The sequence below is a fragment of the Pyxicephalus adspersus genome, chromosome 1 (genome assembly GCF_032062135.1).
Source record: "Pyxicephalus adspersus chromosome 1, UCB_Pads_2.0, whole genome shotgun sequence".
NCBI classification, from domain to species: Eukaryota; Metazoa; Chordata; class Amphibia; order Anura; family Pyxicephalidae; genus Pyxicephalus; species Pyxicephalus adspersus.
The window spans coordinates 44,539,647-44,593,361 of NC_092858.1; the positions used below are offsets into that span (position 1 = coordinate 44,539,647).

The 53,715-nt window shown below is 37.9% G+C and overlaps 1 protein-coding gene across 3 annotated transcripts; it reads left to right on the forward strand.

Annotated features, from left to right (window-relative positions):
- The first annotated feature begins 8,154 nt into the window (after nucleotides 1-8,154).
- On the forward strand, nucleotides 8,155-29,932 carry DDN (dendrin). Of its 3 annotated transcripts, none has more exons than XR_011920432.1 (5): nucleotides 8,155-8,459; nucleotides 13,559-13,747; nucleotides 21,888-25,438; nucleotides 25,652-25,802; nucleotides 26,697-29,932. XR_011920432.1 is itself a non-coding variant. In XM_072409331.1 (4 exons), the coding sequence occupies exons 2-4, from the start codon at nucleotides 13,560-13,562 to the stop codon at nucleotides 26,741-26,743; spliced, it is 3,786 nt and encodes a 1,261-aa protein (XP_072265432.1). In that variant the 5' UTR covers nucleotides 8,156-8,459; nucleotide 13,559; the 3' UTR covers nucleotides 26,744-29,932. The 3 variants fall into 3 exon arrangements, 1 of the variants encoding a protein (XP_072265432.1); XR_011920433.1 differs by lacking the exon at nucleotides 8,155-8,459 and adding an exon at nucleotides 8,466-11,956; XM_072409331.1 differs by lacking the exon at nucleotides 25,652-25,802 and having other exon boundaries at nucleotides 8,156-8,459.
- The last annotated feature ends 23,783 nt before the right edge of the window (nucleotides 29,933-53,715 follow it).

Consider the following 53,715-nt stretch of genomic DNA (forward strand, 5'->3'; position numbering starts at 1 on the left):
TTCAAATTCCCCTTCTGATCACTCTGTGCCGTTCTTACCTTTTTTTCCACTGTACGGCAGTTAGGGCAGGGATCAGCAGGGGGCGCTGTGCAGGCTTCTTTCGCTCTGCACTGCAGCCAGGAGGAGACACACGCTGCAGCCAGCGAGGACAGGAGACACACGCAGGATCGGGTATCGGGTGAGTATCCTATTTTAATTATTTTATTAACACATTTTTAATTATTTTTAACACATTTGTCGTATAAGACGCACCAACTTTCCCCCCCCCCAGTTTTTGGGAAGAAAAAGTGCGTCTTATATGGCAAAAAATGCGGTACATGTGTCACCAGTCCTAAATACATGTGTCATCAGTCCTCCATGCATGTGTCACCAGTACTAGATACACATGTCACCTACCAGCTCAGTACGGGAAGTTAGGAGCGCCCTTTGGCAGATGAATGTGGAAATAACATGAATTGCACAGATGGATGGAAATGATTGGACGCAGACATTTTTTGTTAAATAATTATTCCAATCAATCCAAAATATATTTGCACAGTGACAATTCCATCTGATTATGTCTCACTCCGTACAATACCTTCTAATCACCCCCCCCATCTGCACAGGATTTAGGAACTAGCAGTGGATTCAGCTTCCCAGCAACTATGGAAAGCACCAGATTTTAATTTTGGATTAAATGGACTTTTAAATCCAGATCTAGGAATACTGGCAGCCATCTTTTGTCTACCTGTGTCCTGACATCTTCTCTTTCCCTCTTTTTCAGCTTGTTGGCTGGAAAATTAAATCCTATTGATGGCATTGTCAGTTTTCTACCTCATGGCGTACGCAGGAAAAGACTTGGCCTGCCCAGCTCCAGAGTGGGCATCGGCACCAAGCTTGCGGTAAGTGCTCTTTGGAGTGGTACTTTATTTTAGATACAATCTCTACTCGCCTATCAATAATAACCCAAGTTTCATGTTTATATGCAACCAGTCTGACATATTATAGAATAAACTTGTCCCTAGTCTCCTCATTGTCTATACAGTTATCCTCCCAGTCTTTGTACAAAGCTTTTCTTCTGCTCTGCGTCAATTTAAGTGTAAAAAAAACTGAAAACAAAATGTCTCTTCTGCAGCATAATAAACTTTTCTATTTACGTAACTGGACCTTTCACGCAACATTCACACAATCTGCTTTTAGGTTTAATACCTTTGTCTGTCTTGAATCATTCCAGCCTGGCCAGTCAACTCCCGTACATGCGCATGGGTGTTCATTCCTTCCCAGCAGCCAGATGGGACTATGCTGTAGAGTGATTTGCACATGTGTAGCTTAGTGTACATTATAGAGGAGACTGAGTGCAGGGCAGGTAAGTTTGTTTTACTGCAGAGAGAACACAACATGTCTTCTCTACAATACAGAACTGGCCCGCTTACAATTCTTTTATTTTCATGTTTAGTTCCACTTCCCCACAGCGGGGAGCTGATTTGGGTACTTAGGGTCTGTAAAAAAAGTAAAATCAAGTAAGTTAAATCATTTCTGTTTCTTGTTTTTAAACAGGAGCCTGTTCCTAGGTGTATTATTGGTGTGGCAAATGTATTGCTACAATTATGGGAAATTTTCAATTATGTTCCCTCATTACTGTTCCAAAAACTGATCCGTGTCTGTGGAGGCTTACAAAGAATTCACATGAAAGTAATTCTGCATTTAATTTTATCTTACAATTTGATTTGGTTTTGCAGCCGCTTGTCATTAAGCTTTGTGTTTCCTTATCTGTACAGAAATAAAATGTATTTATTGCAATATTGTATAGCAAAGATCTCTTATGTGGTTCCTTCTTTTGTCCCTTCCACAGTCCAACAATTCAGCGTTTTCTCCTGGCCTGTTGGGTATCCTGAGCTGTCTGGTCATGTTGTTTCTGATAAACCCGGCTTATGCTTCAGGAAGTGTTGTCCTCTTACTTCTACTGCTGGGGTCCATCCATTTCAGAAGTTGCAACAGCAGCTGGGGCTACATTAGCCAGGCTCTCATCTTCCATCATAAAGTGTTTGGTAAAACCTACAAAACCTTTTTACTCATGAGGGACGTTTAAAATTATTTCCTGTTACCTGTTAACTTATAGAAAATTGTAAGAAAATCTAAAATAACCTTTAAATGAAGGCAAAATCCTAATAACATTTTGAGAACTGAAATGGAAGGTAAACAGAACATCGTAAAATGTTTGTAAGACTTATGTCCATATCTGATCCTTCTTCTAGAGCTCCTTCCTCCTGCTCCTCCTAGTCATGCACCCCATACTTTATTCCTAAGGTCCAGAGAATAAAAAGAAAACAAGTCGAATTGCTTCCTTGCAGTTCTACAAGAAAATGGCTGCTAAGGTCAGGAATTTTTTCTGACCTCAGCGGCCGTGTTCTTGTAGTCCTGAAGGCGGCCTGTCGAGAGGTTTCATGTAATATGCTGCTGTTTTTATTTTGAACTTCCTGCCAGCCTTTCAGGAAGCACTTCATCGTAAACATTGTAAAATGTTTGTAAGACATATGTCCAAATCTGATCATTTATCTACAGCTCCTTCCTCCTGCTCCTCCTAGTCATGCACCCCATATTTATTGTCTATCTGCATTGCCGGGTCACAGTTTTTGCCTATTTAGTAATTATCTAAGATCCCTTAAATGTTTTGGTGGCTCTCCTGTTGGGCACCACAACACATAAACACATTATAACATGCTTATCATGAGTGAAATAAAAGCAAGGATTTATTTCTGGCTTCCTGAGTTGTCACTCAGTGTTATTACCTCAGGTGGGTGTGGCCTGATTTTTGTTTTCATACATGTACCAATCAGTTCTGTTACTGACAGAGAAGACTTGGCTGGAAGTCATCCAACACCTGATTCGTTTATAAAGTAAGCCGGGTGTGACTGTTTCATGGCGGCCTGTCAGAAAGCCCCTATCATACGTTTTACTGGTTGACTCTTTTACTGGCTAGCTGATTCATCACCATAATTTCTGTTATTATTATTAATAATAAACAGATTTTTTTATAGCGCCAACATATTGTGCAGCGCTGTATATTAAATAGGGGTTGCAAATGACAGACACAGACAGTGACACAGGAGGAGAGGACCCTGCCCTGAAGAGCTTACAATCTAGTAGGTGGGGGAGTAACACACAATAGGAGGGTGATATGTAGTGGTGGTAAGTAGTGAGAGTTTTAGAAACAGAAGATAGGTAGGCAAGTTTGAAAAAATGGGTTTTAAGTGCTCTTTTAAATGAGCAGAAAGTAGGAGCAAGCCGAAAAGGAAGGGGAAGACCATTCCAGAGAGTTGGGGCAGCTCTAGAAAAGTAGCCGTGTGTGTGATGAGGTTATGAGTGAGGAAGTCAGTAGTATGTCATTAGATTAGCGGCTAGGGGAGTATTTTTCTATCAGGCCAGAAAGGTAGGAGGGACAAGAACTGTGGAGGGATTTGAAGGCAAAGCACTGGAGCTTGTATGTGATTCTAGGGTGAAATGGAAGCCAGTGAAGAGAACTGCAAAGAGATGCAGCAGAAGAGGAGCGGAGGGAAGGATGGATGAGTCTGGCTGCAGCATTCATAATAGATTATAGAGGAGAGAGTCGGGTTAGTGGAATACCAGAGAGGAGGAGGTTACAGTAGTCCAGACAAGAGATGATAAAAGCTTGTACAAGGAGTTTGGTGGTCTCTGGGGACAGGTAGGGGTGGATTTTGGAGATGTACTGTTGGTAAATGTTCTGAATATGGGGGGTAAATGAGAGGACAGAATCAAATGTGACGCCAAGACAACGTGCCTGAGGGCCGAATAACAGTGTTGGTAACAGTTAGACATATGTCAGGGGGGGATTTGGAATTTGAGGGGGGGATGATGATGAGTTCTGTTTTATCCAGGTTGAGTTTCAGGAATCGGTCAGACATCCATGATGAGATGGCTGACAGGCAGCATGAGACCTTATCCAGGACTGAGGGAGACAGGTCAGGGGTGGACAGATAGATCTGAGTGTCATCAGCATACAGATGGTACTGTAAGCCAAAGGAGGATATGAGACTACCGAGTGAGTGGGGTACGGAGAGAAGAGAACCGGTCCAAGGACTGACCCTTGGGGAACACCAACAGGGAGGAGAGTGGGTGAGGAGGAGTTACCATTGAAAGAAACTTGAAAGGAGCGCTCAGACAGATAAGAAGCAAACCAAGAGAGAGCAATGTCACTGATACCAATGGAGCGCATGATTTGTACTAGAAGGGGGTGATCAACAGTGTCAAAAGCAGAGGAAAGATCAAGGAGAAGAAGGAGGGAAAAGTTGCCTTGAGTAATCGGTGAGTCTTTTGTAGACAAGGCGCTCAAGAAGTTTGGAAACATTTGGGAGAAGGGAGATGGGACAGAAGCTAGAAGGTATGGAGGGGTCTAGTGAGGGTTTCTTCAGGATAGGGGGAATAATGGCATGTTTAAAAGCGGAGGGGTAGATACCAGTAGAAAGAGAGAGGTTGAATAGTTCGGTTAGGGCGGGGGCCAGGGTGGAGGAATGAGCACGGAGTAGATCAGAGGGAATTGGTTTAAGCAGACAGGTAGTAGATGGAGATGATGAGAGAAGAGAGGAGACTTCATTCACAGTAACAGGGCTGAGGGAGGCCAGTGATGACATACTGTTGGAAAGGGTGAATATGGTTGGAGTGGCTCGGTGAGCAGAGTCATCATGTCTGATTTTGTCTTTTATCTCTAAAGTAGATGGGAGAGAAGAGGTTGCATGTGTTGGAAAGCTTGAGAGAAAATGACAGCGGAGAAATAATTATGCTTTGTGACAGTGAGTTCAGTGTTAAAGTGTTTTACTCTGGCTTTGTAGTCCATGAAGTCAGCGCTGAGGCCAGATTTCCTCCACTTGCGCTCAGCTGCATGAACAGTGCTTTGTAGATGTTTACTGAGATTGTTGTGCCAGAGACGGGGGTTAGCAGGATGGGGGTAGTGGAAGGTGGTAGGGGCAACTTTATCCAAAGCCAGAGAAAGAGTGTGGTTAAAAAGAGTGGCAGCTTTATCCGGAGATGTGATTTAAGAGAGGGCGGGGGTTAGGGACGTAAGGCAGTTTGAGAATTAGTTTGTAGTCAAGGTTCACGGATATCTCTCTGCCACTGACCAGGCCTGGGGTGTGGCAAAGGGGGGCAGGATATGATAGGTTGAAGGTGATAAGGTTGTGATCAAAAAGGGGAAATGGCGAGTTCTCAAGGAGGGTGAGGTTGCAGAGTTTGGAAAATACCAGGTATAAAGTGTGTCCGGTGATGTTTGTGGGGCCGTTTATGTCCAATGAGGTAATGGAGAGCAGTTTGGCTGAGGAAGAATGGTTGGGGTCATAGACTGCAACATTAAAGTCACCGAGGATGAGGGTGGCCAGGTCATGGGAAAGAATGTGTGGGAGCCAAGAGGCAAAGTAAACAACAGCAACAATGGGGGAAGAAAAGACGGACAGAGGGGACTTCAAAAGAGTGAAAATGAGAGAGGCCCAGGTAGGAAGGACTCTGTATGTACAGTTAAGTGAGAGAATAAGACCCACACCACCACCATCTCTGTTTCCAGGTTTAAGGGTAAGTGTAAAGTGCAGGGCTCCATAGGAGAGAGCAGCAGTAGAGGCAGAGTCTGAGGAGGAAAGCCAAGTTTTAGTGAGAGCTGAGAGAGAGAAAATGAGAGAAATGTAGAGATTTAGAGAGGAGAAGATTGTGTATAGAGGTTCATTTATTGCCAACAGACCTGGCATTCCATAGACTGCCATAGAAAAGGAGTAGGAACTTTTGTGTAAGGTGAATGGGGATGAGGCTAAGGGAAGGGAGTACCTTTTCTGTCTTTTAAAACCCCCACTACTTCCAACTATCCTACCTCCATATTGAGTGATACTTACCCCACCTCCTAGATTGTAAGCTCTTCGGGGCAGGGTCCTCTCCTCCTCTTGGCCCTGATTTATTAAAGTTCTCCAAGGCTGGAGAGAATACACTTATATCAGTGAAGCTGGGTGATCCAGCAAATCTAGAATGGATCTGGTCCAGGATTGAAAACATTTGCTAACAAATAGCTTGACTTTTAGGAAATCCATTACATGTTTGCTGGATTACCCAGCTTCACTGGTGAAAGTGTATTCTCTCCAACCTTGGAGAATTTTAATAAAACCTTGTGTCACTGTCCATATCTGTCTGTCATTTAATGATCAGAACTGCGTAATATGTTGGTGTTATATAAACCCTGTTTAATATTGTTAATAATAATAATAATAGATGACTTGGCTCTATGTCTTAAGTTTACACATGGACTTACGTAACAAGGTGTTTAAATGAAAAGCTGTCTCGGTTTGCTATAGCAGCCAGTTGTTAGAAAACACTGTATAAAAAGAATGAATTGAATGATTGGTTGCTGTAGGCTTCAGACTTTGTGATAAAAAGGTGATAGTTTTGGTCTAAATGTTAGCGACAAGAGCTGGCATATTAAGAAACCATTGTTGAAACCATTCTCTGCATCATGGAGAAGCTCCCACTGCTGCCAAGAGTAGAGGACAGGGATGTCACCTGACCAACAGAAGACAGAAAATAAAACGATCTACCCAACACACAATCCTTACTAATACATTTATAACTTATATTTATAACATGTAAATTATTTATAATTATACATCTATATTACAGCTGTTATAGTATTTTTTTTTTAAATCCAGACATAATCCGCCTATATTATTAGGATCATAAATGATATAACATCTCTGTAAAAAGTGTTTTCCAAACTCTGCGCCACAAGAACAAGGGTAACAAAGACAAGGATTCTACCCTGTGCTATAGCTGCCACTTCATCTCTCGCTCTCTCCTGTGCCCACTTCCAGCTGGCCAGTCAAATCATAAAAAGAATTGGACCCAGGTTAGGTGAGAGAAGCTGTGGCTGCATTATTTCAGCATAGTTAAACAACTGCTTGGGATGAATTTGCTGTTTGGCTTAGAAATAGAGATACTGAGAAAATGTACTAATACCATTCTTCACTGGTATAACACATGCATTTGCATAAATGGATGTTTACCAACAAAACAATGCAAATGCAAATGTTTTCTGGGAATTTGATTAATCAAAATATTCACCAATAATCAAATGATGTTCTGTCTGTTATTGTTAGTATCATATTTTGTAAAAAAGTATAAGGCCAGAACAGACAACACAACACATACTAAGAATGTGTGCAATAAATTTACAAGTCCTCTGGTAGCAGCAACTATACAAAAACAAATAATCCTAAACACACCTTAACAATTACATAGGAGTTACACATAAGTGTTCTTTGGACCAGAAGTAAGTCATTCGCAGTGTTCTGTCCCAAGTCTAAGAGAAATGCAGCAAAGCATAAAATGCTAACACAGCTATTTGCATGTGGATTGCTGTTATTTTTACATCAAACATCCAAGTCATTATAATTCCTAAAGGTGAAATAGGCAACACTGATTATTTTGTGGCACCTGGCAAGGTGTTGTATATAATAGACAGCAAATGAGCAATCTGTTCTTGAAAGATGCGTGGTCTTAGATCAGTAAGAGTTCACATTGTTCTGCTGCTATCATCTTGGTACCAGATACCACAGAATATCTGCAGAGACCTTGTAGAATCCATGTTTTGACAAGTGCTGTTTTGTTAGGACACGGGGGGTGGCACACCATATTAGGTTGTTGGTTTTAATATTTTCAATGATCGATGTATATTTTAATGGGTATTTTTGAAATAGTGATGGCTTTTTGCCTGGTTTCTGAAGACTAAACATTAACAAAACTGATTTGGAGAACTTAGAGAATCCCAAACACCCAACGGAATTTCAGGGATTTCTCCAAGCAAGTGCCAGTCTTTGTAAGTCACCTCCAGTATGTTTTATCTGTGCAACTGTTGTGTTTTTACTTTGTGTCTATTTTGTACACCTTATGATCTGTACACTGCATCTGGTCCCAAATGCTGACCTTGCTAAAACAGGTGAATACATGGTTGCTGCTGACACAAAAGGACATGGTCCCCTGCCATAACCTCCAAGAAGTTCATTACAAACATCATGTGCCAACAATTTCTTTACTTTATAAACCTGTGGAGACCAGCTAAGAGACAACCAAAAATAGAGCCATTGCTACCCATATGTGGAGTTGTAGCTACCATGTAGAGTAATCATTATGTAAAGTGCAATAAATTCCAGCACCAAGCCTAATTTCTATTCAGTTTTATTGTATCTGTTGGAGAGTTGTTTTCTCTGTTGTGCTGGAGTACAGGCCAGCTGAAATCTGCTGACTATGGGCACCTCTTGTGCTGGTAAATCCCTGTTTATTCAGCTCCGTACATTTTGAAAAAAATGCACAGTGTCTTTTGCTGAGCAGCAGCACCCAAGTGACATTCCCCAAAATAGGACGCAGAACAGAGGAGAGTTATGAGGATAGTTCAATATTGGGGTCGTGTGTTGTAAGAAGCTTAATCCAGTTCACAGGTGAGTGTGAATTTTAAGTATTTGCTGCTAATCCTGCATCATAAAATTGTTTTCCAGTTCTCTAAAAGTTGCTCTACATTATTTACACAGTACAAACAGATGTAAAGAAAAAGCTAGGAAAATACCCTAAACCTACATAGCTTAGAGATCATTTTCAAATTCCTCATCAATGTTTGTAATACGTAATATGTATTTACCATTGTGTGTGAGAGATTGTTATATATGAATTCAGAAAACAAAACCAGTATTTGCTTTGAAAAAAAAAATATACCTTTTAATTACTGCAAGCTTCACTGAAGATGGATTTAGAGGGGTTACAAATCAACCCCATGTGCAAGTGTGGATTAACGTATTTACAGGCAAAGAGGGGTCATCTGCTGGATGGAAATATGGGTGTCAGGCAGACTTATATTTCTAAATATTTATATTTTCTCATCCAGGGTTCCTCCAGAGGTTGCTAGGGGTTTCTTTGAGCATTTTGTGTGAGATTAATAGATACTAATAATTTTTTGGCTATCTGTAAGGATGATATTTTTCCCACTGGATAGTAATGTAGGAGGCATTGTTCCTACCGATCATCACACTAATGTACTGAGCTGTGGCTATAGTAATTATATCAGGGGTTCCCCCGAAGACCTGAAAGTTATTTCAAGGGTCCCCCCCATGGTAAAATATGTAGGGAAACACTGCATTAGATTGTAGGGGGGCAGTACTTTTTCTCCAATCATCCAAAATATTAAAGTATCTAATCTAACCTCATATTACTCAGTGTTATGTTTTCCCTTTGTGACGTTGACTGGTATCTTATGAATTTAAATAGTTCTGAATAAAAGTTGTCTATGTAATAGACATATAAATGTGATTTAATTTATAACAAACTTGATTTCTAATTTAGTAAAAAAAGTGGCCTGCTCATTGGACATTTAAAGTAAAGCCAGAACTTTTTTAAAGCTTTTGTAGGGAATTGGTAATCTCCCTGTCACTGAGTTCCCTTCACTGATTGTCCCCGAAAAAAAAAAAGAAAACCTCTTCTGCTATGGAATCGGTATACCCATTGGTCAATTTCCCTCTAAAATTTGGAGTTTCCCAAGATTTTTTTTATAATGGGTCAATGGTCACCAAACCAATAGTAAGGGTGAATCATCCTCTAGACCAGGCATGTCCAAAGTCCGGGGGCCAGTTGCGGCCCGTGTTCAGATTTCCACTGGCCCGCAGCCTCTGTTATCACAGTGAATCCTCTATGTCATTATAGTGGGCATGTGCTATGCAGAACCTGCACGGACCAAGCTCACCCTGATTGCAAGAACGGGCTCTGCACGCTGCACTGACACCGGACTTCCCTCACGTCACCCTGGTGGGCGTGTGCTGTGCAGGACCCACGCAGACCACACCCACTGCAACCCTGGTTAGTGGTTGGCCCCCACCAATTTTCACCTCACCAAATCTGGCCCTCTTTGCAAAAAGTTTGGACACCCCTGCTCTAGACACAGCAATAACAAGTTAAAAAATGTGTAAATACAATTTAACTAGTAATATTACCTTACTGATTTCTTTTTCAGTGAGCAGGCTGAACGTGGAGAGGTGAATCTGCAAATGCGAATCAAGAAATAGTGGTGTTACAATGACTAGATATAAAGTGTGACAGAATTGTGTAATTGTCAGGACATCGTTTTTACCCATTTAGAGGGATCAGTGTCAACCGGTAGGATGGCAACACCACATATCATCTTCACTTTAGGGCTCTTTCCCTTTCTGTAAAAGTAAACAACCGTCCCTCACACATGTTGGTATCAATGATAATAAAAAAAAGTCCATAAACAAAATGTTCAGCCTTCTGGCTAGCATAAACAAGTGTTTCCTCTTTGCAACAGACAGACTGACCCACAGCCAGACCAACCTACAGCACCTACTGGTTAGCACAGGGTGTGCTAAATAGGCTTCTGGCCCTTAGGAAGATGCTGGGCCTGGAATTAGGAATCCTTCCCACCCTGCTCTTGCACCACTTTAACGATTTGTGTTTGATATACAGTCATAAGAAAAAGAAAGTACACCCTCTTTCAATGCTTAGATGTTACATATCAGGACAACATTTTATAAAAAAATGTTCTTTATCAGGATCTACAATTATTTAAATTTACCTCAAGTAAAAAAAACAACAGAATTGATTCCACTATGTCAACATTTATTTACCAGAAATGAGGCAAAAATGGAGAATCCATGTGTAAAAACAAAGTATACCCTATGTAGGAACGGTTTGAAGCAATAGTTTTCTGTTTGACCTGATCAGCCTCACATCATCGTGGAAGAAGTTTGTCCTACTCTGCTTTACAACATTGTTTCAGTTCATTGAGGTTTTTGATGATCAGTGCATTTGCTTAGCGGCACTTGGCTGCTACTTACCCTCTTATCTCTTATTATGGTAGTAAGGGTGTACCTAATTTTACACTTCCGGCTTCTGCATTATTACTTAGTATCTGTTAAAGAAGCACGGTGTAAAATGTTACGTATTGTTGTTCATCTGAGGATGTCTTTACCTAATTTGAGGAACTGCTAAAGACCAGAGGATTTTTTCCTATTTTCCTAGTTCCTGATATGCAAAACCCTGGAACTGAAAGAGGATGCACTATTTTTTCTCATACCTGTTTGTTATCTATGGCCTTAGGATTTCTTCATCTTGATTACATTGACCTATAGCAGCTAGTTGGAATCCTTACTGGCTGCATCTGATTACTGTCTGTTTAAATGAACAAGCAGAAGATATGGTCTACTCTGATATGAGCTACTCCTAGGCTGCATACACACTTGCAATAATTATCGTTAGAAAATGAACGACTAACGTTCATTTACACAATTATGCACGATCACTGAACGACCGTACACACAATAGATTGCGAACGGTCGCCGCTCAATCAGATCGTCCGGGATGGTCATTTGTTTCCAGTGACAATGCTCGTTCGTCAGCGTCATTGTGCACTTTTTTGTTAACGATTATCGGAGTATCGGTCGTTAGTTGTTCGTTTCCAACAATAATTATTGCAAGTGTGTATGCAGCTTTAGACTTATTTCAAGCTCTTTAGGATTTCCGTGTATCTGAGTCACCTCCTGAAGCTGTGGCTGCATTGTCCAAAAAAACCCCAAAACAAACACAAAAAAGGTATATGCTAATTATTACTGCTGTTGCTTTACTATTACTTATCCACTGATGAGGGGTACACAATTGAATGAAGATTATTCGCATTTTATCTTCTATCTTCTTTAGTGCTGGTAACTTCCAAATGACAATTTTTGTTAGAAAGTGATCATGTTATTCTAGTGTGGGGGTTCTGCTGCTTTTACCCAAGTAATAAAAGCCTTGTTTAGGTTGTTTGCCTCCACACATCACAGCAGTTATTAGGATTCCTTAGCATGGAGGAGGATAGAAGTTCAAGTGTAACCTCAGTGAATATTACTGACACCGTGTGAGCAGCTTTATCATTCTAGGATGTGTCCCAACTGAGGTGAGTAAATAGCTCATGTGTATTATGTATATGCATTTTTATAAATGTATTATTTGAATACTGATAGGTCACTGGGTAGCTGTGTGTAACCTGGTGCTCGTTTCTTGGTATATGATATTAATTAAATGAACATCTCCAGCTCCCTCACTATCAGCAGGTGAGTGAATAGCATGTAATGTTACAGAGCTGTTTTCCATGTTTCATAAGTTCTAGCAGCAAAGGTTCTAGTTATCGAAGGTTCACTGCCTTTAATGAGATTGAATTTGAGAATTTAGGAACAAAAATATGTTATAGAAGAAGCAGAGAGTGCTTCCTGCTCTGAAAATTCATTGCATTTCATGTCTGGCTAACAACTGTCCTTGTTATGAAAAGATGTTTTTTCATCCAGGTAAGTAATTGGAATAAACATTCATTACTTTGATACAAAAGTTTGCTTTTCAAGATGTGCTTAGTATCATGTACAATCTTGGTACCCCAGTCACAATCATTACTGTTTCCACAACCACATTTTCATGCGGTATATGTTATAATATTTTTGTTTTATTGTATTAAATGTGTATGCAATCATTAGGATTTTTTTTTTAATATTGCTGTTCCTGCCTAAATTATGCACTGTATACCTTAAAAATGAACACCTCCCTCAGTAATCTCGGCTCCACAATTTTTTTAGGGAGTCATGCGTATGCCCTTTGCTTTCCATGTTAAGGGAAGCCAGATTGTCATTTTTAGCTTCCTTCCAAGATTGCTAGTTGTCCTAAATGGTGTCCTGCATGCTGCACGGTACTGTTCAGCAAACCGTACATTTCCTACTGGATTTTTCTTTTTTCTGTTTCATCTTGAATCAATTGGCTGCTCCTTAAATACACCTGCTGCTTCTGCCCTTCTACTCTTATCATTTCTCCATTTCTTGCTGTGGATCCGCTTGTAGAAATAGGAAAAAGTATTCTATCAGTTTTTGTTATCAGTGTTGTTTACAGTAGTCTCTATATTTTGATGCATCATTCATTCAACGCTTCAGTAAAAATAGAACTACTAAGAGTCCACATGTTAGAAAGAGATTCATGTTCAACACCTTGAAAAAGAATCTGTGATGTATATTGTGACATTGTTTATGATGTATATGCAATTGTACAAAGTTGTTTTGTGGTTTTAAAAATAATTTACTATTAAAATAATAATTGTTTAATTTTACTTTATGCCTAAAAAGTCTTGTTTTTCTGCACAAATATGAATGTATTTTTTTTATAGCGCTGACATATTACACAGCACTTTACAAAGTCCTCTCATTGTCCCTCAAAATCTAATGTCCCTTCCAAAGACATATGTCAATAACACAGTCAATTTTTGGGGGGAAGGCAATTAACCTCACTGCATCTTTTTGGGATGTGGGAGGAAACCAACACAAACACAGGTAGAGCATACAAACTCAATGCAGATAGTGTCATGGTCAAGATTTGAACTTGGGATCTTAGGGCTGTGAAGGCCAGAGTGCTAACCTCTGAGTCAACAATGCAACCGTTGGTACAAAAACATTTATAAATATGCCCCATAGTTTTCCTCTCTTTATACACTTACTATGTATGTTTCTTAACATTTTCCTAGTATGGACAGTCGCAGGTGGATGGACGTTGATGGTTCCTGGGTTTATAGCACAAACCCCAGAAGGCAGACAGGCAATCATCTACAATATAGCACTTTACCTGGAAGGAACAATGATGCATACAGAGAAATCCCAGACATGGCCAGGAGGCCTGCCTATAGCAGAGGGAAATATGGCACCATTCCTGGCAGGTGAGGCTCTTTAGGAGTTACTGCAGGCTCAATGCACAAATCTGTGCACACCAGGATAAAGATACTGATTTTCATGGCTTTTCTTTTCAGGTAAATCAGATCAATTGTGATCAACATTATTCCTGTAATATAGCTTTGGGAATGAGGTCCAGTGGCTTGTTAGCTACAATTTTTCTACTAAATAAACCTAACCAGAAATGTATGACAACAAATAAATGCAAATATTTCTCTAACTGACCTAAATTTTCGGAATCACAATCAATCACTACATATTGGCTCATAAACAAACATTACCTGTATAAGCGTGCATTCCCATTGTGTACATTTTCTCTTTTATTATTTTGCCAGAGTTTATTGGTTTCTGATGCTAAACAGTAAGCCAATTTAAGAAACCTCTTACACAGGTTCTTGGAGTGCCTAAATTATTAAAGTGTACATAAAGATAAAGTTTTCTTTTTATAAGTAAAGGTTCGGTTTCCTTTTTCCAGATTATTTTTTGCTGTCTGTGTCCCATTGGGAAGATATCACTTCACTTACTAATCCAGAAACTCAACAAGAGAGAAAATTTCACAAACCTGAGGGTAATTTCCCTTTTAGGCATCTCAACATTTTTAAGATTTAAGCTACGTACACACTTCCAATTATTATCGTTGGAAAACGAACGACGAACGATCCTGCACGATATCTACGAACGATCGTATAGCACCGATCCTGCACATAGAGATAACGACACGATCGTTCGTAGATATTGTACACACAATAGATACGATCATTTGAGCGATAGTGGAACTATGTGCACGACAGGAAAGTGAACGAACGTTCGTTCATTACGCATGCTCAGCCCATGGACGATCAACGAACGACCGTACACACGAACGATGTTCAACGATCGTCGTCCAATCCGATCCGCCGGTCCGGTCGTTCGTTTCCAACGACTTTCCTCGTTCGTCGGCGTCGTTGGTTACTTTTTTACGAGCAATTTTTTGCCCAATCGATCGTTCGTCGTTCGTTTTGAACGATAAAAATTGGAAGTGTGTACGCACCTTTAACCTCAACTATTGTTCTGATGACAATTGTACAATTTCGGATTTCCCTCCATTAGTGATATCATTATCTTGGTGTCAATAGTCCCTTGGACAAATAAAGTCAATCTCCCCAATGGCAATTCAGATGGCAATTAAAACTTGACAGGGCTTCTACATCTTTCCAACACAACTAAAACAAAATACAATGATTTTTAGCTATCTATACATAGCTACAATATACTTTAGGGTTATTTCAATAAGCCACTTTTAATTGTAGTAGGGAAGGTGCAGGTTAGGTGTTACAGTATATGCTTCTTTAAGGGTTGAACCTTTTAATATTGTGCAGAAAGGTACAAAAATGCAAAAAAACAAAAAACAAAATGCAAGCAAAAAATAGATTTGCTTATACTCCTTAGACTAAATACAAATTAAAAATATTTACTTGATACTTGGCCTCTAATGGTGTCCATTATAATGGACTTGATGGGAGATATAGAGGAGGAAAAGCACGTCTCTTACCTTTCCTGTCTGATTAGGAGTATGAATGCAGCATTACCACATCAGTGATTTATATCTCATGTTTCTTGTCCTATTCATTTGCTATCTGTTTCTTTTTAAGAGTCATCAGCTTTCAGTGCATGTGTGTGTTTGTGTATGCCTATAGTAAAGTAATTAAATTGTAAGCTCTTATAGAACTCAGTGAGACAGATGTGATCAGTTTGGTTTTCTTTATAAAACATAGATCATGGTGGCACTACATGAATGAGCCAAGTCAGAGACTGACTAATGGAATACAGATATTGAGGAAATAACCAGCTATATAAGCAACATAGTAATCTGTCATTCAGTGTTTAACCCAGACATTTTTTAATCAGGATGGGAAGAAATTGCAGGTGGATGGCAGCCCCTGTATTGTGACCCAACTCTTCAGTAACCATCCAAATACAGCCAGGTGGTTACTGAAATGTGCTGGTGGTGCACCCAGCTAAAAGGGGCTAGGGAGAACAGAGTATAGTATACTAATATATAATAAATATAGTACTGAGTCTGGTCATATATTATGCATTATTTGCACCTGATATTACCTATGTACAACATTTACATACAGTATGGTATGTCATCCTCAGAGGGTTTGAAAAACTGAGAAATCTACAGGAAAACATTATTAAAACAGTTCCATCCACACATTTAGTCAATATTCATCATAAGAAATCTGGAACAACTGTGCCCAGTACTGAGCATGCATTGTTTCTAAAAAAAATTGTTGAATAGCAATACCTCCCTAGAATTAGGTGACATTCTTCAAGTGACACTTCAACACCCACACAAGGAAAAACAAGCAATGTTAAGTGAACATCATGATGTCAAATTTACTGCAGTTTTTTTAATACAGTTTTCCCTTTTTATATTTAATGTCTACTTTTTCTTTATGTACTCTATAAAATGTTATTTGTGAAAAAATACTCTAAACAATGTGACGGGTCATTTATTTTAAAAGATATTAGGAAGTTACAATATTAGTTTAGAAACTGTACAAGGGATTATATAGATCCCTGGGATCTAAGGGTCAGGAACTTGCAAGATGTCTGGAATTTAGATGAAGAAGTTGAAGCACATTGGTAATTATTTATTTGCCTGCTTTTATAAGGTCAATTCTTCATGATATTGAAGGAAGAGAGTCAACATGAGAGTCTGGCAAATAGCATCCAAAGCAACAAAGACCTAAACTGTGGAAGCTGTGCCTTGAAAAATTATTTTAAATGTTTTCTAAAATGACTTTATCATGGTAAAGCTTTTACACGATTTTTATTATTGGGTTTACATATATTTTAACATTTGGCTATGTAACAATGATACTTGTACTTATGAAGCCCTTTTACTCTCTAAAGCCATGTTTAGGCAATTCTCCAACCAATATATTTTCAGATTGTAAGAAAGAAACCTGAGCACCTAAATTAACCTGTGCAAATATGCAAACTTTGCAAACAGGGTCTGTGCTGGGTTAGAATCCAGGACCCCAATGCAGTTTTGTTTACTCACTGCCTACTGTATATGACATTGATTGTCTATCACGTCTTTTAATTATTACATTAAGCAGCCGGGAGTAGTTTAGCATTATGAGTCTTAGCATATCGCTATGGGTGCGTGTAGTGGTGTTTTATTGCTATGTTTTAGATGTAGATGTTTTATTGCTAGTTTGCTTATATCATTTTAAATATGACAATGGAAGGTTTCATTTGTTGGTGCCCTTTGATGTAAAGATCTGAATGTGTTTCCTCCTGGGTGGAGGACTGATAGCTAGGCAGCCTGAAAATGCAGAAAATGTATCACTATCCTATGGAAGAAGCAGCAGACCAGGTAAGATTCCACTGACTGTCAAATGTTCCTTTGCGGGTGCTGGCTTGTATACTCTAAAACTGCACTAAAAGTAACTTTTAATTAACTGTAATAAATTTGCTCATGGGGTCAGAACACAACAAATGACATTTTAAAGCACTGCAGAAGCTGTCATGTATACTATTAGCCTTGTTTTATAAACTTTTTTTATATTCTTACCACTAATACTTATGTTTTGAGGAGCACATTTATTTCCCTTCCAATATCTATATTTATTTTTACTTTTTAGATATTTAGAAAAACTTGAATCCAAATCATTTTAGCAGTTTATCTACCTGCAAGAATTCCTGCATCGACAAATATATTTTATATTAGAAAAATTGTTTCTTTACACCCAAAAGACCCTTTTCACATTTGCACTTTTTAGTCATGTTACAGGCTGCACCTGTGGTGCAGGTATCAACATGTATCATCAAGTGCATGTTACATGGAGATCAACAGTAATGCATGGAAGTAAAGGAACATATTTAGATATGATTATTATTATTATTATCAAACTGGATTTATATAGCACCAACATATTACGCAGCACTGTACATTAAACAGGGGTTGCAAATGACAGACTAATACAGACAGTTATACAGGAGGAGGCGAGGACCCTGCCCCCGAAAAGTTTACAATCTAGGAGCCTATTTAACTTTTCCCAGTTTTTACCTTCTGCACTTAGATGAGGGTGATATCTCCATCTTGTGGCAAAATCCGCAGAATGTAATGCCCATCTCCTTCCTGCGAGATTTGTAGTACTTAGCATTTATGTAATGTTGCTTTAAGGATGGTGATGTCACCGCCTGCACTACTAATAGTAAGGAAGAGTATATGAAATACATTTTTCTCCCCATGGATTTTCAATGTTTAATGTGGCATTTTAGGAAGGAGGAGGGGGGCAAACTAAATTGGTGGATTTTGTTTGGAGGACACTTTAAAGGTAATCTATAGTGAGAGAAAAAAAAAAGGTGTTTACTGTTGACTTCCTTTTTAAAATGCTGGTTGTCTGGCCTGCAGTGTAATATGACTCAACATAGTATAGCAAAAAAAAAAAACGTAGGAAGTCACAGTCGGCAGATTAAGACTTTAAAAAGAAAAATATCAACAAACACACAATTAAATGTGAGATGTATATACAGGTAATCCCCGGGTTCAGGACAACCAACATAGGGACACCTCCTGGATACTTCCTGCTTCCTCCTACCATAGATAGCTTCCCTGCTCACTGTGTGCAGAACCAAGCCTGAAGGGGGTAGGGGGGCAATTTGCTAAACACAGCTCAGGTTGTGAGAGATCTTAGGCTTAGTCTACACAGACTGTTTCCCCAGCGTTTAACCTGAGGTTTTTTAAAGCCCATGTTTGAAGTCCCGATGCATTCCAATGGGCTAATCTACACCAGGACGTTTCCTTCAGGCACGTTTTTGAGCGTTATCTTAAACGTTGCTTGCAACATTTAAAAAATTAAAACGCTGGATAAACGCAAGAAAACGCATGAAAACGCTTGAAACCGCTTCCATTGAACTCAATGGAGGCTTTTCAAGCGTTTTTAAGCTTTTATGAAAGCTTTATTGAAAACAATGGGGGCTTTTATAAACAATTTTAGCAGGACTTTGGACTCTGGAAGCCCCCTTTAATAAGGAGACTCCCAGATCTCCACCACCCCACCCTGGGGAATGAGTACAGGGGTACATAAAACCGCTTACTCATTCCCTGAAAGGGTTAAAATATGTGTAAAAAATAGAACAAGGCTTTAATGTCAAATTATTTTATTAAATCAAAAACATTCACAAAATTAATTTTTTTTTTTACAGGTTATCTCAATGACAGGAGGATTCCCAGGGTTGCAATGAGCACACCCCTGGAAATCCTCCTGACAGTTAGGGATCGCAGGGCACTAGGAGTTAAATGAGGACAAGCCTCTCCATTCACCCCTAGTGCTCTGTGATTGGCTAAGGTTTTACATTTCTCATGAATGGGGAGACTTGTGCCCATTCATCTCTAGTGCTGGGTGATTGGCTGAGAAATAGGAAACCCTGATGACAGCTCAAGCATCATCAGGGTTTCCCTTTCCTTAGCCAATCAGGGAGCAGAGCAGTCAGCAGAGCTCTGCTATGCTGACAGCTCCATTCCCCTGATTACTCCCGCAGCCCCAGAGGAGCTGTGACATGTTCTGTATCTGTAACACATACTACAGCTCCTCTAGGGCTGCGGGAGCGATCAGGGGAGTGGAGCTGTCAGCATAGCAGAGCTCCGCTGACTGCTCTGCTCCCTGATTGGGTAAGGAAAGGGAAATCCTGATGATGCTTGAGCTGTCATCAGGGTTTCCTATTTCTCAGCCAATCATAGAGCACTAGAGATGAATGGGCACAAGTCTCCCCATTCATGTCCAGTGCTGAATGGCTGAGAATCGTAAAACCTCAGCCAATCACAGAGCACTAGGGGTGAATGGAGAGGCTTGTCCTCATTTAACCCCTAGTGCCCTGCAATCTCTCACTGTCAGGAGGATTTCCAGGCCTTTGCTCATGTCATGATTGCAGCCCTGGAAATCATCCTGTCATTGAGATAACCTGTAAAAAAAGAAAAAGTTTAATTACACAAACACACACATTTAATAAAATAATTTACCATTAAAGCCTTGTCCAATTACTTTACTTTACTTTACATTTTAACCCTTTCAGGGAATGAGTAAGGGGTTTTATGTACCCCTTTTCACAATCCCTGAAAGGGTTAAAAGTAAAACTTTTATAAACGCTTATGTAAAATCGCGGCTATTCGCAGTAAAACGCGTCATAGGCAAACATTTATAAAAGTTTTTTAGCGTTTTAAAGTTAAGCTTTAAATCGCTTGTAAAAGTGCATAAAAACGCATATAAACGTGGTAGGAACGTTTATATGCTTTTTAAAATCGTTCATGTAGACCCAGCCTTAGGGGGGTGAGCTCTTTATGCAGCCTCTTGTAACTCTTTAATGATCAAGACAAACTCTGCAGTTGTTTCTTTTTGCATATTAAAGCACAGCTTGCTGCAGAAGTTAATGAATGTCTGGGCTCCATAAATATATATATATATTTGGCTTTGTTTGTGGTTAACTCACAGTGAGCATTTTATACAGTAACTGGCACCATGCTGCCTTTTAATTTGTTGAGACAAATATCTGCCTTAATTGTTTTTATTAAAATAATGTACCTGTTCCAACTTACATACAAATTCAACTTAAGAACAAACCTACAGTCCCTATCTCGTATGTAAGCCGGGGACTACCTGTATTTCTAGATGAACACCAGAGGGCAACTAATATGTCTACACCCTGCTTATAAGAAAACTACATGTCCCATGATTCTTTGCATTGTGTATCCTATATGTGAGTATTTACAATTGTAGTCTCAGCTTTCTACAGCACAGGGTGGCTCATTATACATCATGAATCATTTTACATTAGAAGTGTTGAACAGCATACATGTCCTTGTCAGTGTCTCCAAACGTGTTAAAGTTTTAAATCAACATAACAGCCTATAGAGGTTTCTTTTAAGCACGCATAGCACAACACAGCCTAAAATAACACTGCTACACAGGCAGAGAGTAATACAACCATAAATGCATTTAGAAAAGATTTCAAATAATTACTGTACATGTATAAGAATGGTTTAAAAAGAATGTGATAGTCACTAGGTTTGGAAAACGAGTCCTGTCCAAACCATGGTAGAACCAGGAAGGCCCCTCTGCTTATATAGTGTGGGAAAAAAATGCTTAATCCATAGGCGCTGTGGGCAACATGGTTGATTCCCAGTAATGTTTGCACATGAAATATATATTGAAATTATATACATAAAGCCCCACTCTCATTTTGTATACATGATAAATAATCAATGACAGTGAATATAGATGTAAAGGAAAGTCCTGAGTAGGGACATATCCTCTCCAGCCTTGTAGATCTTTATTAAATTAGGCCCATTCAGTCTGCCTCCCGTTAGGTATTAAACAATCAGCTGTAACAGGCCCACAAAGGGTTGCCAAAAAGGGGGGGTCTATGGAGTAACAGCAAATAATATGATTGTCAGATGTGATCTCTAAATTAGCCTGATCCTGGTAAACAACCAGCCTTAACCTTGCATTGGAGAATACCAAGAATGGAACATCATTAAAAAAAACAATAAAGACACATACAGCTGTGTTCAGAATAATAGCAATGTGTTTTAAAATGTAAACAATGCTCAAAACCCTTATAATAGCTTTTATTCCCATACACACAAATCCATTGGGAACACTGCACATTTTTTTCCAAATCAAAACATGAAAAAATTCTCATATTTGTGTTATCCCTTTACAGAAAGTTAAGAAAAGGGAATATTACACTGTTCAAACTAATATCAGTGTCTCTATTATTCTTTTTAAACTAAAACATTCACTGTATAAACTGAAAAATGTTTCTATTTGTATAATCTTTGTTCCTAATCTTAAAAACTATTAAACATAGGCTCTTGTGCCACAATCATCCCACCGTAGACTGCAGTGCCTGGGGAAAGCACAAATCCTCCTTGATTTGTGTCAATCAGGAAAGATGAAGGAAGATTTAACTGTTATTCTTCTGGAGCCGTTAGTTATACTTTATTTAAAGACTAAAGAACATTTTATATGTCTACTACAGGATTATTTTTTGTTACATGATGCTAACCTGATACTAACCTGATACTAACATGATACTAACCTCATTTTTATATCTCTTGAATGTTAACAGAGGGCCAGGGAACAATCAGTTGACATACAGACAATGGTCACCATCTAGAATGCCACAGAGTGCAGTCCTGCAAGATTCCACAAACTGGGAACAATTCCTTCCACTAGGAACTAAGGGGGCCTCAGTGGGACGATTAGAACAAAATGCTGATCCTAGAATAAGAGACAGATTTTGGTATGACTTGGACATAACTACAAGAAACGTTTTAGAGCGTGAAAGAAGAGGACACAAACTGTCTAGAGATTTAGAAATGGGAAATCTTTCGCCTGCAAATAAAGACAAGAAAAAAGAGAAGCATATGAAAATGGATTCTGTTTATGGAGAATGGCAACCTGAAATTAGGCTAGAGAATAGGGTAAAATCAGGAAAATATGATGAATGGGAACCTTTACCTTACCCTCCGAAGGCAGTGCAAAATCAAATGTTATCACAAAAAAATACACTAAATCTGCCTGCAACAGAAAAAACAAAATCACCAGTGATACCCACTGAAGCTGCAGCTCATGAAAAGAAAACTTGGTGGTCCAAGTTTGTAAAACATTCAAAATTCTTGGCAAATGACGTAGTCAATATGGAGGCACCACAAGAGAAAGCTAATGAGGGCCACAATGATCAAACTTACTCTATGAATTATAGGGTTCACAAGTTGGATGGATTAAAGGAGAACGTACCACAAGTAAGGAAGAGAAAGGTACCTCCACCTTATGTTCCCCCACCCTCTTATATTTACCCTCATCGTACTATTCCTTTGAGCAAAGATAACCAAACCAGTATTCAAAGACTTAACCAGGAGCAAACAAATGACTCCATTATGCTAAATGAAAGAGAGGACTTCCAAGAAAGTAGAGAAAAATTGCCAAGGTTTAGTGTAAATGAATGGAAAGGTCCTAGAATAAATTTGCTACATAGCAATGTGAGAGATAACAGAGGAGAGGTGGAGAGAAAACTTAAAGGTAACGCCACATATCATAATGTTATGCAGGACCGAAAACTTCCAAGAGCTTGTAGCACATGGGTAGGATCTACTTCTAATGACTATCTTGATCATATATATGAAGTTGTAGAAGGGGGAAATTCTCCAGCTATTTCCAATGTGCCTTCAATCCAGAAGACATATTACGACCTAGGCTTACACACAGATGAAATGGTCTATGGGACAGTTGGCATTCCTCTACAAAGAGATACAACTCAGCAGCACACATTACTAAGAGTAACTGGCAAAGGAACTCATGACAGGCCTCAAGGAATCAAGAAAAAGAATACAGCATCTTATAGTCAAAGGCAAATGCCACAGGTTGATGATCGGCCTCCAATTCCACTGCATGGAGTAAAACTTCCACGCGAATTAGGTTTCAGCTACACAAGTGGTATATTTCAGTCCACTGATAAAACATCAAGAGAAATATACAAAAACATTATAGAACCTGACAATTATGAATCAGATAAGTGGAAAAGACAGTTGAGAGTTATATCTAGTAAAGAATCAAAGCTGAAAGTTAATTCAAATACTACACCATATACAAGTAAGTATGGCTGGTATAGTCATACTCTTCCACTGAATAAAGACCATATGAAGACATACATGCCAGGGGACACACCTTTTCCAAGTTCTAGGAGCAAAAGCAATTTTAAGCAAGATGCATTGTCACCTAAGTGGCGAGAACAAGGAAAGATCAATACTTTGCCAAGCAGGGGACGTGATCACAGTCGCTGGAGGGGTGAAGATAAGCTGAAGCCAGAGAAGACACAAAATCTTTTTGAACCTGTGGCTGAACAGAGCAATAAGTTGGGTAGAAGAAGCAATACAATAAAAGAAGTTCTAGACAAAAATCAGGCTCAGTCTTCGAAGGAGAATGATGGCTTTTTTGTCATTGATGCAACATGTGTGGTGGTCAAGGCAGAATACATTTTTCCACCAATAACAGAGCAAGTTACATTTTTACATGATGAACCACCAAAAGAAGAAGATCTTTCAACTAAGAAACATTCAACAGTAACTGGAAAGAATAAGACAATACCAAATCAGTTACCTCGATCAAAAACCTTTTCAACAATGAAATCCTTCTCAGAAAAGAAATGTTCTGACACTAACAATTTTAAGGAATTATCCACAAAAAGGGCGGTTCCAAGCCTCACGGCAAGAGCTGTTCGTATCTTAGGTCTTTCTATTGGTGACTTAGAACCTCTGAGTGAAACCCAAGATTATAGCCATGCAAATGTGTCAGTTCCAAAGTCTGATAAAGTATATATAGATCTCAGATCTAATGAAAAAGAAAATAACTTACTGGACAAAAATAGTTTTTCACATAACAGAACTGAATATATACTGTGGGATTGTAAAGGGCTTCCATGGATTCAGGAAGTAGCAGAAGTATCTGGTGATTGTGATGTTAACATAATTATGCAAGAATCTGAAGATAGTAATGCCACTATAAATCCTGATGAATTGAAATCAAAAGCAATTATTCCCTTTTCCAGTACAAAAGGTGCAGAGAATACAAAAAGCATTCCTGAAAATCAGAATTCAGAAATCCAACCAAAGAAACCTGAGGCAAATAATGTTAATGTAGAAGAACTGAAAATGTATACGAAAACATCTCCAATGACAGAATTAGATTTTCGCTTTGCCAAAGAAAATAACTTGGACCAGCAGATCCCAAGTGTTGTTCCTGATCATGTGATACTTGAAATGGCCTTGACTGATCAGCAGCAAGATATTCAGGCACCAATGCTTATTGAGGAAACCTGTACATCATCAGACGAGATTGTGGAGATGTGTGTTACGGAAGAACCTGACATTAAGTCTACAGTAGATACTAAAATAACACAGGGCTCTTGCAAAGAAAATGCTGTATCTTTGACTGAAGAGGACAGTGAAAATAAACCATTGGATCTAAATGACGAGACTACACCAGAGAACCAGGGACAAACGCAAAAAAGAAATACATTTGTCAGGGATTGTGCACAATACAGCAGCCCTGCTATGTCAGGTGACGTTTCTTATCCATGTTTGCCACAAAGAAGGCAAAGTGATCATGACAGCTTTGAGATTCCTCCAACACTCCCAGTAAAGCCAAAAGTAAAGCCATATACTAGAAGGCCTAATTACTATGCCAAAGACCTAAGAGAGGCAGTGTCACGGATCAGACGGCACACTGCCCCTGATTCTGACACAGATGAAGATATAGACCAATCAGTGACTAAATCTGTTTATCATGAGGAACAGGTACAAGATGAAAGTGTGACTACTACTAGCTCAGACACATCAGACTCGGAAATAACTGTAATTATGTGTGAAGCCGACAAACAATGGGATGAAGATTCTTTGCCTAATCCCATTTCACATTCCGAAAATATGAATGAAGATATGGCCGTGGAAGGCTTGATGGATGCACCATCTGCACCTACAGCCCTTCAGGATGGGGAGATTAGGAAAATGCAGTGTAACAATTCCAATGAAAAGGAATACGCCTTTGACCTGAATAGTTGCATCAAAGAGATTCTTCAGGAACTGAATAAAACTGAGCAAGAATTCTTCTCCAGCACTGAAGGTCAGTTTAAAAACTCAGCAATGAGTAATGTGCCTTGATTTATATTGCTTAGATTTACAGTTACTACACCATCAACAGTTCTACCTATTAGACATTTAAATATTGGCAGATTGTATAGATGTAATGATAATACAAAGTAGTTTGATACTTGTTACCCATGTGTTCTTTTTTAATTTTACTGAGACTAAATTTTCATTTTATTCTGTGTTTCAGGGATATGCCAGAGAGAAAATAACCATGTTAGCACATTACATATTGCAGAAATATAAAGAACTGTCCGCACCTATAGAGTTCAGTGAAAAATGCTAACATTTCCTAATAATGCAAAATGCAAGCAACTGGCGATAGTTCACCACTGTGTATGGTACTTGTCCTACATCACCTGTATATGTCATCTTAGACTCTAATAAATTAAGAATATGCAAAATTATATACAGGTAGTCCCCCGGTTAAGGCCATCCAACATACAGACAACTCCTACATAGGATTGGGCTTCCCTGCTCCCTGTGTCCAGGACTGAGACTTGACAGGGGGGAGGGGCAGTTTGCATGACTTGCAGAAGAATGCTTTTGCTAAACACAGCTAAGGTTGTGGGTGATTTTAAGGATTGAGCTCTCCTTGCAGCCTTTTGTAACTCTTTAATGAACAAGACAAACTTTGCAGTTGTTTATTTTTGCATATCAAAGGACAGCTTGCTCCAGAAGTTAATAAATGTCTAGGCTCCACAAATACTTTTTTTTGCTTTGTTTGTGATTCACTCACAGTGAGGATTTTACATCTGATGAGACAAACATCTGTCCTAATTGCATTTATTAAAATAATGTACCTGTTCTGACTTACATACAAATTCAACTTAAGAACAAACCTACAGTCCCTATTTTGTATGTAACCTGGGGACTACCTGTATAACTTTGATTTCCAGCTATTTAGCACCACATCAATATAGCACCCCAGGCAGTATACTGCTGTATAAACTGTTTTGCTATAACAAGCAGTTCTTGTAACAAGTCTCCTTTTTCACCCATGATCCAATCCAACCACATAGAAAGAATAAGGGTGTGGGGCAAATTTGATAGTAGGTGATAAGCTAATATCTGTCCCTAGCAAATTGTCATAAGACCATGCCTTACGTAGAAATTTATTTTTAAAGAAGCCAGATTGTCAGTGGATTTATGACTTTGTTGCTGCATTTATTTATCTGATCTACAAAAAGAGATTATGAAAATATTAATTTATCCTCTTTTCTATTTATATTTAGAAAAAGCCGATATAGAAGAAGGAAAAGATAAAACATCTTCCCAGTAAAGCAGATTGGAAGAACTTGGACCAAGCTGAAAAGGTGGTCACTGTAATCCTGGGCATGGAAACTATGTAAAATAGTTTTATTATTAACAAGAATGCAATTTTTACTGTTAATTTTGTAGAATTAGATATTTAAAGCATACAAATATCCTTTTTTGTTATATACATTACCGTACAAGAGAAAAAGTGGTACCCATTATCAAGAAGTTCTGTGCTGCTAATTTGATAATATCTGCAAAATACCATCTGCTTTATTATGTCTAAGAGGGCTAGAAAACATATAGCCAGGGATTCATAGTATAATACCATCATGGTGGTGGTAAATACCAATTGTGTGACAATAGAAGTCCTCATAGACAAGTTAAAAAACTTACCTAAAGTTATTTTATTTACAACTCATTTATTTACAACTCATAATATAAAGCAAATCTAAAGGCAACTTTTTTCTATTTTTTAATTGTGGATAGAGTAATGAATAGGTAAAGCCTCTTCATATTGAAAAGAATTTCCTTTACTTCATAGAATTGTATTGAAATATATTTCTATGTTAAAGAAATCTGAAAAATAAAGGAAAACTTTTCTTAGCCCAATGATATGAGGAAAAAATGTCCTCATTGGAAAATTTTCTATTTCTATTCTGGTGATAGCATTTAGGTTTTTCACCTCTCCGTGAAGATTTTTAACACTATTCTGCTCCACCCACTACCTGTCCATGGTGGTGATAATCAATGTGTGTCCTGAAGGGGCAGCTTTACAAACACATTACCAATCAAGTTTTTCTGCAGACCATTGTTAGCTGGTTGCAATGGCTTGCTGTTTGACTGCACAGGTCACTTACCCTACAAGCCAGTCTTAGTTGTTTGTTATTTGTAGTAAGGCAATAGTTTATATTTTCGGAAAAATTACATCATCAAAGTGAAAAACAAACTCCAAATATGGTCAGTCATAGACAGGTTTTGTATGAATGGAATATAACCAGTGATAGCTTTAATACAGGTATAGCCCTGAAAGATTTCCAAATTCAAATTTTGTCTTGAGAAAGAAGAATGGGTCACACATTTCATGCCACAGCCAGATCATAATGTGGCCCATGGTGACTGTGCCCAGAATCAGTTGTTTTTACAGGAGGTAGGTGCAGAGCATGGAAAGGTGCCATACCACACAGAAGTAAGGTGGCTGAGCAGGAGAACAGTTCTCAAGCGATTTTTTGAGCTCTGGGAACAAATTGCTCTTTTCATGCAAAGTAAAGGAAAGCTGAACTGTCAGATCCAACCTGGCTTTGTGATCATGCTATGATGTATGATTTAACAGAATCAGAGGCTGCAGGGATACAGTCATCACGTAGATGTCTGATATGATCACAGCATTCCGGCGTAAACTTCTCTTATGGACGTACCACCTGGAACAGGACAATCTTGCCCACTTTCCTGTTTGTCAGAGCATCTCTGCCTCCTCTTCCGATGCTTTTCCTTGTGCTCGGGTAGCTACCAAAGTGAGACGGTTAATTAATAAGTTTGAACAGTGCTTGTTATTTTCAGAACATGATTAATGCATGAAGATAGGGTGTGATATGGTGTCTCAGAGTAAGGAAGGATCTATACTTCTACTAAGACTATTGTATCTTAATGAAAAGTTCAGTGCTGACTTAACCTGTGTTTTAGATTTTGGCCCCTTATGTGATTCGAGTTTGACACCCCTGCCCTAAGGTATGGGTTCTTCACATACAATAGTATTAAACCTGTGGAAGATAAGTCCAAAAGACCAATTTAAATGGCAAATGTTAAGGATCTGAGACCAAATTCCTCTAGTTGTGGAGTATCATAATACAAGATTTAAGAATAATTTATATAGGCAAAAACTTTAACTTACATAACTTTCCAAGCCATAGCTGCCTAGAACAGTCCCTGTAAACCTCATCCTAACTTATTGATTCTAATGTATAGATCTACAAAAATGCATGTACTACCCAGTCCACCTGGTAAGAATTCCAAGGCTTATTTAACTAATATTAAGCAGCAGAAGCAGCCAATTCAATGTTAACATACTTGTGTTCTCAATACAAAAACAGAATCAAACTTTGTAGGCTGAAGAACTATATTTGGAAACATCTGTAAATCATCCTAATATACTAAAACAAAGAAACTGTGGATAAAGGGTCTACCATGCTAGTACAGCTGATTACCTATATGTTCCAAAGGGGAAAACCTTAGATGTCCTGGTAATGTAAATAGTCATTTAGGGTCAATAAAATGTACATTTTAAATTATTGTATTGCAGACTTGGGGAAATCATTTTATGGCATTGTTCACTATGTTTCCTATCCACGTACCTACCTAGGGCTCTGAGGGACGGGACTCACATCCTCATAGTGCATTTTCTCAGAAATATAACTCAGACTTTGATTTTTTTTGCTACTTTATATGCTTTTTTTTAAAAAGAACATAACTATAGTGAATTGTGTATGTTCATTTTTTTTTGTACATTTATTGATGGCCTACGTTTTTTTTTTGTCCTAGGTAATGAAAGTATAATCGGTATAGCAAGTTCTTGTGGCCAAACATTATTACAATATTAGATGTCTCTTTATGTCTCAAAAAGCTGAGTTATAAAAACAATCCTTTTTAATGCCAGCAATTTAAGTTTTATCATACAAGAGAAAGGGTAATGAGGAACTCCGGTCAAATGGAGAACGGGGCATAGATTGGACAAAAAAAGAAGCAGAAATTCAGTTGTCTTTGTATTGTTAGAGTATTAATATTCGGGCCAGGACTTTGTGTCTTTTGTGTTTGCACACACCTCCAGCGTATTTATGGTATACATTTAACAATGCAGAACAGGAGAGGCATTCCAGGAACAAAGTTCTTTTTTAGCTTTTCACCTTCTTGGACCATACCATTCAACGAGGAAGGTATAGCTGCAACAATTAAATTCAGATCCAAGTGTGCAGCTCACAGTTGGAGATCCATAAAAAGTAATTTGGCTTTCACAGAATGACTTCAGCATTTTGTGGACATATTGTTTGGCAATTTTTTTTATACAAATATTTCTTAAATGAGTACTATTTTTAACTAACAATATAAACATGGAGATAACAATTTTGAATAACTGTTTCTGTTTGTATGTTCATTTATTTACTCAATAATAATACATAAGACATGCATATAATGTTTAATAAATATCACATTAAGCCTTTACCTTAAAAAGTATATTGTCCTTTACTCCAACATACTCTGCGTATTCTCACCTGATGATTACATTATATTTTTATACCTTTCAAATCTCCAGCTGTTCCTGTTCAGAGGATGAGAAAACAAACTTTCCTGGTCATCTGGCCAATTTGGTGGAAAAGATATCAGATCATTTCATCTATTTACCACAAATGAATAAGTTATATTCTTAATGATCTCTAGATGGGGTTAAAGTTAATTTAAATAAGTGGTTTTATACTAAAAGCCCAATGCCAGCTAAAGTTACTTAATTTGTTTTGGATGAAATGATAAAGATTTAAGTTCACCACGCAAGGTAAAATATAGCTGTACAACCTTCTAAAATATCCAACAACTATGTAGCCCAATGGCCTTCCCAATTCTATACAGATAGTTTAGGTTAGGTGCTCAGATTAGTGAACTTTGGTTAATCCAAAATTATATGTCCAATGATGGCATGGTCATTTGTAACGTGTGTGAACTTTAGACCACAATTGGTTCTGTAAATTTCCGGTAACATTTTGTTAAGAAGTAATAGGAAATCTCTGCAATGGGAGCAAAGACAAAAACTCATTTTTCGCAGAGTATGCAAGACTTAGAACTTTTACCTATAAGTAAAGGAAAATCTTCTTAGTGGGAGACAGACAAATAACCTTGCTGTAATTTTAACTCTAATGCTCTCCAAACTTAAGAATAAATAATGTGATTTAGAATAATGTTTTAGATCTTAGATCTTTGATCTTTGGGTCTAAAGTTCATTATTCAGTATATATTCTGCACTGGACTACAGTTGATTCATTTGTAAAAAATGACAATGGTTGCCAGCAGTGTACTGAGAACAAAATAGTGTCTGAATTGTTGACACAACCTTTAAATATGGAGTTCTCCTTTAAGGATAATTGTTGTTCATAAATCAATGTAAATTTCATTACACCTTGCACTTACTCTAGGTTTTTGGAATAAGCTCAAAGAGTACCCAGGCCTGTTTAAACATTTCTTCAACCTCAAAAGTCATGAATGCTTAATTAATGATGCATCACACACTGAACATGTGAATGTTGTTCTTTGCCCTGAAGTGGCTAATCCTGCAAGTGTAACAGCAACAATTAAGACCAATATGTAATTTACTGAAAGTATTTTTAAAAAGCAAATACATACATTATTCATCTGAGACAACAGTATGGGTAAATGACTTTCTAAGTTAAGTGGAGGGTGAAGTTCTAGGTTTCAACCACTAGATGGCAATAAATGACAATCATAACAATAGCAAATTGGTAAAATGTATAAATGTGATAAATAATATATATAATCTAGTTTTACCTATTTTGGAGAATTTTTGATGATTGATGCGACTTCCCACATGTTTATTGTTTATCATAAAGGCAGAGAGTGTAATCTCATCTATAATGTTAAACAAAGAAAAGACTTAGTGTATTCTTCTCTCGCTTAAAATAAGATTATCCAGTTTGTTGTGTGCTGTCATCTCATTAGGCTGGAGCCACACAGTAGGATTAAAGTAGTTTAATTGTAACAATTTTGGAAAATTGTGCCCATATGACCCCTGATTGAGAATTGCTGTTCACTCTACTGCTGTCTGGTATATGCAAAATATACAAATGCAAAATTAAATACACACACACGCACAAAGATCTGTTTTACTTTTCAACCCACTAAGCAGCACCATGACTATGCTGGATTAAAATTGCATACCCATACCTACCAACTTAAGTACCTTCTCAAGTCTCAACGAATAGTGGTATATTGAGGATCAAGCAGAAATGTCATTTTTTGGGGTATGATTTGATTTTACAGGCTTGTAGTAATAATATTGTACTATAAACTAACAATGTCTTGGTCCCATACTCACATAAACCATACCACTAACCTATGTTTATACATGAGAAAATGTGGCAATACACAAGTAGCATAAAAGATAAGCATGCAGCATCCCAGACACCATAGTAATATGTAGATAACACAATGTAAATATGGCAATTGTGACAGCACACAAGCAATAAATTTTATTATTAACCAGTATTTATTTAGCGCCAATATATTATTCAACGCTTTACAAAGTCCACAATCATGCCACTAACTGCCCCTAAAAGGGGCTCACAATCTTATGCCATAGCCACGCGTCATTAACGTAGTCTAATGACAATTTTTTAGAATGCTGGAGGAAACCGGAGTACCCTGGGAAAACCCATGCAGACACAGGGAGATCATACAAACTCCTTGCAGATGAGGGCCCTGGCCTGGATGCGAACCCGTAACCTAGTGCTGCAATGGCCAGAATACTAACCTCTGGGCCAACCATGCTGCTAAAAACCTCTAACCAATACAGTCATGACAATACACTAGCAACAAATGGGCAATGGGTTACATAATCAGTAAAATGTGAGTGCCGTATAGGAGTCAGGATGCCTAGTTGTTATTCACTGAAGTATTATAGCCTAAAGTAGAGGATCTGATATTCCTCTGTAATATCATCGTGGACTGGTCTCAAGAAATAAACAGCTTGGGTTTAGGATTTGAGGGAGTTGTGCATAAATATTGGGACACAACTGAAGACTAACACAGGATGTCAACATTTTAGAATTACTATAGATACATTTTACGGCAACTTATCCAACTCTATGTACAGTATTTTTATATTTCAAATTTTATCCTCCATGACTTATTCCAAAGCAACCTTAATTCAGATTTTCCAACCTTTACTAATTGTTTACAGACAAATGACCTCCGTAGGTGTACAGGTAACACAATAAAAAATAGACATACCGTAAGCCAATGTTGAAAGGACAAGGCCACACTATAATCCTGAGTTTGTCATTTGTACATTACTATATTGGTATGCACATTGTTTTCTTTATTTGTCATCCTGCAGGCTAATTCAGTACGAAGGGAGCCCCATGTTGAGTCACCAGGAGGTAATTTGTGGTTCTTCTGATGGGTTACTTAAACTTTTTACTGAATCCAGTAACATCACAAACATATTGGCTACTCCGCGACCATAATTACTGTGTGCCATTTGTGACAATACAAGAGAACAGAAGGTTTGGAAAAGTCTTAATTATGCCTGTCAGAAGTTCATTGTGATTCACTGACACCCTGTCCGACCTCTGTCTGCCATCTTTAGATGAAAAGGAATCAGAAATTACCCGATTTTTCTGCTACTGGAATTGATTTCTATTTTTGCTCTTTTTATTCAAAATCTAAATTCCAAATTAGATCATGTACAATTTAAAGGGGTTGTCCATAGAAAATTAGTTTCCCTTTTTGGTATATGGGACAGAGTTAAACCACCAACAGGTTGTCACGCTTTGTGCTTTGTGAAATCATAATAAAAGTATTAGAAGGAAATTAGATTTTTAGGTTTTAGGGTAGTTTCTTTTATGCATGCATTGAGCTCCTAAAAACCTGCCTGAAATAGAAGCAGATTAGACAAAATGTACAATGTCTATGGTTAGCCTACAAAGTAAACGTTTCACTATGCTATGCTAAAGACAGTGGGTCTGATTTTTTATAGCTCTCCAAGGCTGGAGAGGATACACTTTCATCAGTGAAGCTGAATGATCCAGCAAACCTGGAATGGATCTGGTCCAGTATTGAAAACATTTGCTAACAAATAGCAAATTAGTTTGAAGACATCCATTCCAAGTTTGCTGGATCACCCAACTTCACTGATCACAGTATATCCTCTCCAGCCCTGGAGAGCTTTAATGAATCTGTAAGTACTGTGTATCAAAGCTTTGCTGATGTCCCTTAAAGCAGAACTAAAACTAAGTCCTGTACAGATGGGATGGGATGATCATCATCTTTCTTCTTCTTTTGGGTTCTGCCCATATCCCCTGGTCTCGCAATATACAGATACGAGATCGTGTGTTGTGGCTTCTTGAAGATTTAAAAAAAAAGTCAATTTTTTGTTTTACATTTTAGGAAAGCCGCATGCCCAATCTTGGGTAGGTATGGAAGGAGCAGTTTGCAGCCTCTGGGGATATGTGACGTTTGTATCCCAGTAGGGTGCGGTTTTCCCCTCCAGTTTGTACCACCTCCATACAGCGTCCCTGCAGCTGCCTAATGCCTTCACTGCATATCACGTCTCCATTGCTCCAAATCCATTCCATGTCTTCCACCATTATTAGGCATTATTATCTTCAAACCAGTTTGTTCTGAGATGGGCCCACTCATTATTGTAATAATGGTATCTGGATACCAAAGTTCAGGAGATGCTTTAATCCAGGTTTGTATGTTTCTCAGGAAGACAAGAGACCCTGTGTTTGTAAATACATTTCTTGGGAATTAGGAGTAAAAATCCTGGTCGGGTGGGAACCTTAGTAACCTACCATCTATAAATGTGTATGCATACATATATACATGAACTAAAACAAAAGGAATGTCGAGCATTCCACTCCATCTGAAGGGGCAGTGAATGTACCCAAAATAATTTTCTACACCACAGCAATTTGTATATGGCTGGAAGATACTGCATGTCACCTGTAAAGATGGAACCCCTTTAATCTATCACATCCAGCCAGTCTCTACAGGAGACAGAAAATCAAAATTCAATGAATGACAACATCGGAGGAATTTAAAGAATTCTGGCAAAAACTATCCAGATTGTAGTGGGCGATAGGAATGTACTTTGTATTGTAAAGAAGTCAGATATTTCAAACTGGGAAATACACAAGCTGATAATAACGTATGTCCAGATTAGCAGGTGGTATTTACCTAGAATAGTTTAGTAACAGTCTGCCTTGAGTTTTGCTATTAATATCTGTTTGTCTGCCATTGATTCTTTTACATGTTTTTAAACTCATTCATCTAATGTGCTGCCATTTCTGAGAAAGTATTTCCTAAGGAAAATACAAAGGAAGTCCACATTTTGGTGGGTAATACATACTTACTGAAACAAACTATAGCAGCATGTTCAGGAAAAAGGAATTGTACAAACATGGTCAAAAAGGGCTATATTCCCAAAAGGGATGTAGGCCAAAGTAAGGAGTTGTGTGGCTTACTTATCACTTATTTAAAATATCTAAAAATGATAATTATTGATTAAATATTAAAAACATTTTTTTACAAACATATACACATCGAAATATATACAGCATTCAAGTTTTGGTAAATTTCCAATTAAATTCATCAAAGTCCCAACTCATTTTGCAGAAAAAATCTGCTTCTTCAGGGGGAATATCAAAGATAGGGAACACCCTATTGGCAAACTTTATGCTATTGTTAGAGTGGATCAGAGAAAGTAAACCAATAAGAACTAGTATACCCAGGCCCTCATGGGACAGCCAACAATGGAGAATCATGTCTCGTAATATTTGATCCCAGTCCCAGATTATTCAGGGAGACTGCCACAATGACAGCTATCTTGTAAATGTCTGGTCTCAGTATAGATAGCGCAGGACACATAGCTGGTCAGCCTATTTATACTGTGACAAGACAGATGCTAGATAACTGCCACCCCTGTAGGAGTGGATGAATGTTAGTCTAGAGCAGGGGTCAGCAAACTTTTTTGGCTACTAGGCCATTTTAGGAGATCAAGAAGGCACACTAGGCCTGACTCTCTCTCGAGTCCCGCACTGATGGCTCCCCCCCCCCACCAAGAACAACCCTGAAGGGAAATCCCTTTCATCCCCATGCAGAGGGAATGTCCCCTTACCCCAGCGGCGGAACTGTTAACACCGGCTGCGGTAAATAGGGAAGGGAGGCATAACAAGGAGTCTCAAGAGCCGCGGGTTGCCGGCCCCTGTCGGCCGGGATTAGGCCGGATCGACCAGGGGGGAGTTAGGCCAAAACTGACTACTGGCTAGGCCGTATCTGCCCTAAAGGCCGGAGTTTGCCTACCCCTGGTCTAAAGGCTCATAGAACAAGTTACTGAATAACAATAGAGAGGGTTAGGGTGCAGAATATATGGACTGACAGCTCACAATCTGGAGGGGTTAAAAAACCTACACAGATGTAGACAAACATTCTACAATTCTCTTCCTCTAATCTCATTCAAGGGCATCTTTCCTAGTAGCAATCATATTTTATCACTCTAAACCACTTGCAAAAAATGTTAACAGTAAACTGAACGGTTCATTATCCTATATATCCGAGGAAAAAAAAGGAACTGCTAGACTTTTGAAGCTGTGAAAGCCTAAAAATTGCAGCAGCTACAGCCTGTAACTACTGCTGGCGGTAAATGCCATGGTAAAATGCTGCTAGTTTGTACTGATCTCATGTTGTATCCTGATTCTTATTTTAACTGCATTTTAACCTCAGAGTGACAGCTGGAGCAGGAAAACTTAAAATATCACATCCTTCCAACATGCTGAACACTACAAACATTAAACATGACAATCTTTCTGCCACTGGTATACCTATTACTGGTAAATCAGCCTGTTATGACAGTCCTGTTACAGGTGAATTGACTTCTAATCCTGTGACCTGGTACTGGAGAATTGACCTGTCATTTGAGTATCTGCTTATTACTGGACTCTGTTATATGTACCTGTTGATTATTATTATTATCTTGTATATCTAATACCCACATGTCATTCTTACCAGTGATGTCAGGCTCAGTTTTCTTCAATAGTGATGCCTGTAAGTCACTATTATCTTACAGAAGTTACACATATAATATTACTCCTTGTAATTCCACTTGTGACACAGCAGATGGTGCACTGCACTGAATGATAACTGTTCTGGAATGGTTGTAGAATTTGACTTATTTTATAGTAAGTCTGTACTTCCCTATAGGTCAAGATAAAACACAATATGCAAAATAACAAGCAAAATCTCAAGTCTCAGTGATGAATAACCCAAAGACAAATTCCTACAGAAAAGTGGAACCAGTATTGGAAAGTAGCTAGATACTTTACACTCAGTTTTAAAATCTGTATGGTGCAACATTGCATGCATTACTATTGTAAATGGCAGATTAATGGACCTTATTGCCCACCCATGGTAACCATCTCACCGTAACACATGGTACCGGTGTACAGTGTGTTGCAGCGCAAAGGTAAACAAACATAAGTGCTTGCACTTCTTTTCGTGAACTTTTGTATAAAAGTCAGCTCATATAATTATGGCAGCACCATATATCAGCACCAGGACTCACCAGACGCCAATCCCCCAGTCTAAAGCTGCAGTCTTCACCTATACTAAGCCCTCGCTCAGCCGTGGGAGACTGGACTCCTAGCAAACAGGTTTATGTCACCACATTCTCTGCAGGAGCAGTGGTCCTGCACTATTTGTGAGGTTGCTGAGGTCCAATCCAAATCCTGGGAGTGTCAGACAGTGGAGTAGATCGCCAGCTGCTGGGAGTGCTCAAGACAAAAGCTGTGCAGTGCAAAACTGAACCCGAAGATCTGCTCAAAGACCAGCATGGTTACTTTTTCTGCAACCCAAAGATCTGCTTTATTTTAGTGTTTTACATTTTTTATATTGTTTCTTGGATCTGTCATTAATAGCTTAATTCTAAATGTGTTGACCTGGAGACTTATAAAGACCTCATCGATGTGTGAATACCAAGCCCTGACAATCTATTTGAGTGGCGCCATTCTTCAACAGTTTTTTGCAGTACTAATTCCCTGATAATGTAAGATATGCCATAATTCATCATGACTACTATACGTTCAGACTCGGATAGAAGGTCCACACCCATCAAATAACAAAGTAAAAACATGTATATCTCCCTTTCACAACAATGTTATGTAATTATAGTGATTTCCAAAAATAATATATGATACACTTTCCCAGTGCAGTATACAAACATTTTTGTTTCATTGCTACCACACCCACATGAAACAATGGATTATTAAAATGCTTCCTAAGGTAAACCTTTAAAATAATTCACACCTAGGAATATTTCCACCAATATGCTTTTTTTGCTATAACAACCATCCCATAGTATCATAATTTCTTATTATTGGCAGAGTTTCATAAAAAGCACACAATATTAATATGGTACTTTCCCATTAATGAATTGGTTAGTCACAGGTAGATCATCAGCTTGTTTCTCACTGAGAATTTCCTAAGAAAAAACATCACATGCAAATGATGTTGTAATAAAATTTTTTTTCTATCAATTTATGTAAGAAATATGACTTTCTGTGATAAATGTAGTAAAACCTGACATGGTTTATCAATTGTGCAGAACTCCGAGGGTGGGTTATGGATGGCAGGATCCCCCCATTTAGGTAATGTTACTTCTAAAAAACTGTGTCTGTGGAAGGAGTTCAGGAAGTTTTGTTTGGCAACCAATAGTGGTTGTTTAGTTTTCTTACAGGGCTTAGACTTTGTGATAGGAGGGAAAGATCTGGTTGGGTCGTCGTTTCCCACCAAAGTACAGGCCAGGTTTTTAGGATGGCCAGGAATGTCTTGTGCAGAGTACAGGGAGTGGTTCAATTTGGGAGCAAGGCTGTGTACACGTCAGATGATTCTCGCCCGATATGAACCTTCAAGATTGTCTTGGGTGAGAATCTGACATGTGTACAGCAGTTGTCAAACGTCATTCATGGATCCATCTAGGAACACCCACTGTACAAGTCAAATGAGAACAGTGGGTTGCCACTTGCTTGTTCTCCCCTCTCCCCTTAGAAAAGAACAGGGCTGTGTGTACAGAACTCATTCATCTGTCACTTTTTTGTTGCTGGAAACAATCATAAAAGATCATTTTCAGTGGCAAAAGTTGAACATGTTTAAGCAAGGGGGTTAAGGGAGGAAGCTGAAGGCAGCAGCACTGAGCAGCTCCATGCCGTTTTGTAAGAAAGATAATAAAACCTAATGATTGCGGATGAATCCAGAGAGTTTTTTTGACGACCAGTGGTCACTATTTGAATAGATTTCTCACAGGATTTAGGACCAGGACTCTAGGACCAGATTCCCTCCTAGTTTATCTAATTGGGTGGTAGGACTATTGATAACATTTGACCAAAGCGACTTATTGCTAAAGTAAATCAATTTTTCTGCTGAAATTAAGTTGTTTGATTTCTGTTTGAGACAAAATGAATGGACTAAACTTTATGTTCTTTAGTGAACTTTATAATGCAGATCCACCTAACTTCCTACAAGTTAAAACTGAACTACCGTATTTTTCGGCGTATAAGACGCAGGAGGAGAGGAGAGAAGAAGCACGCAGCATCGCGGGATCGCGGTATCGGGTGAGTATGAAATTTTAATTATTTTTAAAACTGTGTTCGCTGTATAAGACGCACCCACTTTTCTCCCCCAGTTTTGCGTCTTATACGCCGAAAAATACGGTACATCTATATTGAAAAGGTGAAATACCTACCTTACCTTACTCATCCCTTTCACGGGCTTCTTCTTTGCTGTTAGTCACCTGAAGCTGCTTTTTTTGGCCTAAATAGTCACAGCTCTCCAATCTCAATATGAATTGTACCATGTAGGACCAACCATACAATATTGTATGAGAACACAGTCGGCCTGCCCACGTCCCAGAATCAGCAGATTGCTGAGAAGAACACTAGCTGTCCCAGAAGTAAGAAGTAAACAAAGTACTTCACCTTTTTCCTAAACTCCTGTATTAAACTAAAAGTATATTGTATGCATCTCATATGTTTCTATATACACCACAGTATGCATATAGGTAAAAAAAAAGAGATAAAGATCTATTTGTGGATCCGTGTGATCGTCAAGGATGAAATCACTGACCTACTTTTCTAAAAATACGAGTGTTGTATTTATACAAGCGCTTGTCCTAAATATACAGTAGTAAAACTACTGAATTTGTCACACATCTTATGTCACACAATATATTATGTGCCTTATCCCATTTATTCTTTATCTCTTTCCAAGGCCTTGTCTGTCAGGCTAGTATCCCCCCAGGAACGTCAGTAATGCCTTCTATGAATCTCTGGATGCCACTGGGTATCAGATAAGTTCTTTCAGTGATAGGGAACCTTATAGTGCATTTAAAAACTGAAACAGTGACTAGCTATAGAAAGTGTGAATAGGTTGTCATTGTGCATTGTAATGATATAAATACAGATGAGATGCCCTGAAATTTATCCAGAGTACCAAGCGGTCAAAACTACAAGGAGCTTGGCCATCCCCTTAAATCCACACGAGCTGTATACACTGCATAGCAGATTTTTACCAGTTGTGTCTTCCATTCTAGCTGTTTCATATGTAAGCAATTATCTCCCAAAGCACTGGTGGTGGCCTATACATAGAGAGAAAGTTTGAAGTGATTTATGTCTATCAATATTCTGTGTACACATCATTGCAAAAAACTTTTTTAATTTTTTTTAAATATATCATAAAACAGAAATACCTACACAATCATGTAAAAAGGTATTTAGGAAATTGTTAAGATTTTAGCATATTTATTCAACCAAACATTAGATCCTTGTTCAAGTAACAGCAAGAGAAAGGCGATGTGCTTGAATAAATGACAAAGATTGACTTCTATTGTTTTATTTTTAATGTAATGAAAATGCAGATTTGTCATCTTGAAAAGATATAGCCCTATATTGACCCTTTTTTCAAATCTATTCAGTAAGAATCAGGTGTTCCAACATAGGTGACGTAGTAAAAACCTCTTTGATGGTAGAATCTTATTTATACATGATTTTTTCTTTTTGCTTTTGATGTGTGTACTGGCCTTCAGAAGGTTGTGAATGCCCATACCGCTAACCATACATGAATCAACTTTAATTTTTATTCAGTCTATTTGTTTGATATAACTGTCAAAAAATAATTGTATTACCTACCATTGCAACTGATGCACAATCGATTCTTTAGTATCACTATATTTTTTACCTAGTCAATCTCTTAATTACTAAGCATAAGCCTATATATGATAAGACTTGATCCGAAACAAAAATTGATTGAGAGGTCTTGTTGTTACATCACTTATAGGATAAACTAAGACCTTTTGACATAAATGATTAAGGTTCTTTTTTTCATAGCCTGGACTTTTATTCGAATTTCAAAATATGGTCTGTTTGTTGAAATGACTGCTTGAATGAGAATATTGACGTGTATATAACTAGTCTAAGTCTGGCAGAAGATCTTAAAAAGTAACAAACTATTTGAAATCAAACACGTAACTGTATGGAGAAAAAACTACAAGTGGTGTAGACTTCAGATAACTGCTAATTTGTCCAGGACTAGCCAGCTCAGCAAGAGCCAAGAATCTGACTGATGTTGAAGGAAGTCTCCAAATACCAGACAAATTCATTGCAGAATCTACAGGTAACTTTTGTTAGAGTTCCTTTCATATTACATGGACCTACAATGAGCCAATTTACACTGTATGGGAAGTATGCCAGGAAAGTCCTTTCTGCCGAAATGATCATTACAGAAAAATTACAGTTGTCTATTCAACATATGGACAAAGACCATGTCTTCTGGAACAATGTTCTATGGACTGAAGAATTTAAAATAGAATTGGTTGGAGTGATCCAATAAGTGGAATTCAGGAGAAGAACCTTGTATCAACTGTGGAACATCGTAGTGGCCAAAGTGGTACAGTTGGAGGATCTGTCCCTCACTACAAAGTTCTTGTAGATTAATATCACTCCACTTTGAGAGTGATTCTGATTCACTGGAAAATATACATTAATTAAGAAAAAAAAACACTTGATAGGCATAATGGAAATTTTAGAATCACACTGTTACAAAAATCTGGGAAGACACTCCAAGCCATTTCAAAGGTTTTTTTTTTATATTTCTGGAGTTCAGCTTTAAGTTAATGTCTTCCCAAATAGTACTTTTTCCATGGCTTTTTAATCATACTTTAATCATACTTCTGATGAGTAAGTACTTATTATTACACTACGTAATTATCACCAGTTATTCTTTGCTTGGATGCATGACTAATAAATATCTCCTTGTATGACCACCCTAATTGTTAAACATGACTCCTGTAGAGGAACTATGATCTTGTCTGTACAATGACTCGGCTAATGAAAAACAGGTGATGTTACACTTATTCAGCATTAGTTTCATAGATTTTACCCTTCATAAATAAGCCTGAATAAATCTAATTTTTTCTTTCCATTTTACAATGAACAACATATGCAATAAAGCACAAAATGCTTTTTCAGTTCAATTCAACATTAAAAAAACAGCATCAGTGATTACATGACTTCTCTTTTATGATTAAATAAGGGCAGGTTGAGGTCACATGGAAATAAATTATCTGCAGGCTAATGTAGAGAGCCGCCCCAGCAGGACAGCGCAGTGTAAATGAGTTTTAATGGAGCTGTATACAATAGATGAGTGACACATTGCAACTTAATAGAGTGAGTCATTGTAGGTCTAGATCATGCAGTGTGCTGATTTACAGATCTAAGATCTACTAAAGAAAGCTATTTAGAGGCAAGTCAGCTAGAGAAAATAAAGGTGAACATTTGCAGTACATAGCCTGATTTTGTGTTAATTATTAGCAGAATGTCTTTTAATGTTTTTCTGCTCACTTGGTTGGCTTCTGGATGCTTATAGCTATAAGGATACCTAGTGACTTAGATAACTTTTACCTTCTCTGGGGATCTGAACACTGCTTGCTGACAATTTTATGTCCATTATAAGGAAAGGACTAAAATTGACTGTCCATTCTCTAGTTTCTTTCCTTGATAGGCCCAGCACACACAAGCAGATCTGCTCCGACCGGTGTTCAAATGGGATATCACGTCAAGATATCAAGTCAGATTTACCAAAACACAGCACACACTTGTAATGCATTCTATCCTCATAATGCTGAAAAGTGCCAACATGATCCTGAATGCTAGAATACAGAATTAAAAATTGGCAGTGATGATGAATTAATAATAATAATTACAGCTCCTTTACAAAATTCTGCGTATAATTAGATTGTGGGAACCACTGTATACAAGTCACACAAAGGTGTATCAGGCAGTAGTGAAGTGTTTGTTGATTTTTTACAATAGTTGGAATAGGACATTTGCTATATTCTGTACAATTTGTGTAGCATGGTATAGAAACAACCAGACTTGAATTTATCCTTCTCTTTTCTGGATTCCACAGCTCATTAAACTAATCTAAACATAGCAGTTATGCATTGGAGGTAGTAGTGAATGGGAAGCTGGTTAACCACAGATAATGCTGTAACATAAATAGCTTTACCATTTACTCTGCTCAGGAAAGATAACAATAATACGCTATTGAATTGTCTATGATCCATAGCCTCAAGCAGTAACTTCTTCTAGAAAAGTGATGCAAAAATATGGCTAAACTCAACAGCAAAGATCCCAATATTATTGTTGTTATTATGTTTTATATAGCACCTAACTAAGACTAAGGCCAATTTGGGGGGATTGTATGTATTAGGAAAGTCCATTGAACAATCAAACTCCATGCAAATTGTGTCCTAGGTAAGATTAGAGTTTTAAATATAGGTGGCTTGAATTTCTTTCAAATGATTTTGATATCTTGTAATTGGGCCATTGTAATGGTCTTTGCACTGGGTCATTACTGGTACTGCTGGGAGTTTATAATACGTGCAGTCAGTCTTTCATTATGGAAGGGGAAGTTTTTACAAAACTCCTGGATGATCTTCAAGTTATTTATCAGCCATAGAGGTGGAGCAGTGAATTAAAATACCACAAATATGCCACTGTCACTCCAAGGTAAGTATAAGAACAGGTCTTGGCAGCCTAACCTCTTACGTGAGGACAGGCGGATTTCACAGTTTAATTTTTTAAAGTTTAAAATGAGTGTTCTTTGTATTTGTGTTTTTTATGTTACCTTTTTTCCATTGTCAGTGTTTTTATGTAGAAAAAAAAAAGTAAAATAATAAAGCTAATGAGGGAGCAAGATAAAAACCTGAAGGTAATATGTTGTATTAGAGGAAATAATACCGGACAGTAGTTCTGTAAGAGTTAGCTATTTAGGCTACAATTGAGCTATTTAAAGAATACTGCATCCCTAAAACAACTACTTTTTATTTCCCTATTGAAATCAATTCATTTTGAATTTTTTAAAAGTTTTGCTTGAATCTCACAATATGTGGTAATTACTGTATGGTTTGGAAGATATCATCACCAGTTGTGATTTTATCCAACTTCTATTCAAATCAGCAAACAGTAAGATAAAACTTATTTTGTATTGCCTTCTAACTTTGTCTTGATTAGATTTTTTTTGTTTGCTTTGGTTTTTGATTTATTTACAAAACATGTACCATATTATTTCCTATGACTGGATCATAGGAAAACTGGAAATGTATCCAATAGCACCCAGTCACATTCCACTTTTAGTTCTTGGTGCAGGTTACTTTAAAAAATACTTAATCCTCTATCCAGCTTGGATGTCATTTGCTTGAATCCATAAAAGCCTTCGTTTGCTCTTAATAAGCCTTATAATGGACCAGGAGGGCATATCTAATAATGATAAGGTTAATTTAAAATTTCAGTTCAGTACAGCTATAAAATGCAATTATAAGCCACAGTTTTCTGTTTCTTTTTTTCTTTACACTGGTCATAATTTTACACTTAAAACTGATTGTTTTGCATAATTTACTGACTTTGCACCCTGTCATTAAGTCTGACTTTACCAATGTAATGGTCAAATTTCTTAAACTGTCAAACATTAACACAACAGTTGGTGTGGCCTTGCTTTTACCACAACTCCTTTATGTACATAAATATTTCCCAGGGTGACAGCACAGAAATCCCTGCTATGTCTCCTGCCAAGAGGTTAGTCTATTGTTCCGTATAGACTGTGTTAAAGGCCCCCAGTCTGCTGGTTCCCACTGGTGTGAACTACATACCAGCAATGGTTGCTGTGATGTGATGAGGACCGGCTGGCGGGCAGCAAGGGAAAAGATTTATTGGGAGTATGGTAGACAGATCAACATCAGTCTTTCTTCTGTCTGCCCACTAACACTTTACATTGAACAAAGCCAAAAAGATGGATGGGGCCTGGTGAGCAGCTGGTGAATGACACTGGACATAGAAGAAAAATAATCATGGAATAGGAAAGTGAGTAAAACAAGGTTGTCAAAATGCCCAGACTTTACAAATCTGCAGTCTGTACCTTTAGAGAAACAAAAAATTAAAGGGAGAGTCAACTTTTTCATATCCATTATTAAAGAAAAATTGGTTGAATATATAGAGAACACCATTAATGAATATGTCCATTTACAGTTTGACCGATGCAGCATCAGCTTGTCCTGCAATGCACTCTGGTCTCTAGGTTCTTTAGACTCTAGGTTCTCTTAGGTCCTTGTTATTGCTCATTGAAAACCTCTTCTACTGAAGAAATATGGAACAATGTTGTTGATCTCTTGTGAAACTGTTATTTGCCTGGCAGTGATGTTAAACAAGCATGCTTAACTGGAGTTTTGGCTTTTGCTTGCTAGGTCAAAGACAGGGAGCATGTAAAAAATAAAATAAGCAGGATTAATAAAAAGAGATCAATTCATATACCTGTCCTATAAGAAATATACAGTATAAAAAATCATAATGTCAGCTTTTTGTTAAAGGTTCTCACATGGGCACAGTTAAGAAGAGGTGTTCATCTAAAAAATGTTGATACAATTTTAGTACCATTACTATTAAAGTCATTAATGAGTTTAAGCTCTGTTATTTAAGTGCCCCCTTACTGAAAAAACACGTAAAAGATGGGAAATAATAATATTATGTTTATTATTTCACCAGCTTCTGTAGTACAGAGGTAATTGGAGTACCCTATATTATTCAGCTCTCGCTGGAAGAAAGAGGATATCACCCTCACCTAGGTGTCGAGGGTAGAACATGACTATATCATCTACCCCCCCCCCCCTTACCCAACAGGTTTTTGTTTTTTAAAATTAATTGCTGCTTTTCTGTAAGTTGGAGGAAGATTTTTCATTTTAGCTGCAAGGTGTGTTTTAATATAACACAATTATTTTAGTTTCAATAAGTTTTTACCAAGAAATAAAATAACAGCACACTCAAAGTAAACAAATCAAACGCTACACTTTAAGGCACGTACATACAAGTAATAACAAAATGGGAACATAATTACATTAGGAGCTACAATACTGGTTTAATATCAATATCTTACAGTGCTTCAACAAAGCTACAAAAGAAAAAAAATGTGATATCCCAATCATTCTCCCAATCAAGAATTAAATCTTGTATGTAAGTCCTATGGTCAACACAAATAAAAAGGTTGAAAAAGGGAATTATTATAATTATTATTAGTAATTATTAGAGAGTCAAGGTGGAGGGGGATTGGGGTGACAGGTAGGACAAAAAAAAAACATTCCACCTTCATGATGTAACAATTCAGGGAGTCTTAGGGCCACAACCCAGGCAGATTTCTTTAATCCAAAGGGACTGGTCGAAATTTGGAGATTTGTAGTGCCGAACCCGTGGGCCAGAGATTTTGTTAAATTTAGCCATTGAGCCATTTGGCCATTGAGCCATTGACCATCATAGCAGCTTTTCATTTAGCAAATATCACATTATTTTTACTTTACTTATACAGTAATAGTAGGAAGCACAGAAGTCCATGCACTCACTGGAATCTGTTTGGCACCCAAGGCCATGAGAGCAAATTTAGTCTAGCTGGCACCATGTACAACCTTATTAGAAGCTTGTATTTAGACTCCACAGCAGTGGCCTATATTCTTTGTTTCCATTTCCATGTCTAGATCAGAGAGTATTCTAGTAGGAACCTACATTTTGTGAATATGATTTTGCTGAACATTTAATTAAAATTGAATAAATTACATTAGGTTTCAATGAATCTGAATGCAACACTGAACTTTACATCTTGCACTAGGGTCCTGAGACTCGTAGTCTTTTTCCGTCACTACTATGATGGGTTCAATCTCCCAAGTTCACCTTCTTTTCAGGTTCAAAGCCCAAAATTGAGCAAGAGGAATTCCGAAAGCAATCATGTTATTACTGTAAATTATAGGTATTACCTTTGGAACTGAACTCTTCAAAGTCAAAAGTCATTGTGTATATGGGTTAAATATAGCTTTAAGATCCTTACAATGGACAAAAGTCCTTCCAGTTGGAGAGGTATGCTGCGCATATTTCTTGGTTGATGGAGGAACCTAGGATGATAGACCATAACAGACCGCTAACTTTCTGAGCTGTCAGTATCCTATTCAGGCGCCTTTACACCAGGAGGTCCTGATCTGCCAACCCGTGAGCACCCTGGATAAAGATTTGATGGCCTCCCATCTCAATTCCAAACAGATTCATTGCAAGAGAGAAGTATGTGCACGCAAGTGAATCATTGCCCCCTGGGTACAATATTTTCTGATATATGCATTTCCTCCCTTGACACCTTCTTAGACTTCTATGGAGGATCAAGATGGAAAGTATTTCGGTAAATGCTCAGAAGGGTTGGGTAATTTAATCTAATTCACAAAGTCGCAGAGTCACAGAGCCCAAGCATGCATCCTACTTTTTGTTTGATGGTTTTACCAGCATGGTAAGAGACATGTCTATGTCTATGTGGCAAGAGAGGTCTATGTGATATCATGATTTCCACCATGTTTCGTGTCTTCATATCTGGGAAGAATGTTTTGAGTTCCTGGGTCTTAACTCCATACCTGTTCAGTTGAACTTGTTCGGGAATTACCTTTCTCCAATCAGATGTTGATTAATATTTGGCTTGAGAATCACAAAGGTAAAATTGATCTTTGGTCATATCAAATACCTCAACTCATTCTGCTACGATGGTAAGAAATTCCAGGGCCTTCTGACATCAAACTTTGGTTTCCCAGGTTTGTTGTTGCTGAGTGCCCCTGTCTGCCCTTTATTTAGAGACTGCTTAAATGAACAATAAAAATGTAGTACTTTTGGTAACCTTTGGTAAAATAATTTTCCTAAAGTTAATTGCAGAACACAGTTCCCTTTCCTTCTACCATAGGTGCTCTTTTTAGTTGTCAGGTTGAATATTTTAGTTGTAAGAAAGGTGTTCTATTCTTGCTGCTTGTTACAACTGAGGTTTTGAGCAGAGGCAAGGGTATACCGTAGCCACTAAAGCAAGATGATTGCTTTTAAGGGGGCTGGACAGACGACAATAGGAGCAAAAAAAAAAGGTTGATGGTCAGTGGAAGAAAATAATTCCTCAACCTTGGTTGTCAGTAAGGCCGAAAAATATTCCTGCATTAGGGTACAGTGAGAACAAAAATATGCCATGTATCAGTGCTCAGAAGGAGTGAAAATGTCCAAGCTATCATAAGAATAAAAAAGATGTCCTGGTATCAGTGGAAGTAAAAAAAAATGCCCCTACATTAGTCAGGGAAAATAAAAATATTAGGGCCTTCTTGTTGCAGAAACAGGTTCAGAACAACCAGCAGGACATCATTTTAGAACTGCTGCACTACAGCGGTCTGGATTTTTTGATTAGCATAGTAAAAAAAGTCCCGGCATACCCACAAAGAATCATCATGCTTTATCTTTACAGTAAAAAAATAATTTTAAAGTGAGTACAAACAAGTTCTATTTTTTGTTCTTTTGCACTGTTAAAATACATTTATATTTCCCTTATTATAAAAACTCAGAAACCACAAAGAACAACAAAACATTCCTTCTTCAAAATAACACAGAATAAATCATATGCTTCTCAAATACAGCGGTGACCCTTGTATTTTGCAGCAAAACATCAAAGGTAGGTGGGAGTGGTACAGTCACTCTCTTGGGAAAATAATAGTAGCCCCAATATGAAATAAGATTCTCCACTAGATCTGGTATTTTTTAAAAATTTGTAATGACTAATTATTGCTTTACTACCTAGAGAAGTATTTCTCAATCAGTGTAACCCCAAAGGTCGCAAGGGGTCCTTGAGCAAGGAGCACGTTGTGTTTCTTGGGTAAGGAGCCACTGACAACAATGATTTTTTTGACTGTCTGTAAGGGTGGCATTCCCCCCAATGGCTAGCAATAAAAGAGGCATTCTTCTTACCGACCACTTCCTTAAGACTTGAAAGCTACTTCAACGGTTCCCAGGTTCAGAATTATTGATCTAGGGCGTCACTTAGAAGTGAAGTCTAAAAAAGTCTGAACTTTTGTCTTGTTGGCTTATTGCATGTCCCAAGTTACTAAACAATACAGATATAGCTCTTGGACTGGCTTCTTTGAGAACAAGTTGGCAATGAATACTCCCATATTTTTGTCAGGTTGTGCTAGGTCGGTTGGTTTAGAAAACACACTATGCACACAGATAGATGTACACAGAAGAAGAGGTCAAATATCATATACTGTATAAAATGTTATTGTACTATTTATACTTTCGATGCTCTGAGGTTATAAGTTGTAAGCCTAAATGTTCAATTTGGGGATATAAAGGTTTATAAGTGAAATTTAGTTTGGGATTAAGACCTTTTTTTGTGTTTGTATATGACACAAAGATATGCATCTTAATACAATCCATGAAAGATATGTCCTGTTTACCAATGACCCAGACACAGGTTTATACATGGCAAAGAGATTCAGTGTGGATACATGTAAAGTAAGGAAAGTAGAACTATGCACACTGCATACAATCTAGGATTAACAACAGCTTCTGAATAAAATATGGTATCCCCAAATTTGCATACCTGAGTGTCAGTACAGGGAGCGGGAAAGTTCAGATAAGTGCAGCATAACAAGGTTCACAGTTGGAAACAAAAGTAGGAGAGCTTAAAATATAAATGTGGTCAGGCTATGGACATTAAAATCTGTATAAATCCTTCTAAAGTTCACTAAAAGTAAACCTGTATTTTAATAAATCTTCCACCTTCTTGAGTAAAGCTTGCCGTGTTATATTTTTTCCTTTCTCCCTGTTTCAGTGATCTTCATCAGGCAGTCTTAGCCAGGGCAGAACAGCTTTTCTTCTAAAATATACTTGCCTTCTACTTTCAATTCAAATGTGTGCTGTGGCTCCATTCATTCCTATGCATATGCCAAAAATTGCAGGATGTTTGGAAAGTCAGAATACATGTTGTGGTGTGCTGCGTCTGCTTGGGGCTGTTTTACAAAGAAAATGTGTGCAAGATCGGCAGCTGAAAGTGATGCTTACCTGTGTGAGCGTAAAATTGATTCATTTAAATACTGGGATCGGGTTTACATATGTATGCCCATCATCTCTGCCTTTGATAACACCGGGAAACAATTTTGAATATATTTTTTGTTGAATTTAATTTTTAAGCTTATTTACACTAAAATAGGTATGCTGATTCTGAAAGTGCAGTTAGTTTTCTTCTATCAGGTCAGGTCAGGTTTTTTCTCTACTGCTTATATTAATGGGATTACTGTAGCGTGGATTTGTATAGGCTAATCATTTACACGCAAGACAGTGTGGTCAGAGGATGTGCGCTGATCTACGTAGTAAATAAGCAAAATTTACACACGTATTTCCTTTCTTTCGGATCATGTCTGGCTCAGCTGTTTCTCGTAGTAAGTGCCTAAACAACCCTGATTCATTTTGTTTTATCTGTGGCAATTTCACTATTCCCAGTCAAAGGGCGAACATCAGCACATTTGTAGAGTAAGCCTATTTGGCATATTTCAAAGTTAAACTTGATGATCAAGATAAGTCTTGGGCCCCTCATAAGGTGTGCAAACAGTGTGTTGCGGGTTTACGGATGTGCAAAAAAGGGAACACGTGATATGATGCAATTTGGTATACCTATGGTTTGGAGAGAGCCAGTAAATCATTTCAGTGACTGTTACTTTTGTATGGTTAAAACTTCAGGATATAACAAGAAAAATAAATGTAACATAGAGTATCCTAGTCTACCATCAGCTATACGCCCAGTGGCTCATTCAGATGAATCCCAGTGCCGGTTTTTATTACACTACCCTCTCTTGAAGAACATGAATATGGTGATGAACTAGGTGACAACAATGATGAAGAGTTTGAAATTGAAGAGGACTCCGTTTGTAAGGGATTTGATCAGCATGAGTTGAGTGATTTGGCATGTGATTTTTGGACTATTGAAGAAGGCTTCAGAACTCCTAGCATCAACACTGCGTGAGAAAAACTTACTTGAAAAAGGAATGAAGGTATTGTACTTTCGAACCAGAGAATTTGCATTTCTGCAGTACTTTAGAACTGACAGTGGCTTTGTGTATTGCCATAACATACCTGGTTTAATGGAGGAATTGGGAATTCCAATCTATAACTCAACTGAATGGCGACTATTCATCGATAGCTCAAAGCGGAGCTTGTAGTGTGTCCTCCTTCACAATGGCAATATATTTGTGTCAGTCCTGATTGGCCATTTAGTTTCTCTTTGTGAAGAATATGCAGACATAAAGAGAGTCATTGAGTTGTTGCAATATCACCAACACAATTGGGTCATCTGTGTTGACCTTAAATTGGTATGCTTCCTTCTTGGTCAGCAACACGGATACACCAAGTATCTCTGTTATCTGTGCATGTGGGACAGCAGAGCTCGTGAGAGGCATTGGGTGGAAAGAAATTGGCCTTCTGAGATCTGCCCTAAAATCAGGTGATCCAAATATTCTACATGAGCCACTTGTTGATAGAAAGAGTATTATATTACCGTCTCTGCACATGAAACTGGGTCTGATGAAGCAGTTCGTTGGAGCTTTGCCAACTGAAGAGGAATGTTTCAAGTACCTCGTTTTGGCATTTCCTAGCCTGTCATTTGAAAAAATAAAAGCCGGTGTGTTTGATGGTCCACAGATTCGCCAGCTCATCAAAGATGAACATTTCATCAGTACAATATCAGAAGTCGAAAAAAATGCTTGGTTAGCGATCAAAGCCATTGTCAAGGACTTTCTGGGCAACACACTAGCAAATAATTACACAGAAATTGTACAGAAACTTGGATAGCTACAAAATGCTTGGTTGCAATATGAGCATCAAGGTGCATTTTCTGCATAGCCATCTTTCTAACTTCCCGGAAAACCTTGGTGCCGTCAGTGATGAGCAAGGTGAACGATTCCACCAAGATTTGAAGGTCATGGAAGTACGGTTATCAGGGTAGATGGGATGTACATATGATGGCTGACTATTGTTGGAGCATCTGGCGGGATTGTCCTATCACTGAACACTGCAGGAAAAGCCTATAGGCGTAAATTTTTACCTTAACGGCTTGCCCGATTAATTTTCAAATGTTTTACTGTAAAACAAATGTCATAGACTAACAATAAATCCTTTGAATGAACAAAAGAAATTTAAATAAACAGTACAATAAAGTTATTATTTCATTATTTTTTCATTGTATGTAAAATTTGTATGTTTTTTGACAAAAATGGAGGGTACCCTGTATCGTAAAAACTAGATGTGATAGCAAAAAATGGGGTCATTTCTGGATTCCCCAGCCAAAAATTAGTAAAAAACAAGTGTAAGATCTAACTCAACAAAAAATGGGTTCCCAGTGTAATCCCTGTCCGTTTGTCTGTTTACCCTGTTCCTGTGCATTTGCAGCTCATTCAAAATGAATAGGCTATCCTAATGTAATGTATGATACCATGTAATATGTGTAAAGTCAATGCATTAAAAAGTGTGAAATAGCCAATAATATTCTGTATTTAGTTGATTTATTCTCAAACGTTCAGAGGGAGAATCATCATCATTGTTGGTATCGCTCTTATTCTAGTACTCCTCGTTACCATGTTTTGTTATGTTTGATATTTTAATTTTGTTTGTCTGTCTGCAGTATTGCTCCCTCCCGAATAAGTGAACGTCCAAACAAATGCAGCATCTCTTGCTTCTTGGATAAAAGAAAAACATCTTTTAACAGTCTTTGTATGTAACCATGTAGGGAGTACAATGTTGTCCACACTTCTCCAGCCACAAGAATATTTTCATGGGTCTTTACATAAGGTTCTTACTCCTCAAGGAACCCAGGTTTACTTCTTCCAAACTATTTCCCAACTGATTTTTCATTTGCTCAAAATACTTTCACTCCCGCTGGAGGACTGAAGACTAGGTGACATCACATACCCAAACTTACCAAATTAAAATAGCAACTCAGTATAAAACTATTGAACGGGGACTTCCACCTTAATTTTCCTGCCCCCCCCCCCCCCCCCTTTACAGAAAGATGATAGTATGTTTGCTTTAAAAACCTCATCTACCACCATACTGGTGGGGTTCCTCAGTTAATATTGGTGACAGTATGTAGCAATATTTGGTTTACAATAACAGCAGTAAATAGGCTCAGATCTATTTTTAATCTCCCACTTTCTACTACAATTGTATGCTTGTCTCCTGAATGACTCCCAAATATTCTGATAAAACTGTACAGTTCCCTATGGTTAACAGTAATACCAGTACAATATAATTATTGTTTTATCAGGCTTGGCAAAGTTTTGTCATGTAACCAACTGACGTTAACAATGTGTTGTTTTAGCTGTTCCGTCTGATTTTTACATGCATACTTTTGGTTGACATTGGAATATTGAACAGCAAACATAACCTTCGAACTCGGTTTACTCCTTAGCAGATTGGTTTTTAATCATTCGCACACGACGATTTTATTCATTTAATACTAAAAATAGTGACACAAACAAAAGTACAATATTATTGTCTCCATGTTAGCATTAGTGTAAGTGGGCCCCAAAAAGATCATTGTGCACAAACATGTATTATGCAAATCATGGTTTGTAATTGTCATAAAAAGGGTATGAGGTAAAATTAGGAAATTTACAAAAATTGCTGATACACAGGCTTTTCTTTTGACGCTGCTGAAGAAGGGTATCCCAGGACAAATCCCAGGTTCGAGGCAATCAAGGTGTCCAAGAGAGTACAAATGCTTAAATTTTTTATTTTTTTATGTTTTAGGATAATTGTGGATAAAAGTTTATGTTCATTGACTTTTTGAAGGTCT

Excerpts from the sequence above, each read along its gene's own strand:
- DDN (XM_072409331.1), top strand. The coding sequence starts at position 13,560 with ATGGACAGTCGCAGGTGGATGGACGTTGATGGTTCCTGGGTTTATAGC. Across the intron at positions 13,748-21,887 it reads TATGGCACCATTCCTGGCAG|AGGGCCAGGGAACAATCAGT; the intron begins GTGAGGCTCTTT and ends GAATGTTAACAG. Across the intron at positions 25,439-26,696 it reads ATTCTTCTCCAGCACTGAAG|AAAAAGCCGATATAGAAGAA; the intron begins GTCAGTTTAAAA and ends ATTTATATTTAG.